The sequence below is a fragment of the Telmatherina bonti genome (assembly GCF_933228915.1).
Source record: "Telmatherina bonti genome assembly, chromosome: 1".
NCBI classification, from domain to species: Eukaryota; Metazoa; Chordata; class Actinopteri; order Atheriniformes; family Telmatherinidae; genus Telmatherina; species Telmatherina bonti.
Genome location: NC_136619.1, coordinates 13,357,444 through 13,429,532, shown reverse-complemented (window position 1 = coordinate 13,429,532; position 72,089 = coordinate 13,357,444). Strand labels below are relative to the sequence as shown.

At 38.7% G+C, this 72,089-nt stretch overlaps 1 protein-coding gene across 1 annotated transcript; it reads right to left on the bottom strand.

The window, feature by feature from the left end:
* Nucleotides 1-11,584: 11,584 nt before the first annotated feature.
* On the bottom strand, nt 11,585-57,759 carry LOC306758538 (collagen and calcium-binding EGF domain-containing protein 1-like). The gene is made up of 11 exons (XM_079243865.1): nt 57,626-57,759; nt 54,150-54,230; nt 21,934-21,986; nt 18,508-18,642; nt 18,160-18,297; nt 16,392-16,525; nt 16,126-16,240; nt 14,570-14,709; nt 13,645-13,680; nt 12,131-12,166; nt 11,585-11,907 (listed from the first exon to the last, which is right to left on the bottom strand). The coding sequence occupies exons 1-11, from the start codon at nt 57,736-57,738 to the stop codon at nt 11,719-11,721; spliced, it is 1,170 nt and encodes a 389-aa protein (XP_079099991.1). The 5' UTR covers nt 57,739-57,759; the 3' UTR covers nt 11,585-11,718.
* Between the last annotated feature and the right edge of the window lie 14,330 nt (nt 57,760-72,089).

The following is a 72,089-nucleotide window of genomic DNA, read 5'->3' as shown; positions in this document are numbered from 1 at the left end:
ATGTGCATATGTCATCAAGTCAAGTCTATAGAGTCCTCTTTCATTAAATTTAACAAAGAAGAGCCAAGATTAACCCCTGAGAGGCCAACTTAAGAACAACTGGGGGGGGAACAGTCCATTTAAAAAAAAAAAAATGGAAGTCTTTATCGACCCTTTGACAAAATATGAAAAAAAATATATAATTCATTTCTTGTTATTTTTGCCTTTTGTTACCATACAATAGATAATTGTAGTGAAGTCCTCTGCTTTGGTATCTACCAGGGTGCAGGAGACCAGTATTTTACGGAGTACAACAGGGTTTTGAGTTATTTTTTTTTAACATAAAGTGATGCAAAATGTTTCAGAAACTGTATGTATCAGATATGTTATGTTTGGCTTTATAGGGTTAAATAAATATCCAGTAATTATTAGTTGATTTGACAGGAAAACTGTACAGCATGGATAACCACCTAGATATTTTTCCTGCAGCAACACATCTGTTTCAAGTAAATGAGTCTTGACAGACTTGTGAAGAACTTGACAACAAGGTGTTGGAGATAATTTGATTTAATCAGTTATGTTGCAGTAGAGAAACATTCAATATCTGCAGGGCACTGGCCTTTAAGGGCAGGAGTTGGTGATTTCTGCTGTAGAATTAACCCTCCTCACACACACACACACACACACACACACACACATTTAGCAGTTCTTACTGCGTGCTAAGAGAGATGCAGTAGGAAGCACATGCAAAACTAAATAAAAAAAAAAAAAAGACAGTCCTTGGCTGGTTGCTGGTTGATTGCAGTTGGTTGCAGTTAGATCTTTTCACACTGCAAGTCATAACTGAATTATTAGCTTGTTTTCCAAAGCAGGCCATTTGGAAATTTCTCTAATATAGATACCACTGTCGTGCCAACAAGGCTGCTCAGCCAAAAACAACACTGGTTTTGTGCTCTGTGTGTCTGCAACAGTGGGAGCAAGATAAGTGACTGTGCACACATCAGCATTGACAGTCAAAGTGATTTGTGCTGAGATTAGGTGCATGCCATCGCAGATAGCACGCTATCAATCACAGGTATACAGCTGTGGTTTGTTCTAAAAATATCAAGTTTTCAGCTTCATAAAAAGGAAATTCTAAGACAAATGCAGATGATTGTCACTGTTAAGCTTCGGCAACATGGTGGAAAGGAAATGTTACAACTTGTGTGTGTTTTTTTAAGTGTGTACCGACTGCAGGGACAGAGAGCATCACAGTTATATTCCTATTTTCTAGGAGGTCAAACGAGCCAGTATGAAATGCTGCTATTGTGTTGCTGACATGCAAGTGAAAACGAAAGTGACTCTCTGCAATGAGCCAGCTGTGAGAACAACATCAGTTTCCCAGGATTAATCAGAGCAGATTGCACGTACCAAAACATTTGACAGCATTGTGAAACAAGGTGAGAGGCAACGCGTCATTTTAAAAAGCACAAGGTTTCTGGTCTGTAAAAGCAATGTTTGTGGATGTTGGCTCAGATGTTACATTTCATCCAAACTCGAGGCTGTTGCATAAAGTTTATCCAACATGTTTCATTGCTTATGTTGCAAATCTCTTAATCCTTTTGTGTTATAGAGTTAACCCTATAATGATGTGTGTATCGGATTTGATACGTGCAGTTTCTGAACCCTTTTGCATCACTTATGGTGAAAACTTTCCTCAAATAATAAAAATAAAAACTTCAGATTGAAAAAAATGGAATTTTCTGCCCACATTTTTTTTGTGTGGCACTTTAAAGGGTTAAATTAATTCCTGATTTAATTGTGAGTACATTGCTTTGCTTTGCAAGCGTAAGATAAAGCAGCATGTTGGAGAGAGCTCAGCTTTGTTAGCGGCAGTTAATTTTCACTGCCTGGCTGATAGCATGTTTCATCTTGTGACTGATTAATTCCAAACATCAGGCTCAACCACCACCAAGCGTTTATGTACTGCATGCGTGTGAATCCTGTCTGATGCAACTTACTCTTCACACACATTCATTTCATACATCCATTTTCTCACGCAGTGAGAGAGAAATTCACAACTGATGACATCACAGCAGAAAACGTGCTTTTTGAGCAACTGCTGTTGAAATCAACAGATCAACTTTATTTATTTATTTTTCTTATCCAGCATTTAAGCAGGCAGAATGATTTTCTGGATGCTGTGTTCTGCTGGGCAAATTTACTCTGCCAAGGGAAGCATCATAGATATAATGCTCCCCTCGATATTCTGGATTCTTATTTTATTTTTCTATTTATTTTACATAATTGTTTGTATTACAAAGTTTGTACAGGTGGACCGGACCGGAGAGGACAGAAGAGCGACAGAAAGAGAATCAAAAAGAGGAGAAAACAGAAATGCACCTCGTAGAGAGAAAGACATGAAGAGAGAAGGAGAAAATGGCTTTTTAAATGGTGTGCATAACATTGTTTTAGTGGAGGTTTATCTTGATAAGAGAGGTTGTGATGTTATACAATCCATATAAATGTAGTCTGATGCAAACAAATTTACATTAAGTTAGAATGCCCAATGCATTTATAACATGAACACTTTCACTTTTTTTTGCAGTTTTGGCACCTAAATTATTCTAGAAATGATAAAAATTGATGCAACATTAACCTTTTTGTCTTTGACTAAGATGACAGATATCTGGCAGCTCTGGAAGCCTGATTATAATTGATTTGTAAGTTGTATCACTAATAAGTCCAATGCAGACAACACACCATTTACTCCACAGGCACAACTGACTGACCTGCAAGTGTCTAAATACACCTACAGCCAGTGGTGTAGTCCATGGTATACGTGGGTATATGGAGTATAACCACTTCTTTTTCAGTCAGCATTGAGTATTGAGTATTGAGACTTCTAAAGCGTCTGTGACGCTGCTTTTACAATTACAAACATTCCCATGCACGTATGTCTACCAGCAGCTCAACTAATGATGACAAATCCACAATGGACCAGTTGGCCAGCAGCTGCATTAATTTTAGCCTGAACATAATAAAGATGTTTATACTGTATGTGTAGCAGCCATTTTTTTAAGGGCAAAAAATTGGTAAAAGTAAGTACAATGTTGAGGTGCAAGATATTTGTCACATGTGTCACTGAGTCAAGAATTGCATTTATAATGAGCGTACTGGAGGAGGAAGTGATCTTTTCACGGCAGAATCCTTCAAAGACTCCTTAAAATGTGTAACTAGCATCATGGTTGCTGTTTAGGTTTCAGGTTAACATGGTTGGAGCGAGTGGGGTAAATTTATAAAGTGGTTAAGATGAACCACTCGGTAAATAATTGTATATTCTTAAATCTCAGATGTCCACATATATCTGAAGCTGCTGTTGTGGTGATTAAAAAAAGAGTACCGTATTTTCACGACCATAAGGCGCACCGTACTTAAAGGCGCAGTCTCAGTTATGTGCGTCCTTTCTGTATTTAACACATACATAAGGCGCACCTGACCATAGGGCGCGGGTTTTATATACCGGTACAATCCACGCCCACGGTACAATCCCCCTTTAACATTCTCAATGCACACAAGCATACAAGTATGCCTTTTTAAAAAATAGAGCGGGAGCAAAACCGAGTTTGGTTGTGCTTTATTTAAGTATTGATTACAAAGTACTAACATTTTTTAATCATCAGTCAATCATCAATAGGCGCGGGCATGGTAAAACACACGGATAAAACAAGCACACAAGTGTGCGTATTTAAAAATAGGCCGGGACCAAAACTGAGTTTGGTACTCACATTTTTTTTTACCGGTAATCGTCATCAGTCAAACCCATCAAAGTCCTCATCCTCTGTTTTCAGAATTGAACAACTGCACTAAATCTCCAGCAAACATGCGAGGTTCACTTTCTCCACTGTCAGAGTCACTTTCCGTGCCGTGCGGCTCCTCGGAAATGATGCCGGCTTTTGCGAAAGCGCGGACAACAGTGCCAGCAGACACGTTAGCCCAAGCGTCTGTCCTCCAACTCGGGCCACCTTGCCTTATGTCCACGGAAACTCAGCTGCGTCTTCTTTACCTGTCGGAGCTCGTTTTCCATCTTCCTCCACTTGTGAACCATCGATTCATTAATCTTAAATTCTCTCTCGGCTGCTCGATTTCCATGTTGCTTGATGTAGTTGATGGCCTTCAGTTTAAACTGTGCTTCATAAACGTGTCTTTTTGCCATTTTCAGGGTTGTTAGAAAAAGGTGTTCTGCATAACACACATACCTGTTCGTTTATATGCGATCAACGCCCACGCTTCACCCTTTAACGTTCTCATGGTGTTCTTTACTACGTCCGATTACAACAACAACAACAATAACAACACGCACACAAGCACTATAGGGCGCGCCGCACATTTTGAAGAAAATCTAAGATGTGCGCCTTATGGTCGTGAAAATACGGTAACGTTAAGAGTATGTTAAAATATGTTTCATAGGAGCAAATTTTTCTAGTAAGGATACATTTCTAAATGTCAGCTTGAACAATGTTTTGAACAAAGCAAATTTTTCCAGGTTAAAATACATAAAACACCATAGATGCTGATCATTTCCTTCTAAACCATGTGAATCATTTAGATAATTCTTACATATACTGGGGCTTTAATCACTTTGACATAGCTCTCATCATTTCCACTGACAGGAGACATCCTAAAATAATGACATTTTTTATTGCTTTGTTTTTATTATTAGGGTTCGAGCTTTACGAATAGGCTGGCGCCTATTGTTGTTGTTGTTATTATCATTATCATTATTATTATTATTAGTTGAATCCATAAAATTATTTCTGGCCTGAAGCACAGCAAATGTAAAAAAAAAAAAAAGCCGGCTCAACTTATCTCATGTTTCCTAAAATAATTTAAAGTTATTTTATGCTACCTTCTTTGTATCTCTGTGTTAAGGGTAAATTTATAACCACTAGAAATTGTTCTACTGAGCTGCTTTCCCTGCAACAGCTAAATCAACTTTATAAGTGATTAGTAACATCTGCTACAATTTCTGCTTCCATTTCTCATTTCTACTATTTAAATCCTCAGCACGGAGCTAGTTGCTAATTTTGCTAATCATGCTGTCAACCAGTTAATTTCAAGCTTGATAATAACTTTAGCAATAATATGGAGACACAAAGCCATCTTGTTTGGCAGAGAAATAGTGTTTACTGATTGGCTGCTACTGCTTTAGTTACAGCTGTGAAAACCGTATCAGTGACGGTAGGAATTGCTGATTTTTCTGCCATCGACTGGGGCTTTTAGACTGGAAAACTGCACTCTAAATGAGGTAAGTTGAGCATTTGACAAAAGTATTGCTGCTTTAGTGAGAAAATTGCTTTTTTACAACAGTTGAATTGTTTATTTCTGAGTTCATCGACAGAGTTTTCTTTGTTTGCAGGATAAGAAGTGGTGTTGTAACTTCTTTGGCTTCATACTATTAGATGCTAATATTCTGGGACATGCAACACTCTCATTATTACCAACCATTGTACGGATAAAGCCCAGGGCAAGATAGAGCTTACAGATATTATCTTGTGTTTTTAATTAATGTGTTTTTTATTTAATATTGTTTGCCTGCTGGTACTTTTACAACTTTTTCCATTTTTATCTTTGTGCAGTAACTGTTTAATTTAGCTTATCTGTCATAACTCATAGTGTGTGTGCTGTTTGGTAAGGGACTGTAAAAGAATAAGATTATAATAAACTGAGGGACTAAAAATGTGATGAGAGCCAAAGTTAATTATAATTTGGGAGTGAGTTTTCATCGTAGATCCAGATTCTGAATATATAAACATTGATAGAAGAGCATTAAGGAACAAGATAAATATAGATTCACGCAGGAAACATTTTCAACTTCAGGCAGTGTCACGGCAAAATGCTATGTGAGTTCACTTTCAAACAATTATTTTCCACAATAATTTTCATGATCTACAATAACATGCAGCTAATAACTGGACATGTTTTGCTTGATGATGATTTACCTGTGACAACTTGTGACAGTACACGACCACATTGTCATGCGGCCCCTTCTACAAAGCCACAGCTTACACACAAAGTTTTAAACAAATGGACAAAACTACTTAAAACATATTTTCTTGTAAAATTGGGATGTATCTTGTAAAAGTGGGGCTGTCACAGGCCAGATCAGGAGGTCAAGCAGAAAAGATGAATCTGTTGTCCTCACGCAAAGCAACTGTGTAGCCTCAGGCAGCACTCCCCCCCCCCTCCCCACTAAAGACAAGAGAGCTGCAGACCTGCTCATCCGGTTTTTCACACTCTTGGCTGTGCTGTGTGCAAGCGAACAGCTTGTAAATGACAGAGGAAGCCAAAGTGTATTAAGACCGAATGCCTCAGGCCAAGGGAGTTTACACAACCTGTTGCCATTAATCCACCCTCTCAGATTTTTCTATCCAGTTCTGCCATAACGATGCCAGTCAAGTGCAACTTTTCTTATGAAGCTCAGTACAAGTTTTTGGCACCTTGTTCATTTACATTCCTGACAGATGTGATATTGTTTCTGTCTTAGATCTGCCAGGAGCCACTACTGTTTTGAATCAAATCATGTGTCATTCACACGGTTAATAAATCAAATTTGGCTAACTGTGAAAATACTAATGCTCTATTCATATTTCATAAATTCATATATATATATATATATATATATATATATATATATATATATATATATATATATATATATATATATACATATTGCAGCCCATACATACATTGGGTTTCAATGACTACAATCTTATGAGTTATTAAACACATCCAGACGGTTTATAATATTATAAAATATCTGTGCAGCCATGTAAACAATCAGTATTTCTGCAACAACCTAATGCAGTGACTTTTTAAACATGCACCAACATGGCTCCCAATAATACGCACTCAATGAGCTTGGTAGCATGTGTCTGACACAGCTGATAGGTCCATTACTCAGCAGACAAGCTCAAATTCTCAGGACTCTTAGCAGTTCCATTTTAAGCAGAGTGATAGAAGTTTGTCTACAATCGGAAAAGGGTGTGCCCAAAGACAAGGACTGGAGGAGGAACAAGCTTCAGAGTAAACTAAGACACTTAACACTTGACCTGAGGCACGTAGCTCAGATTTAAGAATGAGTTAGCGTGTCAAGATAGCGTGTCTTGAAGCAGACCACGCCTGCACCTGTCAGGTGTTCTGTGACATGGGGGTTTTATGAGTGTATGCGTGTGTTCTCCCTATTCTTGTTGCACGCAGGTGATGATGATGGACAACAGTATTCACCCATCACCTGCTCTGGCTACAGGTTCCTGGAAACAGCTAAATATTCATTAACTGCAGTTCACCTGTTGTTTTCTTCACCTTTTTGTTGACTCATGAAATCTAGTTATATAAACTTTCTGTGTCAGTTCCAACTATCTTAATTACCTCTGTTTGTTGGCTTGATTTCCAGACTGTGTATGACTTTGTTCCAACTTGCACAGCGAGTGCAGTGTTACTGTTTTATTGGGTTGCACCGTTTTTGTTTACATAATTAACAAACCCAAATCAGAAGGACGGGACAGAGGCGCTAATCATGCCAGCACAAGAGCACAAGAGTACAAGGGCCATCAAGTCTCAGATCTACCACACCAGGCAGGATCCCAGGTGCAGACTGTGCAAAGAAAGCCATGAAACAATCCAGCACCTCCCAGCAGGGTGCAAGATACTGGCAGGCAAAGAATACATGGAACGCCATAACCAAGTAGCCGACATAGTGTACAGGAACATCTGTGCAGAATATGGACTGGAAACCCCAAAGTCCCAATCGGAGACACCACCTGAGGTGGTGAATGAACGGAATAAGATCCTCTGGGACTTCCAGATTCAGACCCACAAAATGATGATGGCCAACCAGCCGGACATAGTGATCATGGATAGCCGCAGAGGAAAGCCGTGGTGATCGATGGATCCATCCCCAATGATGGAAATATCAGGAAAAAGGAGCAGGAGAAACTGAAGAAGTACCAAGGCCTTAAGGAAGAACTGAAGAAGGCCTGGAAGGTGAAAGCAACAGTTGTACCCATAGTAATGGGAGCACTGGGGCCGTGTCCCGATGGATGGATGGAGCCTACCGTTCTGACTTTTCACCTTTGGCTTGGAGCAAACAACATGTGAAGCTGATGTAGGATACTTTTTTGTCTGAATGAAACACAATTCCTCTGAATGATGTTTCATCCCAGGTACCTCAGAACCCAAATATGCTGAGAGAAAATGAACAAGGTTGATAGGAGGCTTTGTTGAACACTGATGTTTCAAATGACAGTATTAAGCATAATTACATGAAATTTTGCTTGTTCAGAACATCTTTGGTTAGCATGCATTTGTTCTCAAACCTCACTTTTCTTTCTTTTAGGTAGCACTACACAACTTTTTTTTTTTTTTACCTTAAAAATATGTGTTTCGGACTCTTATTGATAGTACAGTGACACCTATTATGTACGTTTCTGATGGCTTTGAAGCCCAGCATCATCCCAAAGCTGAGACACTGATCTTCACAACATTTGTTTCCAGGACACTTTGGTACATTACAGCTGAGTTTCGTTTGACACTCCAAGTCACAAGCCAGCAATTATGTATCAACACACTTTATTTAAATGCGAAATGTGCCCAAATCAAAGAAATACAAGAGCACAATATCAGAGGAAAAGAAAGAGAAATAGATAGAGATAAAGACAAGAATCAACATTGTACTGACTTTCACCGATTACAGAGAGCTCAGAGAACAGGCAGGATGCAAGATGGGTGCTGAGTTCGCTGTCATTAGTTAGTAGCTCAGAAATGCTTCTTTGAAGATTCACTACGTAACTTTCCAACTTTAAAACTGCATTCTGGACTCATTTAAAGGCACAGTAACATTTATTATATGCATTTCTGGAGCAAGGTTTTACACACCTGGTCACAGCCTAGCAAACAAATAAAAACACACCCGCTGTTTTGAACATGCACCTTCGATGATTCAGCAAACAAATTCAAGACGGCATTATCGGAGAAAAGGAGGAAAAGAAAAGGACAAAAAAAGTTAATGCAAGTGTCGATACTGACTTTACTACTGGACTACTACTACTACTACTTCTCCACTGCATCAGCGAGATTCCCACCTTAAAAAAAACCCCAAACACAAACATGCACAGAAGCCATTCTCTCACTCATAACACACACAAAGAAGCAGACCATTTGAAGTGACAGCCCTGTCGTGCGTTAAATGTATTTATGGATGGCCACAGCGTGCCAGTGCGGAAATTCCTCTCATACTAGGAAACATCTGGTCCAGTTTTATCAGTTGTATCTTAACTCTCATCTAAGAATATCAGCAAATAGTTACACAATTTTTCTCCCTGTACAACATAATCGGAGTGCAGCATCCCAAGGGCCTAGAGTGAAAACACAGGAAAATCTGATAGTCAAATATACGAGTTATAAATACAAGTAGATACAAGCTGACACAAATGATGTCATGGGTTGATAAGATAAACAGTAGACAGATTTGTTTTAATAAAGATACAACAGTTTTTTTTCTTTATTTGCTGATCATATTACAGATGTGGCAGGTCTATTGTCAGTGTTGGAACATGAACTCTGTTGACATTATGATGCAGTCTGTTGACATTGCTCCTGCCGTTCCCTACAGGTTGAGATGAAAGCTTCTAATTGCATGACAAGTGGTGAAGGAAATGAGATAATCTCTTCTAGTCTCAGTTTCAGCCTCTTTCTTACTGACACGATTCTCAAATTGTTTCATGTTGCGTTTCCTCTACCCTGTTGTCCTGGCAACGATTGTACTGCACACCAGTGGGTGGAACCATTAGGTGAGAAACCTGCCAAGTAAGACAAACATACACACGCACACATAGGTGTTAGGTCATATACTTAGATAAATTACATCTTATCCACACAAATGTGAATAATATCAGTTACTCAGTAAACATCCTTTCTCACACAGAAGCTTTGCAATGCAGACAAATTTGCCAGATGCTTTCATCAGGATCAAAGTTTGAAAAACAGAGTTCATCCTAACAAAGGTCAAACAGCATGGGACTGATCACAGCATGGGTCAAACACAACCTGTCTTTATTTTTATGTGACACTGTGGTTTACAATCTCCTCGGTGGATGGTTCAAGCTCCAACAGGTCCCCCCTCCACTGCTTAGGGCCAACAATTACTCCTCCAGCTCTCCATTCCCAAGAATCTAACCACTGACCCAGTAAGAAGAAAGAGTGATCGGGGCAATAAATGAAAGCATCTGCACATGAATACTGATACATTATAGATTTATTTCTGTAACTTTTATTTGGACCAATTTGAATATATCTTGATGTTTATGACATTTTAAAGGGATTATCTGTGACTTAGCTCCCTCTGCTGGTGACACTGAGGAGATAACCTTTTACAATGCGAATGCAAAACGGCCTGTCAACCCCAGCTCTGTGGCATTTTGGCAGTGTTGAAGAAGAAAAACGTATTACTAACTGACTTACCTAACAAAGCCTTCACAGCTTGACTTCGGATCGACAATAAGTTCTCTAGTCTGCAGGGAACACTTTGCTTCTTGCAACACACAAGAGGTTTAAAGTGGTGTCAAACATGGACAGTAGAAGATTTATGCAGATCTTATCTTCTTTTATTAACAGTGAAAATGTTACAATCCTGACTGTAGTATGAAAATGCACATGTTGTATCTGCTATAGAACAAGTGTCATTGAAGTAATTAATAATTACACTTTGGCAGACCTTGCTACATGCTGCTTTGATATAAGAAAGGTCCTGTTTGCAGTATTTGCCAGGTGTGATGTTTCTCTGTACAAAACTTGCAATATGCTACATTACTGCTTCTTAATGTAAGCTAACATGTATACGCTAAAATGTAAGTGTTGCACTGGCAATACTTGTGCAGTCCAGTTGGGACTCAAATGTCATAACCTGGCAATAACAATGGCCAATTAGAGAGTGTGTAGAAGTGGTCCCCATCAATCTGTCCATGTAAGCATTGTGTTCACAGTCAACTTCCTGTTAAAACATATGGGTTATAAAGAGGGTTCCTGCATTTAATATAGCTGTTTTGTTATTTCCAAGCAGCAGGTAAAAAGCTACTATTCTACTTTTTAATTGTCTTTCAAATCAAGTTCCATAGTTAGATTAATTTCAATAACACCATGGTCATGAAATGAAGTGTTTTCTTTGTTTTCCCCAAAGAAAATTTGAAGAGCTCCGACTTGAGCTTTGGACACTGCAGGCAGGTGCAGGGGAGCCAAACAGTGCAGGTCCTGAATCCTTTTCTTTTTTTTTTTAACCAGTGCCCTGCAGGCAAAACATAAACTGCCAGAGCAGAGCTTCCATGGTTGGACTCGGGAACAGGAAGAGATGTAGACGATAAAGTTCATCGTTTGAAGTGGTTCAGCTCAGAGGCACAGCTCAGAGGCTCAGACATAAAGGCTCACGCTGCATCTTTCTCACCGTGTCCTGCACGCACACCCCTTACTCCCATCCACAGTACGGGAAAGGCAGCAGAGCAGTGCTTGCAGTGGTTTCTTGTCTCTCAGTTTTACTGTGAATTCATACAAGTTTAATTGCCGTGTCCTCCCGAATTGTGAGCTGAGGAAGTATAAACATGTCGACATGTTTATCCCCATCATGTGTTATCCACGAACAAAGAGTCAGCTTCGGTTGTTGCTTTGCTGGGGTGATAGATTGTCACTCTGAGTGGGCTTTTGAAGGGGTCAGGTATTGAGCATGAGATCTTCTTGTCCCGAGCCCCACTCCACAAAATCTGCTTCCCCACTGGACTGAGGAGGAGTGTCCAGAGAGATGCCTCGTCGCTCACCAAACACCTTCTCTTGCAGTTCGATGATGTCATGGCGGATGTCGGCCATCATTATCAGGAGGAAGTCGAAGGAGCCGGGTGGTCCCTGGAGACAGATAAGGAATCTGGGCTTTATGTTATGTTTCAGTTTACACGCATTGAGCATGTTTTTAAGTTAGAAAACGCACAACCCCACAACATGCAGATTATTTTAAACATATAGTTTAAGAATGACTTTAATCTCAGTGACATTAACAAAACTTTGACTTTGTAAAAAGTACTTTCAAGTGTGAATTTTAAATTGTGTTTAATCAGAAAAATATACTTACAGGTTCACCTTTGAGACCTGGAGCTCCTCGATCACCCTGCAGGTGAGAAACAGCAGAAATAAACCAGTTTCTTTTCACTCTGCAGCTCGTCTAAAAAATCTTATCATGCCGCATTAGCGGTCAGTTTGAGTAAAAAAGTAACTAAAATGAATTGAAAATGTAAGAATGCACCCATAAATTGTATAATAATTCAGTTATATGTGTGATATAAAATGGTCATTTTATTCATATAATATTGGATGACAAGCTGTTCAGGGTGTACCCTGCCTTTTGCCCAAAATCTGCTGGGATAGGCTCCAGCTTCCCCGCGACCCTTCATCGAACTAAGCGGTTACGAAAATGAATGAATGAATAATATTAAAATCTCTATGAAAATATGTTGGGATGGTGCCTTAAATACAAATAAAATCAGAATGCAGTCATTTGAAAATATGAATAAACATTTTATTCACAAAACAACAATATAAACATTAAATGCTGAAACTGACATTTTTTTCATTCATGAGGAAATGAGCTAATTTTAGTCACATAGTACTAGCATCTGTTTCGAATAATAAACTATTATTTAATATTTTACAAACAGAACTGGCCGATTACTGTAAGCACCATCAGCTTGCCCGTCTGATTAGCTGGGAAAACCACTTTGTGAACTTTTGGGAGAATGCTGTAGCTTTTTTTTTGTCTGGCTACCCTACAGTCCTGAGTCTTCTGTGTCGTTTTGTGTTTCATGATTAACTAAATGTTTCCTGTTGGCGAAGGATCTGGACTGCAGGCAGGCCAGTCCGGCATCTGAACTCTTCTTACGTAAAACCAAAATGTAGCAATAGATGGTGGTTTGACATTGTCCTGCTGTAATATAAAAGCTTTTCCTGAAAAAGCAGTCTGGATAGTCGCACATGTCGCGCCAAACGTCAGCCTGTAAATAGAGATGACGTTTAACAAACACACTGATGCTCCCCCCTGTCAGTTCTGAAAATAAGCTCAGACGACGTGATTTTAGAGTTTAAAGGATTGCTCCTTTAAACTCTTGGCGGTGCTATTGTACATTAACAGGTGTTAAGAGTGTGTTGTTCAGTAACTAGTTATATGCAAAATGTTTCTCCAGGCTCTTGTTGCTGTGTCCCAAATTTGCAAGATGGGTGAAATTCATCATGAACTTTTATATTTTTTGTAAATCTCATTAAATATTTTTAGTTTATCGGCTCATTAGATTTACAAATCTTTGTTTTTAGTCACATTTTACACAACAACCAAATGTTTGGGACTGGGGTTGGAATTAATGTCAGTGTTTGCACAACATGCATTGTTGTAATTGAAAAAACAATCATGATCTTAATAGAATCAGCTTTCCAGAGCATGTTGCAGGTACTGTATTTCTTTTACGTGTAAAATTCTGGTTAAGGTGTGTGTGTAATGGCTAAAGCAATATAAATACCAGACGGGAGCTGCGGCTTCATACAAGAACACACAGACAAGAGAACAAACACACACACACACACACACAGTTAAGTTACCTTTAATCCATCTCTTCCTGGAGCTCCAGGTGGTCCCTGGAAATACACAAGATCAGTAATTCTCAAATCTTGTCAACTGACGGATGCTGAAAATATGCACATAACCAAAGCATCTCTTCTATTAAACTTCACTCAGACAGACTGGAATACCTCCAGAAGCAGAAAATAACCTTTAACATATTCTCTGTTCTCCATAAAACCTTTGCGACGTCGCCGCTTGGAAAAGTTGATTTCTCCTGTGATGCTGGATGAAGTAACGTCTTTGGTTATTTTATGCTCAGACCACCCAGCAGCACCAGTCTGAAGATATTTCACCACCCTCCCTCTATTTACTCACACTGAAACACACCTGTCCATTATACCACCCAAAAGCCTGATGAATACTACAAGCTCCTTGAGCACTGATGTGGAGTTGAAACTAAAAAACGTCTTTGTAACGTTTGATTTAAAGGATTTCTGGATTTCTTGTGTCTATAAACCATCAATAGTAAAAACAAACTGGTTAAAAAAACACAAGTTTTATAGTAATTTTTTTCTTATAGTCATTTCATTCTGTGGTTCAACAATAGATATAAAAATTGTGTCTTAAATTTTAAATAGTTGCACATTTGACCTGCTGACAGACTACTAATCCTAAATCAATGAAGACCAAGACCAGTTTCAGGCAGAAGTGGCTTTCCAGCGCTTCTTTAGCTTTGCTACACTTTAATTTCAGAAAGAGTGAGTTTCCAGTCAGTAATAAATGATGGATTTTGTACAGTTTGGGATAAAATGTGAGGAATCATCCTGTACTGTAGTTAAATGAGTTGCTAAATAATGAACTTTAGTCTCGACCTCCCCCCAGCAGTGTTGTTCACGTCAGCCTAGTTTGATAGGAGGCTGCAACGACCTGAAGGACATGTGATAACCACAAACTATTTCTCACCACTGGCCCTCTGCGGCCCCTCTTTATATGCCTCAGGTCAGGCTCTGGACCGATAGGTCCCATGTCTCCCCGTGGACCTCGTGGGCCAGGAGGACCCCTATCTCCTGGCTCCCCCCGGCCTCCAGGTTCTCCTGGGTGTCCTTGTAAAGAGAGATGAGAAAAGACAGAAAATAAAACTTTAAAATAGAAGAGTGGGTTGAATTGTAGCATCAATTTAGACAGTAAAATGACAACATTTACTCTCACTGGCACATCGCTTCACCTGCTTGTAATACACATTGCTAATTCAGTTCAGTTCAATTTAATTCAAATCAAATTTTATTTACATAGCACATTTAACACAACCTCTGTTGACCAAAGAGCTGAACAAAATTAAAATCAAATTGCTAATCAGCCAATCACATGACATGACATCAGGCAACCCGATGAAGGTCAAACTGAGCATCAGAATAAAGAAGAAGGGGGATTTAAGTGACTTTGAACGTTGCATGGTTGTTGGTGCCTGGGTTTGGCCCGAGTATTTTCTAAACCACTGATCTACTGGGATTTTCAGCTTTGGGTAAACCAGGTTGGGGAAACCAGAGATATCATCTCCAGCAGGAGCCACACAGAGAAGCTGGTTCTACTCTACAGGAACAGTTTTCATCTGATCCTTCGTTTCTCATGTCTCTTCTGTCTGGTTTCCTTCTCAAACACACAGTCAGACAAATGCTGCTCTAATGTTCCTCACTGTTCTGTAAAAAAGATGTTTATTGTAGTAATCCATTACACTTTTAGAAAGAATTTGTGTGTCTAATCTCACTGATTTCTGCAAACTCACTACATGGTTTTAGGCGCTTGATATGGTTGATTTTTACACCTAAGAGAACACAGATAAGTGGTGTGCACGTTCATATATTTTCCTGGCTGTTTTTTTTTGTCCCAGTCTGCCGATACAATGAAGAATATCTGCACTATTATATTCTACAATCATTCGGCAGAGGCTTTTATCCAAAGCAACTTACATGTGGGAAGTGATTATTTAGCCTCAGCAAATAACCAAACATGCACGTGTTGCTGATGGGAGGAAGCCAAAGTATCCAGAGAGAAACCCCCCACATACAAAGGGAAAACATACGAACTCCACACAGAAGGGCCACTGTTCAAACCTTCCCCTAGCAACCTTCCTGCTGTGAGGCCTCATACCTAACCACTACGCCACCGTGCATGAATGCATATCATCTCTGCACATGCGACACGTCCAGTAAAGCACCTTTGGGATGCGGTAGAAGGGGAGCCTCTCATCATGGAGGTGCAGCTGACAAATCTGCAGCAATTGCACGATGCGTGATCACGTCAGTCTACAAGTAATGTTTCCAACAGCTTGTTGAGTCTATATTGTGATGAATTAAGGCAAAAGGTTGAGTGGTACTAGCAGCGTGCACCTCTTCAAGTTTGATGTGTGTTCCTGTGCTTTAACAAAACCAGAACTTCACTGCACGTTTAGCAGCTTATTTATAAAACTCTTAAAAAATATGCATGGCCTCACAACTAACATGAAGTCATCTTTATATTACCTGGAACACCAGGAGCTCCTGGAGGTCCAGGTAATCCAGGGAGACAAGGACTATCAGGGCTTTTTCCTGCTCGGCCCAAAGAAGGTTTATCACTGCTGTTGGCCAGACCTGGTACCTAAAAACACAAAGGAGGAAAGCTACTAAATGCAACGATCCATACATTCGGACTTTTTCATGTCTGTTCTTTCTGAAGCTTGTCAGACAAATTATAAAGTTATTTGATCCCAGTCATAATACTTTGCATCAGTTATCATCTGGTCTGTTACCTGGTTGGGTGACTGTGTGTTTCCCAGCCGCAGCTTTAGCTGTAGCAGACTGTTCTTCATGTTCATGAAGTCTTGGCAGGTAAATGAGCAGGTACCAGCACTCATCAAGGTGTCGGACTTCCCTGCAGTGCTCACTGCACGACAAAACATAGACACAATTTTTCTCTCGCCGCCACCAGGTTCACTGGCTCCATAATCAGTTCCTAAAATACAAAGTGAACTTAACACATGAGAGGACATGGTTTAATAACGGTTGTTCCCACTGGAAATGTAAAGTGAACCTTTACTAATATTGATGCAACACCATCAGACTATTTCATACTTGATACAGCTTATCCGCACAATCAGATGTACGCTGAAATATCATTAGAACCAACCGCCTAACACTATGTAGCTCTAGACCTGAGGCCTGTGGCGGTTCTGTTATGTTTGGCCTGGGATGTTGACAGTGGATAAGCGTCCCACTCATCCTAACAATGCTGGATTAAACTGGGAGCTGAGGGCTTTGTGGCTTTGTAATTAATGCTCCGTCTTTCATTTCGCCAGTCAGCGCTTTCCTTTGTGTGGCGGATTTGACCTGATGGGATTCTTCGCTACAGAAAAAAGCCAAAAGAATCTTTCAACATCATTAATCTTTGTTTTGACAAGAAATATCTGTTTTGTAAAAGCAACAATGTCTGATGCAAGTTTTTCTTTTTTAAATTTTCAAGCATCACAGCTGGTAAACAGCTCTGGTGGAAAGACTTATCATCATCATCATCATCATCATCATCATCAGTAGTAGTAGTAGAAGTAGTAGTGATATTGTAGTAGTTGGTATTGTAATTGTTATTTTATTAATTCATTTACTTTTTTTTACTTTTATTTTTTATTTTTTTGTCTGTTTTTGAATATTGTCACTATCCTACTTATGTCTTGTTGTGTTTTTTCAGTACTTTATATTGTTTTGCAAATACTGTAACTTTAGCAGCTTAGACACGCCTTTCTTTTCTGTCTTTTTCCTCCTTTCATTTCCTCTTTTTTTTCCTCTTTCCCTGCCAGGTCCAGTTCGGCCATATCAAGACTGACGATGATTGCAAAATGATAAAAGGAAAATAAATAAATAAAATAAAATAATTATCATAATAATAAAAATATTCAGATTATCAAGGGCAGCTATTTACATGAGATGTCTCCCTTGACAGAGCAAATCTGTCTGGCAAAAATCTGGCACGCAGATTGCTGTTCTGTATGCTGAGATGCTGAACAGGACAGGTTAAAAAAAAAAAAAAAAAGAAGTAGTAGTGATAATTTAATTTAATTTATAGGATGTAGCGGTTAGGATAATGAATGAATTAATGATTAAATTAAATTAAATTAATTATTATATTTTATTTTATTTTTTTAACCTGTCCTGTCCAGCATCATGACGACAGAATGAAGGTCTGGCTGCCGTGTTGTGCTGAACAAACTTACTCTTTCAGAGGAACCTTTTGCATATTATGCTACCCTCTATTCCTAAAACCTATTCTTTATTTTATTATGTATATCATAAATATGTTTTTTTCTGCTTATAACTGCTGGACCAGAGTGTAGCGAAATAAAAAGTGGAGGAAAAAGAAGTCAAAAAAAGGTGGAGGAAAAAAAAAGAGGAAAAGTGGGAGAACTGGGGAAAAAGCCACAGTGACACATTTTCAACAAAAAACTGAACAACTTTCATACCTTCAGAGAAACATGACGGCTCTAAAGCTTCAAAGAAATCGCAGCAGACATCAAGACAGAAACTTACGGTTGTGTATTGAGATGCAGGAGCGTTGGTCTGCTGCCAGTATGTATCCGCTATGGCAGCGACATATAAAGCTGCCCATGGTGTTCACGCATTCGTGGTCACACACACTGCTGCCGGAGACGTCACACTCATCAATGTCTGCATAATTTTAGTTATAACAGGTTTGGGGAAACGTGGACCAGGAGAGAGAATGTTTGAGGACCATCAGTAACATTAAAATCCACATAAATCTGCAACGTTTGTGTTTACAAGACTGTGTTGACATGAGTTGTAAAATGTCTCATTGCATTTAGCAAACTATCTATCATGGTACATGATCTTGGTTGATGAGTGAGAACAAGTACTGACCCAGGCAATATGGAGATTTGTGGTTGCGATGCCTTTCACGGTCGAAACGGTAGCCGGGGTAACATGTGCAAACCACTCGCCCAAAGTTATCAGTGCACTGCTGCTCACATGGCGACGCAGCACACACGTCCACACCTGCAGAGAGAGAGAAGACAAAATGATGAATGGCTTCATTATCACCTGCTTCTGTTTACCTGACAGGTTTTATTGTCACTTCATCTACAGCTCAGCAGGGCCTCACTCCCAGAGAAGAGACGACACTGATACAAAGAGCTGCTTCATGGTCCCTGATGTGTTGTCACATTTAAGGGGAGATTTAAGTTGAAAATATCCTCAATAAAGTTAGAATTAGTAAATTTTATTTTGCAACTGTGACATGGACAGCAGTAAATATTTTTTCTTGATGAATAAACAAGTTCTCTATAAGCAAAAAAAGAAGCTTCATTGGGTTTTTTTTCATTTCCTTCAAGAAACAATAAATAGGAATTAAAGTAATAGTGGACTGTTTTCATGAAGTGGTTTTCATCAGAAATGAATTTGTAGGCAGGATGGGGAGTGTTAGCAGGCTCGAACTACATAATCCACTTTTGTGGCATTTTCGTTTCCTTTTTTTTTTTTTTTTTTTTTTTTACTAAATGCAAAACCCGAAAGTAATGTAATATACATTATAATGCCTTTGTTGTAACAACTGGATGAGAATACATCAGACACATGCGGTTTTTAAACACCTCTTATTTTGCATAAATGCATCACGGCTTTGTCTGAGGATCCAGTCTCTTTGTCCTGTTTGTTGAGGAAGGTGAGAGGAAAGAAGTGATCTGGAAATATCTGAGCAGCAACGATGAAACAAACAAAATTCAAATTAAAGCAGCTTCAGTGATTTTTTTTATTTATTATCAGTTTCCTTTTAACATTAACCGGCTGAGCCGATATTTACTAAATAAAATTCCATCACACAGTTCTTTATTTGGCAGTGTTGGATGAAACCATCAGTATAACAGACCAAGAAAATCCTGGTAGAGAACGTTTATCTTGAAAGAGTTCATTTCCAGCACAAATCCAGAATATGTTAACCAAACATGAGCTGAAAGCAAGTTGATTGGTGTTAAAACTGTATCATTTTCTGAACGAGGTCATGTTCAGCTGTTCCACAAGAAACATTAGTTATGTATCATTGACGTACTTAGAAATTTAGAATTTCCACCATAAAAAGAGTGTTATTACAATATTGAAGTATAGTACAAAACTTAAAAACTTGGAGGTTATCTTTGTAAAATAACAGGAGTTATACAGTAGTAAGCGGTCAGTATGAATTGTTTATTTTTTTCCAAGTTTTACACTGAAGACCGATCTTAATCTGTGATGCAACCGGATCTTTGATGACTGGTGTGAAGAACTCAGTGTGGCTCAGTGACTTCATGGACTGGCATACGGAGGCATGTAGTAGTTAAGTGATCAGATATGGTTATTTGCCAATTGAAGGGATAAGGACACACAGTACCTTGATCATGTTTATGTTGTCATACTAACAGTGTGACTAAATCTGATGACAGCAAGGTGAATTTTAATCATTCATCTTCTATTCTTCACAGTCCAAGTCAGGGTTGCGGGGAAGCTGGGGTCTATCCCAGCAATCATCAGACGAGAGGCAGGTACACCCCGGACAGGTCGCCAGTCCATTGCAGGGAAGGTGAATTTTTGAACTGTTATTTTTTACCTTTTTTGGCTTTATGTTTCTTCTCTTTAATTATTCACCTTTATAATAAAGTTAATGTTTTATATCACACCATTATCAAGATAGTTTATATTTGCTCCTCAGTTTCTTTGTAATGACATGATAAGATTGTGCTGATGAAGGTTCGCAGAGCACATCATCGTAAAACACTCCCTGTACACGCAGCGTTATTATGTTAGCTATCATTTTATATAGAAATAGAAAGTTAACAAATGTAAACCAGTAAAAGCTCACTGACATGGTAAAATGCGGCTTTATCTTAAAGATCTGTCAGTGTAACTGCAAAAATGTTTGATGAGTGAGAATGAAGCAGAGGAAACTACTGTCCAATGTGTGCCTTTTAATTTCCCTCAAATTCTTATTTTTTTCTTTAAGATGTTTTGTTTGCTCCTATTGGTTTAAATATTATTCCATAAAGTGACTACATCAGTAAATCTTTCTAAGATGACTGGGTAAGCATCATAATTCACAGAGAGACTGCTGTTTGTGCTTGTCTTCTGCAAGGTGCTCTGAGTGGAGGATTTATTAAGATTAGCTCCAGGGAGCAGGGTTATGTAATCGTGTTGAAGTACAGAGTTGAATAAATTACAGCTACTGAATCACAGAGTTGGAATATACCATGCACTTTGAGAAATATATACAGTGAAAGAAACTTGCTTTGATGGTATCTTTCTCTGCACATATTTGTTGCAAATGGCAACATATTTCTTTTTACTGTAAAACAGTAATTTTATCCATTAAATCCCCACATACAGATCTCATAATTCACTCCAAGTCCTTCATTCTTTATTTAAAGCTTCTGGGAAATACAGCAATGCCACCATATTTAAGCCATGAAGTCAGATTTTTCCATATGAGGTTTTTATATGGCCATTTACAAAAAGTGATATATAAAAAAGACAAAAAACTATTTTTAGGTGTATTTACAATATATTACCATGTGATATGTCAAAATTATTACAGTGTAATCTTCTGCTTTCTAGGAGGCAAAACAATAACTTTCAGATTGTGTTTAACAGGATTGTGAGCAAAGTTTTTACTATAAAATGATGCTGAATATCTCAGAAACTATATATATAATTTATGTCGCTCTGGGCTCTATGGGGTTAAACAAATGTACTCAGTGATGCTTTTAACCTTAACAGAGTTAAATCATACAGTATACCTTTCTGTAAAAACACAGACAGCAGACAAACCTTTTTCTCAATAGTTTCCAATTTCAAAACTGATGAACATCCATGTATCCATTGTTCCTATTAGCTGACTTTTGTATGTAAACACCTCTATTATATACAGTCTATGGTGAAAACGTCTTTTCAAGCTGTTGCAGTCATCATGGAGCAACAGCGCCTCCCTGTGGCTGATACACGTCACTATCACTCTGTGTGAGCACTCAATGCTTACAGGTACCATAGTAGTTATTATGCCTAAATATTAGAAGAGATGACTGAACTGCTATGTGAAAACATAGTAATAAATAATATATTGTAAAACTATATAAAATAAACTAATCAATCACATCCCACCAAACCAACAAAAGTTAAACAGCAAAAGTTAGCATTGAAACAATTGTCTGAGCTGCAATGATGGTCAATGTAGTTAAAAAATGTCCTCAAGATTGTGCAGCTTCTTCTAATCAATCAACTAAAGGAGAGATATTTGATCATGTGAGAAGTGTATGGTTTACCTACTTTCAGGTATGCACTGGCCCATCACAAACCTGAACCCATCACAGCATTTCCTCCTGTTAAAAAGAGAGAAGATTTGGTTTTTCATATGTTCATCAACATTTCACATGTAAAAGAGTTCAAATTGACCATGTAGACTTCATGCTTACTGGTGGTAGAAAAGAGGTAAGTGTACTTCATTAATTAACTGACAACAAAGGTATACGGCGGGTTTTATCCGTTCAGCTGGACAACATGTTTCAGGTTAGCAAATGAGGTGGGCTGTGGAGCTCATTCTCTGATAACTCGAAAGGTTTTTATAAAGAGAATAAAGGGTAGCTGTTCAAGAAGCCATAATTAAAATATATCTGCCAAAACGATGCTGAGGAATAAAACTGTAAACTAAAATTCTAACAATATATTCAGCTATAACAATATTGCAGAATACACATATCACCATATGCAGATGTAAAAAGATATTGTTGCTTAAAAAATCATTTAAAAAGTTGTAGAAAAAGTGCACTGCCAGGTCATTGCTGCACTAACAACTGCACTTGTGCTAATGCTACAATTCTGAATGATGTGTGGATGGCAATGATGTCCATCTTCTTACAGTACACCATACAGAGAAGTGTGTGTGCAGCTGGACGAACTGAGCTTTAGACCAGACACAGGAAAGCAGAAGGAGGTAAACCACAATGATAGACAGATGCTTACGTTTCACTGCCTGTTAACCTGTCAAAGCTGGAAAATGTAACACTGAAAAAATATTCAGTGTGTGAAAAGAAACTGGCCAATTTTCACTGTTTTAATTTTATATTGCCAAAACACACTTAAAAATGATATACAAGCTATACTTATTTTCAACATATATTAACCAACCAGCTTCACTGCATTTCTAATGAAATTTAAATTTTGAATTTAAATTTTTGCAACATTATACATAAGGAAATACAGAAAATACATTATATACAAGGGAAATATAAGGAAATACAGAAATATTTCTAAATATTCACATAAAAAACATTTTTGAAGAATCTCAAATAAGCTTTTTTACTAGTGACAGGTGAGGGCGTCAGGGTTGGGTATAAAAGGAATCGCCGCCACAGACGAACCCTTACAAACAAGGCAGGGTCATAGTTCATCATTCTGTGTCAACTCTTCCAGAGAATCATGGGGAAATTCAACAAGTTTGATCTATTAATATCTATGATGCATGATTATGTTAAAATACTCCAGGAGTTTGGGCTGTCCTCGGGATTCATGTCAGGAGAAGACTGAAGAAGATGCCAGGTGGAAATCCCTGTTGGATGTGTGTGATTACTTTTTTCTAAGTGGAGTTTGGCTATTTCTTACTCCGGTTGGTTGTATTTGTATTCATGCCTCAGAAAAAGTACTTGAACCTAACCAAAACAAAAAACTACAAACAAATAGTGAAAATGTTTTTTATGCTTTTGCTGTCCAAACTGTTTACGCTGGAAGAATTTCCTCTGAAATACAACATTGTGCAATGGTTATTGGGCAATGGATTTCTCCCAAAATGGATTTATGTTGTTTGGAAGTGAAACTTGTCCTGCCATCCCACAACAATCCACCACATGCTGCAGACATCAGGGTTTGAAAAACATAAAGGCTCAGAAACTGGCTACACAACAAATATCATACATGCCCATCGTGCACATGCCCAGACTTCTGTCCTAGAAAACTGCATGCTGTGACCAGAGTGGATTTAGCATGCCGCCTCATCCATAGACCCCCTAAAGATAGCAAGCTGCTTTTATTCTCCTCCAGCCTCCATGCAGTGTAACCCTAAATCACAATGAGATCCCCCCCTCCCTTCTAGTGAATGAGAAATAACCTATAAAACACCAAGGCTGGCCTAAACTGATGAGATCCAGATGAGAGCAGCTTTAATCTGCAGCCTGTAGCTGGGAGTGTTGAGTGGAATGGATAAGGGCAAGCATGGAGCTGAGGTGGAAGGAGAGGAGTGAAGGCTGAGATTAAGATTGCCACTCATTCAGTCAATCAGTCAGTGAGTCAATCCATCAATCAGTCGGGTTTCTAAGTTGTCTTAATGTGTTGCAGATGCTAGTCTCTCAAGAGTACGTCTCGACTTCACACTTTTGCATGAGAGCAACAAAAAAAGTTTATTTGGCTTAGAGATTAAAGTTAATCTGCTTCTGACGAGGCACCCCGCTTTTATTAAACAGCGTTTCACTGAAGTGGAAAAGAAACCTGCTCTTTTGTCTTAACCGTCTCTTTGTAATGTGTGTGTTTATCTTCTGGTGCTGGTGGCGTTTTTAAGGCCAAAGGAAAACTTGTGACGCACAACCAAAGACAAAATGTTGGCCAGAGTTTGTGTGTATCTCTGGTCAAAGTACAGGAAATACCAAAAAAGAGATCCACTTCACTCTCCTACTCTATCATTTCATGGGTCAAGATGACACAGTTCTACTTTTTAGTCCTCTGAAATTTTCTTCTTCTCAGTTTCTTTTGCTTAAAATAATTAGGCTTATTTTCATTTAGTGTCCTGTGGGTACACCGATGCAATGTGGATTGTCCATACCTGACACAGCCTAGCTTAGGTCCAGCAATGGTGTTGAAAAGTTTTTTTTCTTAACAAAATCAATTATTATTATTATTATTATTATTATTATTATTATTATTATTATTATTATTATTATTATTATTATTATTATTATAAGAGAGAGAGTTGTTCTGGAGGGTGATGACAGCTGGCAGAAGAAATCTTGTGTTTTCTGTCTTGCATCTTTGAAAGTCAAATTCACTACACACCTGTAAGGTTTTATAACTGAATCTTGGGAAAATCTGTACACAGAGAGTCAGATTAAAGACTTACTATATATTTATTAGTGGCTCTGTGTACATGCAGGCTACAGCAATATCCTAATGGTACCTTAATCTAAGACAATGTTTAGATAAAGACATATATAATACTGCTATATAATACATGTCCCTATGCAATGGCAATATTTCCAATTCAAAGTCAATCAATTAATGTTCCTCCCATTCACCTTCTTTTTTTTCATTAAACTCCACCAGAGTTGCCAGATCCTGTGACAGAAACAAGCAAACTTGGAAAAAAATTGAAGATAGTGAGCTCAAAGATGTCAATTCTAAGCAGACCTAAAATTCTGGAGCTGGGATCGAGTGTTGCATGTGTCTGTCACACGATGCTGTAAAAACCTCAATAGGGCAGTGAAGGCACATACATGTCCACATACTGGGGCTATGACCTGCACGCTCTACATGCCCTAAATTGATCATATCTTTCTTAGAAAATGTCCTTATTGAGATTAAGGTAATGAGAAAATACTTTTTAACGTGGTAAAGACTTATTAAACATAAGGTCGCAATCAGGTTTGTATCAACATATTGCCATGTGTGTAAATGTAAACAGTGGCTTACTTCCAGTGGTCAGAGCTAAAAGTTACTCTGAATGGAGCCTTAAAAGGCACATTTTAGTATAAAAAAAATGTTCAAAAGTCTGCATTGTGGATATTAATGTCTTTCACCTTTGTGTCAGACACTGAACTTTTAACCCATCAGACAGAATATGTTGCTACTCATCTCTCATGCACAGAGGCTGCATCCTGCCACTTATGAGCTCAGTGTGTCAGATGGGTGGCTCACTGCTAGAAAAAACCTTTGCAAAGCTGTAAAAGATAATAAGTTTAGCTCCTCTTCAGGGTTTGACTTATTTATACTGTTTTGTTCTTGGTATTTTGGCTTTAGAGCTGAGTAGTTAGTCGCAGTGAATCAGTGGGAGGATACGTTGCAACACAGATGCCCTTTAGTTGAGGAAATGGTGACACAGTTGAAAACTGTCTGGTGAAAAAGGAAGATGTGTAAGAATCCTCATTATACGCGTCGCTTTACTATGAAGAGAGAAGTCCTTTGGCTTCCCTCTGAGTTCCTGCATCACAACTCCTCCCTGATTCTCCAAACTAAAACTGTGCTTTAGGCTGTCATAACAAAGCTCCGCTCTCTTCAAAACAAACTACCTTTGTGCTTGTTCCCACTGCAACCCATTTTTGACATGGACACACACTAGCCAAGCAGTTTCTGGTCCAGTTTCTGGACCGGGGAAGTAGCAGTGGAAGCTATAAGAACATCCAGATGCCTTCACAGGCAGCACGGCAGTCTCAGCAGCTCGGCTCTGAATGTTTTGTGGTGGAGAGGAAAAAAAGGGAGGTTGGGGCAACAAGTAGAAGGAGGACGGATAGTTTTTATGTCAGTCAGTCGGTCAAATTGACACAACCTCTAAACCAGATCTCTGATTAAACAAAGGTTTTTGTGTTCTGTCTTTTGTCTTATTCATTATTCTGATTCAGGGTTGTGGGGAAGCTGGAGCTTATCCCAGCAGTCTTTGGGCGAAAGGCAGGGTACACCCCGGACAGCTTGCCAGTCCATCACAGGGCCACACAGAGACAAACAACTCACTCATATGAACCTAACCTAACACATGTCTTTGGATGGTGGGAGGAAGCTGGAGTATGCAGAGAGAACCCACGCATACATGGGGTGAACATGCAAACTCCATACAGAAAGGCCACTGTCCATAACTTACCCCAGCAGAGGATTGAACCAGCAACCTGTGAGGCCACAGTGCTAACCACTACACCACCGTGCAGCTCTCTTTTGTCAGTGTGTATAATCATTTTAGAAGTTATATTGTTATTTTATTTGCCTGAAGTATTTTATACTGGCATCAAATGGCAGGAATTGGTTTCTTCTAATCAAAACGCTCCCAATAATCTGACTTTCGTAACGCGGGATAAGTGTTAAATAGTATTCATGTCTGTGGAAATGCATGTGTACGGTATATGTCAGAGTGAGTGTGAAGGCTGGGTAACTGGGTACAACTTTTAGTCAGGATTCATAAGCTGGGCAGAGCATGAAGCTAAAGTTCCCTCTCCTCCTCTGTCCTCATCCACGTCCTCTCAGTGCACCTTACTTCACCGCTTCAGTAACGAGTGTGTGATGTGAAACATGTTGATGTATACATTCAGGCCAATATCAGCCTCTTATTTCTGTGCATACCATACCTTCACTGGTTGTTGACATAATCTCCCTCTCTCTCTCTTCCCCTCTGACTGACATGTTATTGGTCTCATGTTGCCCCCTGTTCGTGAAACCAGCATGATGTGTCTACCTTCTCCATCTTTATTTCATTCACAGGAATATTATTCTGTCCTCCTAAGACTTGCTGAAGCCAGGAATGCTCAAAGTCTTTAACAGCTACTCTGACTTTCCAGGCCCAAACACGACCATCTGCCTGCTGGAGTTGGCTTCAAACGTTGCTTCACTAGAATTTTTTTTTTAAGTCTTTGTCCCATAAATGCTATAAATCTGGTGTTGCTGAGGAACACTATTTAGCCCCTACAGATGATCATGCTACACTGTTTCTATGTCACATTATAAGTAAGAAATATGTCCTGAGATGGTTGAAGTGAAATTCACTGTCACTCTTTAAGTCATAGGTCCTCAGTACCCAAAAGATTAATTTCTACCGGCTTCAGTAACCTCCTGACTGTCTCAGTTTTTTGTTTATATGAATGTATATTTGCCAGGAATCGATTCTATCTGATCACTTCTGTGTATATTGTGACTGGAGCTGCGCCCGGTACCACAGGTCGCCTGCAGCAATGTGGTCAAACTCAGGGTGAATACTGGACTTTGCTTTGACATTAAACTAAATATATTTGAGATCTGTTTCTGCTCTACTGGGCCAATATTGTAGAAAAACTATTTCTTTAATGCAACTGTTTAGAAAAATATCAAAGATTATGGAGAGAAGTCGGTATAAACGATATCGTTCATTAAGCATGAAAGATATTTTCCTACATAAGCTTTATATTATATTAGTCTGTGTATTTAATGTTTAGATTTCATACAGATAAACTAATTTTCACACCATTAAAAATTTGTGAACATAAGTGACTCATCAGAACTAGATCATATTATTTCTTTTTGCCAAACTTTACCATTTTTTTCATTTAAATCTTACGAGAGCTGAGACTGACCTAACCCTATATTACCTTCACAACATAGGGCTAGATGGCAGCATTCTGGGCTCTCAACAGAAGTCAAGAAAAATAAATAAATAGATGAATAAATCGCGCATTGTGGTGGTACAGTAAATATGACTTAAAAATCAAGTACGGAGGATTTAAAGTCATCAAATGGCAAAGTTGCACAATGCATCTGAAATAATATGTCTTCATTGCAGACTTTTTATGTAGTTTTCATGTTTGGGGAAGAAACAATGCTGGACAAACAAACAAAAAAGAAACAATGCAAAACACCTGAACCAACTCTAAAATAAGCGAGTCAACTGTCCATTTTGGGCAGAAATATGGTAGAGCCACATATGAGAGAGAAGACACATCCTGTTCTTAGTTCAGAAATGTTGCACATATTTCACATGTTCAATCACTTCTATGTGGAACTTAGGTTGATTGTTATATTGTATTAATTAATAAATGAAAGAATGATTCAACGTTATATTGTAGTTGTAAACACGGAGTGACCAAACTGTCCCACACTGGAATTTAAAGTGATAAGTATCATTACTGCAGTGTTAGAAAGCACATAGATGGACACAGTTTCACAACTCTCAGAATAATATCACTAAAACCAACAGCCCAATGCCATTTTCCTAACCATGTTTATTGTCCAGTAAAATGACCGGAAAATGTTGCTCTGCAACGAATTCTTCAGGAATTTTTCATCATAATCAGAGTGGATTGTCAACAGGATGCAGAGTATTAATGTCTTGTAAGTTAAATCCTACACTCAGCTGTATGTTTCAGACTGGCCTGGACTATTAACTTTTCTGACTTGGTAAGTAACATCTTTTTTAGATATCCTGAAATGAGGAGCAGTTTGGATTTTTCACTGCTGATCAGCTCTGAATCAAGAGGATACAAGTATGATAGAAAGGTCTGAAGGGGATCTGGCAGCCTCTCTTGGCTTGGGATGAGGCGCTGTCAGTGTGGATATCATTAGCTGTGGCAGCTGGCTGCTGTTTTTGACAGCTTGTGTACACAGAACACGACAAATTACAATAAACAGAAAAACTGGAAATGGACGTTACATAGCTCGCATTGATCATCTCAATGTCTTGATTAGCTGTGATATACACAAATCCTGCAGAGGCACAGTCGTACATCAGCAGGCACAGACAGCAAAATTGTTGTTGATTCTTGGAGGGGAAAACAAGTTTGTTATGACTTGTGGGTGGTTATCTCAATAATTTTGCCTCCATTGAGCTTGTACCGCGTCTGAAAGCCCGACTAGTCTTCTTCCTTTCCATGCATACTCGCTTGTCTCTCATTTCTATCTCCCTTCTGTCTATCGGGGCTGATTTCTTCCACAGGTCATGGCTGACCCAGCAGCTACCTGCCCAATGAGAGGTGCAGGCAGGCCTTTGTACAACTCCAGTCTGCAGCTGCAGCCAAAATCCTCTTGGCAACTCTGATAGAAAACCCCAAGACAGGATCCAGAGGCAGGCCTGGGCCTGGATCACTTTACACTAAAGATTATGTACTTTAGCAAGCGGTCTGCTTCCAGTGGGGTGAATGCTCACTGTTGTTTTAGATACTATGATTTATTTGAGCATTCACAGGCAGGAATGTGCTAAAAAGGATATTAGAGAGAAAATACCACTACCTTTATAGCTCCAAAGCCTCAACACAGTGATCCTAACAGGAGGACACTGAGGATGACGCTTTCCATGGACGTTGCTGCTTTTACTGTGCATTAAAATCACATTCTCCCACTTTTAAGTTGTCCAATCTTTTCAGGAAGAAAATGATAAACAAGAATGTAATGATCTTTTTGTTTTTTTTGTTTCAGTAATGAATTCCTTCTTCGGGAACTCAGAGAACAAAGATGTGACAATCTGAAGTTGATGTTAAGATGGTTTAAGAAGAAATGCCACAAGGAAGATAAAAAGGAGGAGGACATCGACATGAGGAGGAGGATGGTTTATAGACAGGGACGAAGGTTGTTGTCAGCGCAGAACGCTCCCCCTTGGGACTCTGGGAGGAACACAGGAAGCAGAGCTCAGTGGAGGTCAACGGCCTCTTGACACGCCAGGACAAAGGACTGGCCACGTGTGCATATATGTGTGTGATCGACTTGCCATTTTGATCGATGTTTCTGACTGATGTAGCTCTTACATGTTACAGTTACCGCATGTTGCATTCATTAGCCATTCATCAGTAAGTGATTTATTTGCTTCAGAGCCTTCACAGATGCAAACAGCTCAGAAAGTTGGCGGCTTGCGTTCTGCATGATGATGTGATGATGGATTACACTGAAACACATTAGCAAGATGAGACCGACAACAAAAACCTAATTTCTGGAGGGGAGCCATGTCATTGGAAGTCAGTCGTATTCATTTCCCACATTGGAGCTTTTTTTTTTTGTTTTTGTTTTTTCAATGTGTTGCTAATTTTCTGCCTTTTCTGCAACAGACTGATGTTTTATGAGGTTTTTATAAGATTTTCTTTCTCCAGTCACTTGTGCGGCTTTTAAACCCACCAGCTAAATACACATTTATAGAAAAACAATTCATATTTTTCCATCCAACAAATGAAACAGTAATGTTCTAAACTTGAAAACTTATTTCATGTTTTGGGATTTTTTTCATTTAAATGAAATAAAAACTTTAAGCCCACTTCCTTCTGTAGGTGTGAGGGTGTTTCCCTCAGCAGCACGTCTCATTTAAGGTTAGCGCATTACCGTGTCTATTCTTTTTTTTAACTTGTGTGAGTATACATATGTGAAGGTGTTAAGCGTGAGCACCTCCTCTCTGTTTATTTGCTCTGCCAGCCCACTTCCAGGACCCGGGCCTCCGGGGAAACATCAGATCTCTGGCCTAACAGAACAAGCTTTGACTGGAAGCATATGAGGTCTGAACCACTTCCACCAAAACGCAAGCCAACAACGTTATGCCTCACCTCTTCCCATCCTTCCATCACTTCTCCTGCTGTTCTCCTTGCCCACTCTCAACCCCCTCCCTAAACATTTTGCATTTGTACTTGCTCTTGTCTTTGTCTGTATAAAAAATAACAACCTAAAGCCTTGAAAACAATTCCAACACTGGGGTCTTTTGTTTCGGACCATAAATGAAACCTCAGACACCACAAACCAGATCGTCAACAAAACTTGATGACTGAGAAAGATGCAGCTTCTCCCCATTTTATCGTGACGTTTTGTGGCATTGGTTTTTCATGGATCATTTCCTGGGAAATGCTATTTAGATTTCAGTAAAACACAAGCAAATGCTTCATTTTCACAGTTCACGGCAGATGATCAAACTGCAGCGGTTTTAAGTCTAAACCTCTTGGGATGTGTAAGAACTCTGCCATTAAGAAAGGGAAACATTTATTAGTATTGTTGATTGGTTTAATGAAAAAAAGGCTCCACAATTGTGTCATTCCCTCAGTTTTGGCCGGCCCTGCTCTTATCTCTCGTGCTCTCTAAACGCTGCTACGCTCTTAAATGGCGTTGCAAAAACCCCTCCATTTATTTGTGCTGCGCTTGTCTGGCTTTGAATTATAACGGTCGAGGCTGATGATTTCAAGAAAGGTAGAAAAGTCCATGTTTTGATGTGTGTGACTCAGGGCTGACAGAGCTCTCCTTGTGGTCCGTGGCCTTTTTGACCCCATCCAGGCTCAGTGTCTCAGCAGGAATGTGGCACCTCTGACCTCCTGAGCTTCTATTCTCCGAAATATATAATCCACACGGTCCGATCCTGCTCAGATCTGGAAATCTGGCATCTTAACTTACAGGAAAGAATATTTGGGAAGAGAAAATATTGAAAAAGCTCATCCATGGTTACAGCTTTATTTCTATGAAAGCATCTGGGAGTAAAAGTTAATTTGCTATCAAGTGTTTCCAGATGGATGATGTGAGTCATTTGTGTTTGATCACAGCAGATATGCACCTGTTAATGCAAGTGTATCGATCAGCTCTGATTCTACAAAAGAAAACATATTTTCTGTTGGACATCATCCATAATGTCTATAAAAACCTTCATATTTTACATCAAAACAAGTCCTGACTATTTGATTAATGCTCCTTACCCACATCGCCTAAGTATTTGGAAAGCCACAAAACATACTGTAAAATGATTTCTTGGTAGAACAATGTGTTTCCATCATTTTTCACTATTGTTTCATTTTTGGCATAACATACTGGCATGAATAATTAAATGAAAGCCCAGCTACAGACTGGCACCATGCATCACATCATTTAAGTCTCAAAGAGCTGTCAAATGAAACATTTAGCAATTTTTTATTTAGATATTTGGTGTTTTCCTCATTTTAAAAGCAGGGTAGGAAAGAGTGAGCGACATTTAGAGAGGAGGTTTTAACAGGGACTGAACTGAGTGCAAGATAAGGGTGAGTGAGAGCAGCTAAGCAGTGAGGTCAAGCTAATGAAAGATCCTTTATAATGATGTGTAACATTAAGTTTTCATGCCAGATGGGAGAGCTGTTTTCTAGGAGGACCTCCAGCTCCATTACAAAATGCAACTGTGGCTCAAAGTAAAGGGCTGATAAGACCAGAAAGGTCTTCCAAGTCTTCTAAATGGCCTTGCAATGGCGTTGATGTTGGAAAATCCTGGAGGCATTACAAGATTTATAGCTGTTTTCAGCTGCAACTCCCTAGTTGTTAGATTCCAAACCCCCTCTATTCTCAGATTTCAATTTGGTTACATGAAACAGAGCTGCATACGAGCAGGCACAAGCACCCGGCTGGGCTTGCAGACTTCAAACAATGCTGCAACAACAATGCAGTTCCAGTCTGTCATCAATTGGCTGGGTGATTTGTTTTGTGGAGGTATTAACAGTGACAGCGCAGCAATAAAAGGGTTGAAAACTGCTAATCTACAGCAGACTACAAAAAAAACAGCCATTGTACTTGTTCAGAGGGGCACTCAGGTGTGCAATAATCAAAAAAAGATGGAAGATGATGGCTGGAGTTTCTAGGGAGGTCCAACCCTGGTTTGCAGCGCTACGAAGACAATTATACCACCATTAAACACAGGAAGCAAAACTAAAAGGCCTTGTAAAAGTCTGAGAAAATGAAGACTGAAGAGTTTGATGCTTCTCTTTGTAATAAAGAGCAAAGCTCTGAGCGGTGTGTAGCTTTGCAGAAAGAATCTTGTGTCAGCTCCAAGTGTGAGAAAAAAGAACAGGTTACCGCTCTCACAGCTTGAGGTTTGTTGATTACAATCCAAAGTATACAAAGAGGGAATGCAAAAGGGAGAAAAGAGAGTGATATTTTGAATAGATGCCCTTGTAGAATGTAAACAATCCCAAAGTATATCGCATTCAGTCGACTTTTCGTTTCCCCGTCAGGGGAGAGGAGCTTCAGCGAAGAGGTGAGGCAACGTTTTGAGCCCAGGAGGTGAAGCGAGGAGAACTAAACGCAGAGCTGTCAGTGCCTCTCTAAAGTTCTCTCAGGCTGATTAACAGTAAACTGCTGGTAGAAGGAATTTAATCAGCAGGACACACACTGGTATATCAAATGTAAAAAGCATATAAATGCACATATGTTTATAGTTTATCAAATTTCTCCCACACAATGCAACCAGACATCCACAAACTATAAGTGCGTTGGCAGAATTTATCCCAGTGTACACACTTTTACAGGCATGAAGGATGATCTCATTTATGTGCACCTGTGCATACACACACACACACACACACACACACACACACACACACACACACACACACACACACACACACAAAGCAAAAGCAGATATGCCTGTAAAAGTATCAATTTTAGTGATATTCATCCCAGACTCCACAAAGTACAACAATGCTCGCATGGAAACATGACGAAGAAAGTACATCCTCTCTGACTTTAAAGGTTTTATGTTTCAGGACATAATAAAAAAATCATCTAGTCCAAACCAGGTCTTAAAATTGAGTAATGTCATGTTACATTGTCAATATGTATTTAATAAGAACTAGCTAAAATAAATAATTTGTGTGTGAAAAACTACGTCCATCCTTACCGTTTCCATAGGAACTAGGAGGACAACGAACAGCCAGGTGCTGCTGATTAAGTACATTTCATGAAATGATCGTCATAAGTGTGAGCATCTCTATAAAAGTGGAGGTTTTGGAACAGTTTCAGAGGCTGCAGACCTCACTTAGCTTGTTAAATGTTAGAAATCATGACAGAACAATCAGTAAAAGTCTGAACAAATGTGACTTGTTTGGAAAGTGTTTTGGAACAGATTAGACCAATGTAGACAGGTTTGGTCATAATGCGCTGAACACAACATCTTACAGGGATGTTTAGCTGTGCTCCTCAAGGATCGCTGTCTTGAAAATTTTAGCTGTTTCTCTGCTCCAACAAATGTAATTTAATGGGAACAGTTCCAATAGGTTTTACGCAATGAACCATTAATTTGCCTCTCCGGCACATGAGCACAAATACTTTATAACAACTGTCAATAATGGTGGCAGGAGTACGATGATGATCTGTTGTTCAGCTACAGGGCTCAGACACCTTGCAGCTTTTGAGTTAATCTTAAACTCATCTAAAGATCTTACAGTCTAATGTGAGGTCATCTGTCAGCTAGCAGATAGAAACTGACTGTTAATGGGCACCATCAACCAAAATGTCTTACAAATAAATTTGTCCTCAAGTCCTGCTTACAAACTTTAAAAAAGATCATGATTTTATTAAAAAAAAATAATGGATTTGTTCTTGTGCAAAAACAAACCCTGCAAACACTTGGAGGTAACACTTCACAATACTGGACACAAAATTGACATCATGGCATTAAAATTACATGTGGCATTAAAACACTCGGACCCAGCCGAGTGTTTTAATGCCACATGTAAAAATGTTCGTACTTTCTCACCTCTTCGATCAGCTGTTTTATCAAAACAATCCATTTTGCCACACACGGAGGCAGCAACTCCGCTTCACGCTTTTTACATGTTAAAGACCAGACCTATAAGGGAACTATTAGTTAGTTGTCAAGGAAAAATAGAGGAACTAATCAGGGACTAAGAGATACTTAACCAGAACTTACTGGTGTCCACAACTCCCATTACTCTTACCAACATTTGAGTGCACATATTTATACAAAGTCAATCTTCTGTTGTCCAGTTCATTAAAACACAATAATAAAACTCCAGTAATGTTATTTTCTAAGATAGCTTTTGGGAAAACATGCTAGATCTTGCAGGCTGTGGTCCAACTTTAAGAGTTCACTTAACCCACAAAAAATGTGCTTTTATTATTGTCATTCCTTAAAGAAAAAGTCACAGTCGAGACATGGATTTAATTCTTCTGCTACCTAAAACCATCGGATACATTGACTACACACATGAGCATATTAAAACACCCTCGACGGGTCCATTCACTCAACCATAAGAAATATCACACCATAAATGTCCAAGTCATCTGCAACTACCAGAACCACTAAGTAAATGTGGTTTTCCAAGAGAAGTACACGGCTCGCCGGTCTTACAGAGCAACTTTGTGGGCTTCCAACAAGGAGCATCTGGTGCGTGGCTCATTGGCACTGATCCTTTCACTCTGAGACCCAACCCATGAGAAAACGGTAAGTAAAGTCCAGTTTTTTTTAAATATGTGGCCTTCATTTGTCCCTTTAACAAAATGTAAAAAATAAAATAAAAGTAACATTTTTCAGGGATATTTACCGTTCATTACCGTGTGATATGTCAGAATTATCATAGTGTGGTCTCCTGCTGCCTGGCATCAATCAGAGAGCAGAACAAGAATCAGACTCTGTTCAACAGGATTTTCAGTAAAGTTTTTACCATAAAGTCACACCAAATGTCTCCGAAACTGTATGTATCACATGTTATGTTGGACTCCTATTGGTTGGAAATTAAAATGTACTACAACGGTACCTTTTAATCATAAAGACTAGTAAATAATAGCTATGGTGATTTTCAGGTCAACCAGGTTTAAGCAGGCCTGGTTATCCAAGCGCTGCTTATCCAGAGCTGAAAATATCAACGGTGACTCCACACACCCCCATCATGGACAGTTTTCCCTGCTGGCCTCTGGTAAGAAGTTCTCTAACAGCTTTGTGCCCTGCAGGCCATCCGACTGCTGAACAGTAAAATGAACATATCGTGCAGTTATTTACTTTAACATTTTGGAAAATCCTGTACAGTACATTTCATAACTCAGGATTAAATATTGTACAATATTTTATTCTATTTATTTATTAATTTATTCATTTATTCATCTATTTATTTATTTAGTTAGTGATTTTATTTTATTTTATTTTATTTAGCTTTGTTTTGTTTTATTTTACTATTTATTGGTGCATTTTATGTATTTTTAACACAGTTGAGCCAGTAAAATGAAACTTTGTTCTGTATACAGTTGTGCATACGTGAATGATAATAAAACTGGTCTTGTCTTGTGGGAGCATGTTTAAAAAGGGAATAAACTTTGAATGGTCATTTTCATTCATAACTAGGTGTTTATATGGTCATTTTTAATCTGTTTAAAGTGGATTTAACTTTTATTCAGAATTAAATGGCAATTAAAACTCGCGTGTTAAAGTGGCCAATAATGGAAAAAAAAAGGAATGAAGGTGGCGATCCAATTAAAGTCAAGACATAATGAAAGCTGTGCATCTTCAAGTCCTCAAACCTCGGTAAACTAAAACTGTTTAACAAGAGGAGTGGGAAAAAACTTCTCAACAACATTACGAGAGGCTGATCATGTTATACAGAAAACAATTTTATCAAGTTATTATGACTAAAAACAGTTTTACACACTGCTTCGGCATTTTGGTTTAGCTTTGTTGGTAAGAACCAGGTGGTTTTTTTCTGTTATTAAAACCTAAAACACTGACTTTACAGTGCATTTCTGAACATGTCCAACACACACAGATGGACGCATCTGTTCTTTGTTACCTGCTCCAGAGCTGAATAAAATCACCTCCATCCATTCTTCAGGAGGAGGTTTACTACCGTAAGACAGGACAGATTTCAACACCTAATTCCACTGTTTATTGTTGGTCAAACTTTTAATTAATACTGTTATTTAAGCAAAAATATGCCTACTGTGGTTGCTTTAAGTCCCGTTGTTATAAAACCATGATTAAAACAGTCATAGAGTGGAAGCTATTAAATAAATCTTAGAAGTTAATGAATATTTTGTTAATCTGAACGATGAGCGTCCTTCAACATGTAGACCGCAGTGAACATGTTCAACCCAAGTGAGAAAAACGACGGCGTCGTGCTCTCAGGGGAAAGCTTTTTCAGCAGCGGTGGCGTAATAATGGATGGGTTTATAGCTTGCAAGAGGGAGGACCGCTGACTGGAGATCCCAGCAGGTCCTGAATGTTCAGCCCTGCAGCGTTCGAACCACACACACGCCAACATGTGGCACATACAGAGAGAACATGTGGATATGCAAACACATATCAACGTCTGCTTCTCATCACCCCCCTTTAGAAAACAGCCATCTGTCTTTACAACCACATACAGATGAACAAGGTTTCGCTGATGCGTTCAGCTTTCTCCTTCAATGCATTCGTTTCTCGCAGTCCGTTTGTTTTTGATGTCACTGCAGTAGATTATGATAACCTGCCCAGTCAAAGCCAGTTTATGACCACGGTTGTCGCTTTTCCACATGTTAGAAGCAACAGCTTTAATGCTGGCATCCAGTTGGCTTTGACATAATTTCTGCCAGTAACTGTAAGCTGGTGTGATGTGAGTGAGAACAGAAAATTATTTCTGGACAAAAAGGTTCTGGTTTAAATAAGTCATTTATGGCAACATTAAATTTAATGTCTTCAGTTTTTAGGATCTAGGATTGTAAGGTAACATACTGGCTCGTAGCTTATAATGACTCACTGAAAGGGTAAAGAAGAGCCACATTAAATGAAAATTTAAAATAATTTAAATAATAAAAATATGGGGAAAATTTTTATTTTCCCTGCGATGGACTGGTGACCAGTCCAGGGTGTACCTACTGGGCCAGGATCCAGCTTCCCTGCAAACCCTGACTTGGACTAAACAGTACAAGAAAAGAAATGGAAATGAAATTTATTTTACTACAGTCATCTGTCAGCTGGAAAGTTGGAAGATTGATTCCAGGCTTCCCTGACTACGTGCCTAAGTGTCTTTGGGCAAGACACTTAGGCACTTATATATATATGTATATGTATATATATATATATATATATATATATATATATATATATATATATATATATATATACATATACATCCAACTTTCCAGCTGACAGATGACTGTAGTAAAATAAATTTCATTTCCATTTCTTTTATATATACATATATATATATATATATATATATATATATATATATATATATATATATATATTGTGGGGGGAAAAAACTGCCTGAGCATCTCTACCAGCTGGTTTGGGTATGAAAAACTCAAACTAAGTGTTTGTTATACAACTGTTTCAAATTTCACTGTTGTTACATAATTATTAATGTCTTATTTTTTATCACCTCAAGCATTTGCTAAAAAAAACATTTATTCTGTTTATTTTTGTCCAAAAAAAACAGAAAAAGCCTTTTTGTTGGTGTTGAAGTCAAATGGTTGAACACATTTTTATTATATTTTGTCTTCTTTCTTGAATTTCTGTCTTCTTATCAATAATTTGTTTCACATTTGCAGTCACTCTTTAATGGTTACATGTCTGCGACTGTAAAGATGTTCAATGCCGGAAAGGCCAATGCCAATCTTCAATAAAGAAGATAACCTGACCTCTCCTTTCAAGTGCCTTGATTCTCTAACCAGGATCATTGTCCATAATCTGCCGCCTCAACCAGCAATCCTGTTATTTCGAAGCTCACCCTTGAACAGCAACACTTCCAATAATTCCTCTTAGCAGCTAAACAAACGTGAGTTGACGTGCAGGATTTTCTCTGTAAGAAAGGACAGCAGCAGTTTCTATTTTCCCTTTGCTGTAAAAATCACCTTACTCTGATTTTGTCATCATCACTGATCCACTCATCTTATTTCCTGTTCATTTTTTAACCAATTGCTCTGATCTCCATACTCTGAAACTGTCTTCCTTCCCTCTGTAGGCTGACTTTTGCATGACCTGCCTCTTCTCTGCTCCACTTCTTCTTGATCTGCAGGAGCCTCAATCAAATGTGTTCATGTAGTAATAAAATTGATTTTAACAAACCAATGCTGCAAACATTAATGCATGGGCATTGTGTGTGATATTATTCATTATCCTAACAGCTTAATCTGATAAAGGGTCGCAGTCTTTGGGCGAAAGGCAGCATACACCCGAGACAGCTCTCCAGTCCATCGCAGGGCTACACAGAGACAAACAACCACTCATGGTCACTCCAAGGGGCAATTTAGAGTAACCAATCATCTTAAAACATGCATGTCTTTGGATGGTGGGAGGAAGCCAGAGTACCCAGAGAGAACCCATGCATACACAGGGAGAACATGCAAGACTACTGCCCAAACCTCGCCCCAGCAAAGGATCAAACCAGCGACCTTCTTGCTGTAAGGCCACAGTGCTAACCACTATGCCACCGTGCAGCCTGTATGTGTTATTAGTTCTACATATATGTTTTTTTTTTATTACTTCTACTCATTGGATTTTAATTGCTTTGAATAAATATATAAGATATGGAAATAAATAGGGGAATAGGTTCATCAATTTGAATTTTTATATTTTTGACATAATGGGTTGTTGTTTGTTTAACAGTATTCATATTGTTTTAATTTGACTGTATTTGTTTGTTCACCTGCCCTGGAACAGCAGATGGAAAATATCTGGTGGCTAAATCTGTACAACGCATCTATTCTCCTCTGACAGTTTCTTTTATTTGTTGCGAATGGTCCCCATAAATAAAAATACAAAAAGAGAAAGAAAAAATCTGCCTCCACTTATTCATGAGCCATGTTACCACTTCCTCCTTTCTGCTCCATGTGAAAGATTTATCAGGGCTTATCACCGAGGAAAATAGTTTAAAATGAAACAATTAGACATCACTCATTATTTTCCATTTTTCCCAGTCAATCTCTCCTTATCAAAGTCTTCAAGTGTTTTTCTCCCTTGGTGAGTTCAGGTGCAGTGTGATCCACAAGCATCAACCATTCTCAGTGCTTAAACCTGCAACACGTGTGCAGAACAACACGACCATTACAGTACAACACGACAATATAGAATAGATGCGGGCATGACGTTAACCCTCAAGGTCTCAGTTTAGGCATTTGTGTGATGTGCATGGGCCAGCGTAATCCATGAACTCAAAAGATCTTCATTCAACATCTTGATCCACTTCAGACCCACAGAAAAGAATGTCAGGAAATTGCTTTTAAATAGTTAAATTTCAACATTTGTTCATTTATTCTTCATTTAAAGACACACAGGCATGAGCACGTTTACCACTCAGATGAATACATGCTTGTCTTTACTGCTTGATGTACCATGACTCCTGGAGCGGGCGCTGACTGGGATGAAGCCGTGGAAGAAAGTCAGCTCCTACACCAGAATTCACAGATTCAAATAATAAAAACAGCACATCATAGTGCACTTTAGTTAATAAAAACCACATTCAGTAGGTGGATTTGGAGTCACAGGCCTCATTATGAAGTGACGTCTTTGTGGTTGAGGGAAAGGATCAGGTGAGAGTGATCTAATGCGCACAAATGTGCACTGATGGGTGTTAGCAAGAGCAGCAGTCAAATTAAATCCATGTTGACTGTGATTTATTCTTGAATGAATAAAATGAATGCAAACTAGTTTAATTTTCCCCTGAGGGAAACTATAACATTACGACATGGGTTATAATATCTGTTTATTTTGAAACAGCAAAATGCGTAAATTACCAAAAGTCTTCTTAAAAATCTGACAAAAACATTACTGTACTTGTATTATTGTAATTTTGATAAACTAAACACAAATGCTGATTTGATCGCGACTCAAGTCATAATTGTACTCTGACATGTCTGCAGGATACGAAGTTTTTTGTAATATGACAATATTGTAAATATTTTGTTGGTAGGAACTGATAACAAATTTGTTCACAAGAACGGTGAGTGAATGAAGACCTTTCTTATCCTCTGTTTTTGCCTTTAACTGAGCATCATATTACCAGTCGTTCATTTCAGATCCCATTTCATCCTTCTTTACATCCTTACAAACTTACATTAAGCACTTAAAAACTTTTCCACCTGCCACCCTAGCTCTCCATGTCTGTCATTCTGCTTTGCTGCTTCCTGCCAACATGCCCTCACTCATCCTCCTCACCACTTTTCCACCACTTTGTACATGTTTTATATCCTACTTAGCGTTCAACTATCTTCACCCTCCACAAGCTCATCTCCCTCATTTTCCATAAACTCTGTTCAGTTTGCTCAGTTTCGGTCTGGTTTTGGGGCATTGTCCTCAAATTTTCTCATAAAATCTCCTCATATTTCTGTCTGCACACAAGACAGGACAGGTTTATTTGTATAGCACTTTTCATAGATAAAGACTATTCAGTGTGCTTTACATAATAAAACGTGAAGAGAAATAAAAACAGTGAAGTAATTAAAATATTAATAAGACATAACTGAAAGGATTTACAAAAATCATGATTAAAAAAAAGTATAAAACAACTAAATTAAAATGATTAAAAGCCGGCAACAGTCCAGGCAAGTTAAAGGTTACCGTGCAGATATAGTGCACAGATGCATGCAACAAACCTGGAGTTAAAAGTGTCTACATTTGATCAAAGTTTCATTTCCACAAGTGGGACAAAGTTTATTCCACTTCTTTGTTGCTTCTCTACGGGTAGTATGGTTAGTATTTACTATAGGATTTACAGTTTGAGTAAACAAGATGTATTCCGTTTTGAGTGCAGAAGAAAAAAAAAAGAAAACTCTTAGCAGAATCAGAACAAAGTTTAAAGGTTTCTCTCATCACCAGTCGTATTTTATTCTCCTGTGAAAGTAAGAAGACTCAGCTTCTTCTTCTTTGAAAAACACAAAGCATCCCCAACTTTGAGAGTTACTATTTTACTGTCAGTCTCAGTGAGCTTAGTGATGAAATAACAGGAATAAAAACATGGTGATGCTGTAACATGAGCCCACTACAGCAGGATGCCAAGTTCAGTTTTTATCCATTTAATGAGATACAGTCGAAGGACGCCTTTAACTGTCCTGTTATAAATGTGTGTTATGTGCTGTTTTATTGCTTTCTAACCTCTTCCAACCATTTTCACTTAAAGCAACTAACTTCAGGACTTTGGTTTGTTAGTAATGAGTTGTGCAGGGTTGGTGGATTCCTTTGTATGCACGGATTATTACGGGTTGAATGAAAAGCAGGAAATTCAGAGGGAAACAAAGGAGATTGAGGGAAGCTTTAAATGCCAAGATCTTTATCTGCAGCCTTGCATTGCAAAGTTAACACACATGAACAATACCCTTAATATCCCTCAAAGCTGTCTGGACCTCAGGCAACAACTGTCTAAGTTAATCAATCACCCCAGCAAGTCAATCAGTTAGTCGGGAATTGATCAGTCAGTTAGTGATGCAATCATTCAGACTGTAATAGATTTAAAGTTGTGGAGCTAGCCACCCTGACAGCAGACTCTCAGCCTCTCTGCTCAGTATTAGCAGAAAAGCAACACATTGTCATTTTCTCTCAGGCAATCCAAATGATTCTCCTCTTTGGCTTCAACTCTAAACCATCCCAGGCAACAAGGGTCCTGACAGCGTCACCAACACTCCAGTAGAGAGACCTGGGTCAAATCAGAGTGCTTAAGTGTTCCCTGTCATTTTTACCTACCCTGAAGTGATCAAACGTCAGAACTTTTGACAAGAACTAAACCAGTTTCTCGCCACTAACTTCATATAAAATGTCTAGTTTGCATAAAGCTGTCGAATCGCTTCTATATTCATAAAAATAACATTTTACATGTATGAAACTTGCTGTTTATACCTTTTGACCTGGATATAACCCCAGAATTAATGCTCATACTACTAGACAGAAGTCTGGCTTCTGTCTCTCTGGAGTCCAACCAGACAGAGAGGAGCTGCAGAGGGAAGCTGGAGATGGAGTCCAGGCATGGAGCTTAGTCGGGTCTCAGTAATGAACACTTAAAATGTTTCTGGGTGACACAGAGGGTAACTGTGGGTGGGGGTGGTTGGACTTGGACTTGGTGCTTTGTGAAGGACTTCTACAAAGTACCATGAGAGTTTCCATACACGTTTTGGTTTTAGTTTTCACCTGATCTCGTCTAGGCAGAAGAGACGAGTTGAACTTTAGTTTGGCAGAATGTCAGAAACATGGCATGAATATTGACCGTGGCATGACCATTAAACCATGCGTATTGATGATTTTAAAGGTATTTTGTGACAAAATACATTTATTTGCTCAAGGATCATGCAGGACCCATAAATGTCTGTATATAATTTTCTAATTTAAATCCCTTCACAAGTATTTTCACTATTCCATTTAATAAACGAGAAGTGGCAGACGGAACCAGATTGCAATCCAACGACATCCCATCCAATTAGCAAGACAACAGTTTCTCAGACATGAAATCTTGGCAATAACAGCTGGTGTTGAACGTGGATTTTCATGATCCATATGTATTCTTTTAAATAAAACAGAACTCTTTATTTTGCCAATGCAAAGTGAAACCCAATGCAGACCTAATACAAGACGTATGTGAATGCCAGGTGTAAAGGAGCTGCTGCCTTTAGAAGTCAGCATGCAATCACGTATTCACAGAGGCAAACCCTGCATGAGACGTATAATGAGTCAAGACAGGAAGTGGTTGTGGTTTAAAACCTGAGACTCCAGTGAGCTAAAAGTTGCATCATTAAAGTCTGAAAGGTTTCGAACAGTGGACTTCTATTGTGAACACTTTGGCTCCAAAGATTTTAAAACAAAGAAGACCAAAGTGTTTGCAATGGAGTGTGTCTTCAACTCCAACAAGCTAGCCAAAGCTCAGATTAAATACATTCAGCCGAGTGAGGAAGGGTAAATACATTTTTTTGGTGATCTTTGACCGAGCCAAAAACTGAAAACCCTGTCAAGTGGCAATGATGTTGTTGCCAATTTGAGCACAGTTGTATTTATTTAAAACATAGTTAGCGAGTAAAATTGTGAGTTTATCAAAGAAACAGATCAGATAAATAAAAAATGTTGAGGAAAAACTGTGTGGAAGAAGCCAACAGTGAAATGATATGAGACCCCCACAAAGATGTTCCAGAGGAAAAACTGAGCCAGAATGACCAAAGTCTGTGTGACTCAGCCTTGAAGTTTTCCTGGAGGCAAAGTCAAACTTTCTTTTTTTAGTTTTGAAGTAAAGCCCCAGCCTAGTGCCAGAATCCTCTGTTTTCTAGCTTTGCCAGTTCCTCCTGCTGAATTTTCTATCCTGAAATAGATCATACTAATGAAATCTAACTTTACTTAATACGATTAAATGTTTGATTGGCATTTATTCATTTCAGAGTCATTAGACCGCAATCAGAAACTCTTTCCAAATATAGTAGCTTTTACTGATACTGGCAAAGTCCGACATTCTCCACACTGGATTCAGATTTCACAGGACATTCACTGGGAAGCAACACAGCTTGTAATCCACTTAAATTTGACCTTATTGATAACAGACTCGATGTTGGCTCTCTTCACGTTGTGTCAGAGCTATAAAAACAACCTGCAGCTTCTTCATTTTCTTATGAACAAGTTCAGTGGTGACTTGTAATTCACAGTAAATTTCATGCTAAAGACATACATGATTTTATTCCAGAATATTCCAGGAGAGGAAATGTCCTAGTTTGTGCATGTGTTCTTTCCACAGAGCTTTGACTAATGTTAGCAATATGAAAAGGAAACCCTGCGGTTTTCAGTGGAAGTAAATTTCTTTACAATTAATTGCTTTTGTCCTTCAGTTTCTGTAGAATTTTAAATAAAGCAAGTAAGAAGTTGGCCTGACTGGTGAGTTATTGTTCATGTGAGCACAGTGTTTGGTTAAAAGATGTGTGAGTTAGAATAAATGGACTTTACACTGCAGTTGACTCATCAGTTCAATACTAATGTCAGCAAAACAGGTCTCAAACATTTAGTACGGCAGAAACAGTTCGAATCTAAACACTGCCAAGTTAGGAGTTTTGTTAGCCTGTTAGCGAACGGATTTCCTATTTCCAAAATCCAAAACAAAAAAATAGGAAAAGATATAAATATACACGACCAGTGATCTTTGATTGCTGGTTGTTTTATTACATGCTTAAAGGTGATCTATTACGCTATTTCTAGTTTTCTGAGCTTTCATAGAGTTATAGTGTTGAATACTCATCAAACATATAAGCGGCATCATTTTTTTTTTTTATCACCTAAACGCATGTTTGAGTTTTCCAGGACAGGAAAACTGCGTCACGTTTTAACACTGAAGTAAAAAAAAACAAAAAAAAAAACAGAAACCCCAAAATGGCTCTTTGTGGTGAACAAGCTGTTTTCAGCCCTGGATGATCAATGAGACAGGATTTTTGTTATTTCTTCTTTGCTCTGCAATCATTTCAGGGAGTATTGCTCTCAGTAAACAGATGTTGTTACTGCATGAGCAAGGTGCAGTAACCGAACCAAGCAATGGTGGAAAATTTTTCAGAATTCCCTTTCAGAACTGAGTCCACCAGATGTTGCTGGTGTGAATATACCCTAAGTAGACAAGTTCCCTTTAATTCACTGGGCTATGATTAACAACTCTTATTGGAGAAGTGTGCAGACCGTGGAGCAGCTGGGATGAGGATTAACACCTCTAGTTCTGGGGCCATGGTCCTCAGCCAGAATAAGATGGAGTGTCTACTCCAGGTTGGGAATAAGATCCGACCCAGAGTGGAGGTGTTCAAGTATCTCTTGGTCTTGTTCACAAGTGTGAGAGGAACTGAGTTAGCAGAATTTAAAGTAATGTGGGTTCTGCATCAATTTTTCATGGTGAAAAAAGACTGAGCCAAAAGATGAAGCACTTGATCCACTGGTCAGCCTGCTTTCCTACCAGAAAGAATAACTCTACAGATACAAAGGTCTGCAGAGGCAAAGACCATGGAGAAGAGCACCCTACAGGGACCATATCGCTCAGCTGGCCTGGGAGTGCCTCGGGATTTCTCTGAATGGTACTGAAAATATATGTAAACATGCAAGTCCTGCTGAATGTGCACTTATTTATCTAAAAACTGGATGAACAAGCCCTGACAATGATGTTGGGAGTATACGGTATGGCTGTAACGATATGGTTGTGTCCCGATTCAATTCGGTTCACATTTTTTGGATGTCGATTCGGTTTAAATTGCGATTCTCACAATTCTTTGATATTGCTGATCTTTGACTAAATACAAAAACAGTATGTACAAAACTTTCTTGCTCGTCATGTTTCTTGATTTCAATTAAAACAACACAGTAGTCAGACCATCATTCTGCTGTTCTAATGCCCAGAAAAGATTTAAAAAATTTCTTTTTAAAAAGATGGCCAGTAAAAAGATCAATAAAAACAATTAAATGACAAAAATTTTATAATGAATTATTTTTATTTATTTGAAAAAAAATATATATATATATATTTTAAAACTGTGAAGCAAAAAATCCAGATATTCAATTTTTCGATTTGATTTCCCACCCCTATACTACGGTATGTTTCTCAAACTCAAACTCAAACTGGTCTGGGACTCTGTACATGCCTCGTTCCCTCCCAACATAATCCCATTTGCTGCCATAAAGAACTTTGTCAGTGGTTTTAATCTGTTATGTAATAAACAACCCAAAAAGTCCAATACTAGAAAGCTAAAACGAGACATAGCTATCGTATACACGACTCGTATGTAACCTGGTCAGTAAATCAAGTTCCTTTCCTTGCTTGTATGCTGGGACAAGGACAATGGTCCAAACAAATGGCAGAGTTATGTTAGTGTAGCAGGACAGAATAGTAGTAGGAACCAAGGTGTGATGTTAGAAGTAAGACACAAAAGAAGGTTGGACTGTATGTGTACAGGAGGTTGAAGTGCATTTATAAAAGATGTGGTAAGAGCTTCTCGCGTGTCCCCATATGTTCATATAAAACGCTTCTCGAGGTTTGTTACAGTTAGTATCACTGCTTAGTTGTGCATGTAAACATAGTGAAGGCTACTTTCATACATTCATTACCTCTGGAAAGGAGGTTGTGTTTTTACTGGTGTTTATCTCAAAAACTTATGGACGGATTTTCATTAAATTTTCAGGAGTTGTTGGAAATGTGAAATGCTTGGATGAAATGATTTGGATCCGTATGTCATATCATTTTCTAGATGTAGTTAAATTTGAGAGTGATGTCTTCATCTCAACACTTTTCAGTGCCATGATGCAAGTCGTGGTCCAATCTGACGTGACGCAAGTCTGAACTGCATGTAGTCCAGGAAGATGAAAGGAAAGGAACTGGCTCAGTATAAGAGATACAGAAGGAGAACCTCTACCATGATATATTTTAGCATGATGCTTCCTTCTACCTTCTACATCTCCTGCTTTAAGGTCAAGTCTCCATATTTGCTCCTTTTCTATGACATTCACCTTCCTCCTCTCGCTACTTCACTTTAAAAAACATCGCACTCATACCTGCAACCGTTTATGGAAAGCAGTTCAGAGTATAGTGTTAAAACATAAATCAATGTTATATACCTTACTAAACATACGATGAAGATTTCCATCATCCCACGTGGCTAGTGCCTGCCATTAAACAACATAGAAGTTTCCAGCTACAGACTATGACACCACTGCATTATCAACAAGTGGACAAACAGAGATTTTACACATTTTCTTGCAGGACTGGGCTGTTCCTGATCATAATGTCTGTTGAAGTACTTTAAACGTGATGTCTGACAAATATTTCAAGCTTATCACTACCTTCTGTCACTGTCATGATTGATGAGTTCAGTGATGTTGTATAGCTCGTGTTTGAAGGAGGATTTTGTTTCGTGACCCTCCAGGCTGTGCAGATGAGCTTCCAAAAGTTATGCTTTCCACATTTTGTCAAATATAAATACATTGTCGACTTCATCAATAGTAATTTAAGTTTCTTGAAAAATATGGTAATGTATTGAGTGGAAATGAAACCAGTGAAGGGTCACATCCTTACTATACTCGCAAAAGCCATTACTTTAACTTGCCTTCTCTTTTTTTGTAAGATGATGCAGAAGAAGACAAACCTGGCTTATGAACTTTTAAAATATGATGGAATATAAAACTATAATTATGCCCGTGAGAGGGATGGCTCACTGCAGAGACAAAAATAGCAAAGTATGGAAGCATTTAAGAGCAGTCAGGAAATAGTTAAGATCAATCATGTCTCTGCAACATATGTCACTATTCTCTCCATACACTGAGGAACAGCCTGAAATCACATCCTGTGGCATCTTATGGGTGTTATCTGCTGCAGTAATGAGGCCTGCAAGGTATTTAAGCCAGAGCATGTCAGTCAAGCGTAAGAATGGTTTATAGCTTGGTGGAGCCCATCAGTCCTCTATCAGACTCTATAGCTGCGAGTGTTTAGAGACTAAGGGTACAAAATGATCTCTCATCAACACAAACCTGCTGCAAGAGCTGGCACAGACAATACAGACACTGCTTTCAGATTGACACATACGGGTAAACATGCAAGCTCACGCACATTCAACATCACTCAGACTCTGGGTACACATCATGTATAAATACAGTACATATGCACGCACTGGCAACCAGTAAAGACAGAGTAGGAAAAACAATAGAAGATGTTGAAACTAAGCTGATTCACCTCCATGTGAAAACCACTGTGTTGAGGGAGGAGACTAGAGGAAAACTTGTTTATGAAATGAGGGTTTAATTCTGCAAAACACCACAGAATTTTCTAAAACAAAAGCATAATATATGCTGTATATTTCAAGCATTTAACTAACCACTATAAAAATCAATGTGCAGAATTGGAAAGGACAAAAGGTGTTAAAAACAACTGCTTGTTAGAAGTGGGGAGTCATGGATCGAGACACTTTGGAGAAATTTCTATGTTTCTAACAGTGTTAATTACAGAAAAGTAAATCTTTGTCAGAAAATGTCCAACATTTCTTAAATGCAACTGTTAAACATAAACATCAAAGAACCCTGAGTCAAGCAGCTTATTGTTAGTACAAACATCATTTAAGTACTATAATTTGCTTCAGTGTTTTCTTAGCAACTAAGCCTGCTTTCTTTGGGAAGGTGTGAATTTTTCCAAACATTTAACATGTCTTTTTCAATAAAAACTCTACAAATATCACACATTCCCAGAATATTGCAACACATGAGTCCCGCCAACTCAAGAAACGAGCGAGGAGAGCCAGAAAATACAGGAAAATGTGAAGCCTGTCTGGAAGCAGCAATGTTGTAGGTAGGTTTTACACTGTTAGACTGACCAGACGTGGGTCAAATACAGTTTAAAAACATCATTTGTGCAATCATAGGTTAGCATCCATATCTAATCCTGGCAGATGTACTAAACCTGTGTGTAGCTGTACTACAAGTATTAAAAACCTTAAACAATGCGTAAGCATTCCTTTAAATCATGATTGCAACAACTAAATCATATGCACAGGCGTCAGATAAAAACTAGTTAGCCGTCTACAGTGTGTTACTCTTCTCTACTCCTGAAGAAGTGGACCAGGCCATTAGTAATAAACTTGGATCCCGTTTGGTAAAAAGAAAAACCCGGTCCTGCAGTAAAACACCAGACAGGATTCACACTGATGACATGCTTTAGCGCTCAGCTTTGGGTGGGCTCAATGCTTGAAATTGGAGCAAAAATCTGTCATGATAAGTGAGCTGATTTAATAGATTGTTGCCTCAACTGCGGCTTGAAAAAGCTGAAATATTCTCAATTTTCTACCACAAGATATGCAAACGAAACAAAGTAACCAACTCCAAATTCGGTTTGGCAATTCAAGATGTCCCTTCATTTAAAGTAAATAAAGGTCTGCACACACTTTGTAAGAACATAGACCTTAGTTTGTCTTCTGATTGTGGCAATAGCAAAAGCAAAGTTTTACATCTGGACAGGTCATCTCATATTTCACAAGAAACCATGTCTGGATTTGTGCAGCACAATGTCTGTGTCTTTATATGCCCTGCTAAGTTTTCATACTTCCTCACTGCCTCAGCCAGCTGTCCCTTAAGTCTGTCCCTTTAACCTTGTTGGTCTTTTCGCATCAACGTAAAAGCAAAAATGGCAACTTTCCACTTCCTGCTTTTCTGCATTAACAACTTCACTGACAAATCACACGACAGTGTCTGGACACCACAGGAGAAAGGCGGTTCGGCTCAGATGATGTGTCGATAACAGGCTGCGACAACACTCTGAGGGAGAAAGACTTCACTTTTCACAGCTCTTGGAGAGTGGAAAAAAAATCTGTTCTTGCAGAGCGATGACCTTAAGTAGCACGACGGTTAGCACTTGATGCAACGAATCTGGCATTTTGCTTCAAGTTATGCAGCATTTACTCCTATCACATCAAAAAGTGAAACTCGATCACATAGCAAGTCAAATAAAACATTAGCTTAAAAACAACCAAACAACATTTTCACCACCGATGCTAACGCTAGCTTGTTCGGTAATTAAAGTCTTGTAAAAACAGGCGTTTCTTTGGCTCTTATTGTGGGACTAGAAATGAAAAGCTTTCTTTTTTTTCTACCTCTGCTGCCAAGATTTTTTTTTCTGCAGTTAACCTGCCCTCATAACATATGTTCATAGCAGCATATGCCATGTGGCTAACAGCTGCATTTGCTTACTTTAGACTAAAGACACCTTTTGGATTAGTACGAATGTAGCATGTGGTACCGCGGGGTTTCCCAGGCCTCTGGGCAGGTCCTCTATTAAAGAGGAAGTGGCAGATTACCAGGGGAGGCCAGTTTCCTGCTTGGCAGCCAGGGTGTCAGTTGGTCTTGTGGTGTTTCTGGGCAGTATTTGACCAAAGCAGCAAACTGGTAAATATGGTTTTTGATGTGTTTTTTTGCAGGGCCGGGGTCTGACAGGCTGCATCTCGGTAAATGAATGAAACTAGGAACACATATGCTGTGTTTTATGCTATTTAGAAATCAAATTAAAATGCTTTTATTTATAGTAATTTTGTATTTCTTGGTTTACAGTGTAAAGTACAGCTACCTTCTGTCTTTTTTATGATTTAGTCATTTTTCTTTATCTTAAGTTAGTCTGCACCAGATCCGAGTTTCTCCAGGACACACGCTAGCAGTTGTAAGAGCGAACTAATGATTTACATTTTTAGCTTGTTTTATGTCTGTTTTGGGTCACTTCCTCCTAAAAAAGAGAACTTGTTCTCCCGTCAGTGCTCAGAAAGAGTCTATACAGTCCTGATCCGTGGTTGTTGTACATTTGGTTGCAGTGCAATTTGTGATAGTGTAGTGTGTATCATGTGCCGTGTACTTCCGAGTGTGTGAGTATTCAAGGTGGTAAACTAATTCTGAGCAGGATGGTTTATAGAGTAAACCAAGAGAGCCTGATTGTATTTCTTTTCACATTACTTACATTTTTTTTTTACATTAATACACTTCTTTAACAGAAGAAAAATATTTAAATACAAACATTAACATGTAACATTAAGAATTAACAGGGAGAAGAAGAATTAACCATCTAACAAATTCAGCAGCTAAATTCAATGGCTGACTGAACAGTCAATGCCTCTCATAAAAAACTAAACAAAAGAAATCTGCCTCCGTGTGGTGTTCAATAAAGTGTAAAGTATCCATCTGTACATTATTATTATTAGGGAGGTATTACAGCTCAAGCTTCATCCACACAGACACACTCATCCATCATCACATCAGCTGTAGCAAGCGCCTCCAGCCCAGTTTGGAAGGTGGTGAAGACATGAAAGCATAAAAGCATGTGCATCAAATATGAGCATCAGTTCTTATAGGTCTGTGTAGATTACATTTAAAAAAAATCTCAGCTATCTTTGGTTTTACATCTACGGAAGAGTATGAGGGCCACTGAATAAAAAAAAAAAAAAAATTCTGTGAAAAAAGTCCAAATTCTGATTTTTTTTTCTCAGAATTCTGACTTTTTTCTCAGACTTTTAACTACAAGTTAAGACTCCAAGTTTAACGCCGGGGTTTTCAGTAGCTGTGTTCCCATTTCATTCTTTCGCAAAATGAAAGCAACATTTGTCAGTTTCACAAAAAAACAATTGCGATTTACAGGTGTTTCCATTGAGCTGTGTATAGTGTGTAAGCCTCAGTTCAGAATTGTCAGAATTTCTACTTATGCAAGGTAGCCACGCAGTGTTATTTTGCGCTACATGGCTACCTACTTTTTAATCTCAGAATTCTGAGAAAAAAGTCAAAATTCTGAGAAAAGAGTCAGAATTCTGAGATTTCAGTCAGAATTCTGAGAAAAAAAAAGTCAGAATTCTGAGATTAAAGTCAGAATTCTGAGATTAAAATCAGAATCCTGAGAAAAAAAGTCAGAATTCTGAGATTAAAGTCAGAATCCTGAGACAAAAATCAGAATTCTGTGATTAAAGTCAGAATTCACAGAATTAATTTCTTTTTTTTATTCAGTGGCCCTAATACTCTTCCGTATACATCACTTATTGTGTAGATAACAAAATATCAAAGTTTGACAACATTAGTACCAAGGAGTAACTTTGCTGAGTAAAACTTAGGAGCCCTTCAAATCTTTCCATGGACAGTACAAACAGCCTCCAGATAAGCGAGACAAATGAGCCCTCAGACCGACTTTAAAAGCTTAAAAACTGTCCAGACAGATGGGCTGATTGTATATCTCTGGCCCCACTAAAACTGAATAGAAAGTAACATTTATGTCCACACACAAAGGATCAATCTGGTTTCCCTTGAAGTCATCTGCGAAATCTATTTGATCCTGGTCTGTGTTGAAGTGAGCACGGAGGAAAATACAACCTCATCTGATCCACCTCTGCCAGCTCCACACATCTCTCGCAGAGCCAGAAATTAAACAAGACGCAGAGCCTGTTTCAGTCTAGCCTTGACGGTAAACAGATCAGGCTCTGGCATCAAACCAGACTTGGTGCTTTATTTATTCAAGGATCTTCATATGCCAACAACCAAAATCCAGGCCAAAGTTTAACACTGTAAGAAACCTATCTTATTGTCAGAATGAGGGATTTGTATTGATATTATCTTATTGTATGTAATGCATCATGAGAAGAAAGTCTAACATCTCATATTGTCCTTTTTTCAATAAACTTTTCTTCAGAACACTTTATATAATAACACATTTTTTGCGAATTAAACCACCAGAGACTGTATGTAATAAAGAAAAGCAAGGCAGGAGCCAATTTTGTCAAGTCATATTTCATACTTTCAAAGGAATATTCTCTTCATGTCTTACCTGCACTCTGCTGAGCTTTCTTTAAATTACAGAAAAACGTTCCTTTTCACAGACAATTTAACAATCCAACACTTGTTAATAGTTTCTATAGTCTGCAATTCCTCAGAATGGATGCAGCATAATGAAAAAAACTAATCACTTTCACTCCTGTCAGACATTTTCTGCTTTTTAGGTTATAAAGCAGGCTCGACTCCCAGAGGAGGAGGAGGATCTTCCCTTAACGTTTCAGTTATGGACCAAAGCTAAGAAAACTTTTTTTTTGTTGTTGTTGTTTGTTTTGTTTTTTTAAAAAGCCAAACTGGAGGAAACCAGTGCTATAGAGACACAACCAGTCAGACATGAACAGCAAAAACTAATATTGTTAAAAACTGAATGTAATCCTGTCTTAAGTGCTTAGGCTTGGAAAAAATAAAGTGATTTCTTAAAGAAATTAAAAAGTAATTAAATAATGTTGAGAATAGCTGATTATTATCTGATTCACTGAACACCATCATTTATTTATTTTTCTTCTTTTCCAAAAGAAAAAAGTAGAGTTTCCAATCAGGGATCTACTGTGAAAGTTGTGGAAATGACACAGCAGGGTGGTTTAGTGGTTTCTCAAACCCTTCCATAACCCCAGAATGATTCAAAATCATTTCTCCCCACAGGCTTCGGCAGCCACTGCTCCAGCCGATGTGTCCTTGAGCAAATTGCTGTACTGGGAACGCGAGCGAGCTAAAATGATATAGATGTGTAATAAACAGTGAGTACCTGTTGCTCCACTCGGTGGCCCAGACTCAGAGGGTCAATGAGAAATTTTAGCTGAGGTCCAAGCAAGGAGATTACTCAACGTACCTGAAACAAGTCCCGTCCTTTCCTCCAGATCTGACACAGGGATACTCCACAGTCAAGATTTTATTATCTGGACACTCAGTCCTGAGAAAATAAACACAAAACAACAGATGTGATTGACCAGTACAGTTACTGTTAAACCAGTGCTGAAAATATATGCTGATAAAACAGGGAGATAGACACCAAAATACTGTATCTAAATTTTTCATCTAAATGTGTGTGTGTGTGTGTGTGTGTGTGTGTGTGTGTGTGTGTGTGTGTACATATCAATCATATGAATGATGTAATCATGGTTAAGACATATCATTTGTGAGAGAAACTCTGTGGGAGTTGGGCTGCTTTTGCATGTGTAAAGCACTTTGTGTTACATTTTTATCACATGAAAAGTGATTTATGAAAAAAGTTTTGAACTGAATTGAATTAAAATGTGAAAAAGTCCTGCGATAGACTGGCAAGCTGTCCAGGGTGTCCCCTACCTTCGCCCAAAAAGCCAGCTTGGATAGGCTCCAGCTTCCCTGCGACCCTGAATTGGATTAAGCGGTTTGGAAAATGAAAGAATGAATGTGAAAAAGTCATTTATTGTCATTTTGACATTGGACAGCGAATGTATTTCAACTAATGATGTAATTTAACCTCAACAGATTAGCTTTGAGTTGAAACAAGTTTTTTTGTTGTTGTTGTTGTAACAAAATAAGTCAGTTTTGACCTTAATTTCCTAACTCTTCCACATAGCTTTGATTTCTAACCAACCAGGATTTGACCAAGTGTATGAGTAAAATGTCACATTAGTCGCTCCTTACCCATTTGCAGTTTAAGTAATTATTGATGTGCTTTTGTTGTGCATGGTTGTCATGCACGAAAAGCAGAGATAACATGCTGTGGTGGAAGTTTATCTGCCTGCAACCAACATGTTTTTAACTCTTGACGTGTTCAAGTAGACATTGCGTTCAAGCAGACATTGATGCAGGACTGAGCCTCCTCTGTTTTACAGATGGAAATTACTGAGGAGAAAATCTTGTTTTTTAGAAAACAAACACAACCATGATTTACAAATGACTCTTCAGGAATGTGAATAAATAGCTTTATAGGGGTGTTTAAACCATATCGTTGTGGTTGAAAGCTTTGTGCATATTCATCCTGCACACACACACACACACACACACCCATAGACCCAACCATCCATCGTTCCTCTTTGTGACTCGTTAAAGGAGACACCTGAGCATGACATTTGATCCAATGTGGAAACACTCTGGCTTGTATTTCCTGCTGCCTGGAGTGGCGGTAGTTTGGAGAACACCCCTCTGTGTTGTTTTAAGATACTGAAACAAAACAAATTTTGATTGATGCTGATATTTTAGGCTTTTTTATTATTTTTTTTTTTAAACCAAAGCAAAGATCTATTTAAAAAAAAAAAAAAAAAAAAAAAGTACTCTGCAGTTTATTCCAACTTCTCTACTGCACCATTTATGTTCTTCTGAGTTGAATCTGACAGCATGAATGTGGATTTTTTTCCTGATGGGGAAAAGCAAACATGTCGGACTTCACCTTGAATAATGGCACATTAAACTCTCGCTACATCCAAAATTCTTCATGATTTATCACAAAATACTAAAATATGTAAATAAAATCATTACTATCATGAGCTGACTGTCAAATCAGCCTATTAAACTGTCAAAAATCTTACAAACTTTTGTAAACTATAAATGTTTGGTGTGTGTGTATTGGAAAACCAGTTGGCAATGAATCTGTTTTGAACAGATATTGATACGTCACCTCGGACAGTTGAAGGTCTTATTGAGGACATGTCAAGTAAATGTCTTTAAAGTGGAACTATTATGTGCATTTCAGGCTAATTTATTTTTATTTCAGAGACCAGAAGGGCTGGGATTGATCAAGTTATTGCCACAAATCGCTTTATTTACTTCAGACCGACCCCCTCCGTAGGCTGTCAGATCAGTCTGTGGGCAAAACGAGTGGATTGAGACTCTTCCGCATTAAGCCCCGCCTCCTGCCACTGCATTACATCGGGAGCGCGCACCGCACCTGCTTTCGCCGTCATTGTAACATCTCATAAACAGAAGGATTAGGCTGATATGAACTCCATAATAAAAAAAAAAATACAATGTCAACACATAGCATACAGCCCTACATGTTGGAACCTGAATCAGACCCTGAAAACAAAGTGGAAAACAGCAACCCACAGCAACGAATGCAGCAGGATGTCTCTCTCTGGTAAACTCACCAGCCATCGTTGGAAATAACTTTATCCGACGTTTTCCACCCGCCTGATGTATTTGTACATGTCCTTGTTAACCAGTAGAAGGTAACCAATCACTGAACCTTATCGTCACAAGGACGTCACAAGGATTTCCAAGTAGAAAAAACTCTCTAAAACGACGCGTTTTTTGTCGCTATGGAAACCGAACGGAGAGCATGCTGAAACTCAAACTCAAACTCAAACATGCGTTTAGGTGATAAAAAACGGTGCCGTTCACATGTCTGATGAGGATTCAACACTGTAACACTGTAGAAAGCTCAGAAAACTTGAAATACCATAATAGCACCCCTTTAAATAATTTCACTTTTAGGTTTATGATATAATTCAAAGTGAAAAGTACCAGTTTAGCATGAATGTAACAGCCTGCAGTACGGAGGTTTGTGTGGATGGTATCAGTCATCATGAACACAGCCAGCTGGAAGGCCATGCATCACAGTGATGGATGGTTTCATCCCACTGTAACAATATGTGATGTGAAAACATAAATCTGTAATGCATTGTTAGGATTATTTGTATTTGTGGGGAGGGAGGGCTGTATAGATAAATAAATAACAAGTATTGGTGGATCATTATCAACCTGATGATCAGTGGTTTGCATCTCAGTGGTTTCCTCCTCTCCGCTCCATGAATATTGGGAGCATGTGCTCCGCTCACATCCTCTCCTCACCTCCTGACCTACTCTCTCCGGGCACCTTAATAGCATCTGTCATGTTATGTCTAAGAACAGGCAACATTTGGCTCTCTGCTCGACGACCAGTTCAAGCCATTTGCAGTTTTGCTGCCTGCATTTCCGCGCAAATGAGATTAGATCAGGCGCACAACAGCAGTTCATCCAGGGGACTCCTCTTTGACAGCCCCGCTCACTGACAGTGTCCTAAAGAGCAGAAACTCATAAAACAGAGACTAAACTTTGGTCTGTGCTAATCTGACACGAGGTGCTTATTTTGAGATTCAATCAAATGCCGAAACAAATTAAGTGAGTTGCTGTTGCCAAAAGCCACTGCAGCTCATGTAAACTGGACTTAATGCGTCGTGGTGTTTAGATGAAAAACTGCCACGGCAGTACATTTGTTTTTAATTGTTGCTTGAAGGCTCTGCTTGGAGTTTTCTCATGAAAACGGATACTTGGTAAACATTGCATGCATTAATATAAACTTTATATAAATTATTAACAATGAAATGTCCACGTTTAAATCCTTACCTCGATGTGTCCACTGCAAGCGTCGTCCTGATGGAGCTGGCACAGGATTCCCACAGGAAAACAACACAGATAGCGCCAAATGGTAAAAGAGTCGCACCATTAAGTTGACCCATGTCCCCCTCTGCGCTCCTGGACAGATGATCTGCTCAAGTGAAACGCCTTAACATCCGCCAAACGCCACTGTTTTCATCTGTCAGTGACCCGCGTGGGTAGAGCTATCAAAATATCAGAAATCCTTGTCAAGTATCCTGCAGAGGTGACGCACATGGAGCCTGCGGGATAATTCCGCAGCGCTGCGCGTCCGGAGCCCCGTCTTGACTTTGCGCACTGAGGCAGAGACCCCTTGGAGAGCTACTGAAGGGTTTACAGCCCAATGTGTTCTCACTAATCCCTCTGGATTTACATTCCTGCCTCTGAAGAAGAGACCCGAAGCAAAATGACTGGACTCACTGCGCAGTGGTGGACATCACACAGGAGAGCCATGACTGTGTTAGAAACATTTAAATTGGCACTCTTTATTTCTAAATTTAATCATTTATCAAACTCGCTGTGGGAAATGTGGACATTAGGGGCGCTATAATAAACTAAAGATTATCTGAAATAACTTTCATTTTAAGTCAAGATGTGAAATATACAGTAAAATGTTGAAGCAAAAGCGTCGAACATCAAAATAATTGTCATTTCTGTCAAATAACAAGACAAAGTCAAGTCAAAGGGAAAACGGCTAATGATACTTTATAAAGATGTTTAAAAGCCATCAAAATACCTAAAGGCACTATAGATCCATTAAGGGAGGGAATGAAATGCAATTTCCCAAACTTACATTTAATTGCTTTAAAAGAAAATTGAAAAAAAAAAAATGTAAAAAAGAGTCACACATGTTTTACATTTGCAGAATGGTAATTAAAAGCAGTTTCACTGCATTTGGACATGGAAGTCAGAACCCTGAGCAGGGTGTCATTACTGTAGCAGGGAAATAAAAACAGGAATTGAAATCAGTTGCAAATCACTGATTAAAATGAGCAGCACTGCATTTAAAGGCTGATATTCAGAGTCCGTTGTGACCCATGCTGTTTGTTCCACATTAAGCTGACACTTTCTGAAAGCCTCTTTAATGCAGGAAAAACTCATTAAGTAACTACATGCAGTCATGGATTAATGTCCATAAACTTCGTTAGAACAGGATTTTTTCATTGTTTAAATTAAAAAGTTGACAGATGCTTGAAGTGTTTCTTTTTTTGGAGTATAATGCATTAGCTTGATAAGACAGATTAGATTAATTCATTAGAGAAGCTTTTTTATTTATTTATGTTATTCTGTATGGTATTGTGCAGTATCTATGCCATATTTAGTTAATGTAATTATACAAATTTTTAAACAAACTCAATTGCTGAGATGTAAATGTCAATGTTATCTACATAATAACCACAATGAAAGTTTGTTAATTTTATTAGATGCTGTTCTAGTGGTGGTCTGGGGGAAATTGCCACCTCTGAGACTTGGAAGTATTTGCTTTTACATGATTGTTTTGCAGTTTTGTAAAATCTAGCAAAAGGTGTGGTGTGGTTACCTCACAAACAAATATGTCAAGTATCAGAGACTAAATTTAATGAAGGATCCATTTAGAAAAAAAAAAAAGTATTTCTAGGTGTTTACATAGTGAATTTCGAGGATGTGAAGCATACTGAGCTCAGGTTCTGGTTGAAAGAACAGGTATCATGTTGCTGCCTCATGGGCTCCAGTGACTAATGCACATTCTTTTTAATTATTAAAAAAAATCAAATACATTAATAAGCTATTTAAAGCAGTATTATTAAGGAACCCCAGCAGAAAGCAGCTGCAGATAAAGCCTACACTTTCTCCGTAATTACAGCATTTTAGCAGAGAGAAAATGCTTTACAACTGTTGCAAGAAAAACATGTTTAAAAATAACAAAGCAGACATTGTTGCAACACACTTATCTGCATTTGCTTTAGGAAACATCATAAGAGGTGGAGGCGGCAAGACGTAAATCTTAGAATAAGAAGAAAGGAATGAAAAAAAACACAAGCCTTCAAGGAGAGGTCACTTTTCTATGCATAATAATTATCCAGTCATTATTATTGTTTTTGTAGGCACACATGCAATCACAACCTGATTGCTTGAGATGTGAGTTTGCCATAGGCTTTTAGCCTTTGTGCACACTGCAATCTGATTAAGCCAGCTCACTGTGTTCAGATTTTTACTATTTCATACATTATGTTGACGGGCATTAAGTCAGCCATGTCAACTGTGCAGTGCAGTTTCTTTTTATTAGCTCTGTAAAAATAGCTCTTGTTTTTTTCATTTTTTTAAACAGGTCAATGTAAAGCAAGAAAATGTTGTGTTTTTATTCTTCTGGTTGATATATAGTCTGTAAAAACCAACATTAATATAAATTAAGACCCTTAAGAGGTTAACGTAAATGAGTAATTGAATGAAGTCAGAGCCAAATGGTGCAGTAAAGCTAAACACACTCTGCTTATAGAACCTGAGCAGGAAGAAAAAAACCTAAGTAATCCTGTGATACACATCAGACATATTACAGGTGTAACACATTAGAAATATGCCACGAAAAGGCAAATGAAGGGGCTAGTTTACCAAAATTTTCTGTAGATTTCCCATCTTAACAAATAACACGTTGCTGTCATTGAATTTCAGCTAAATATCATGTTGAGTTTTCATTCAGAGAAGTGTCGTTTCCACTTACATAACTGGAGTTTCTGAGAGCAGTTTCATTGGATTCATTGGAAAGAATGGAGGGTTATTCCATTGTTGCGAGAGGTGCTCTGACCTGACCAATAGTTACCTCAGACAAAATAAAAGTCCCAGCGGTCAACAGATTGTCCGACAATGTCCGGTAACTGCACTCAGTGGTCACTTCCACTCGCATTCCCCTGAGTGTGTGGGGCTCTTGGACACTGTTCAATAGAAACAGCTGGTTTTATTCACTGAACATGAATTATTTCAGAAACCCACGTGCACTGTATACATGCATGCACAGAATATCTCGCACATCAAATTAAACTGTGCAGTCTCCTTTGGCTGCATTCCCTCCAGAATCAAATAAATTCATAAAATATATAAAGCAACATTATTAAGGAACCGCAGCAGAGAGCAGCTGTTGAAATGGAGGTCTTTGCTTCATTATTACGACCACACAGGCCATGCTTTCCCCCTGTTCCCACGAAGGAGAGTCTCTCTTCTCCGTTTACTTTGGTTGTGGTTTTTATTTGGTGTTTGTCTATCTGCATATATGCAGCCGGGAAGAAATGTGTTTTTCATTGCGGGCTGAGGCCACATGAGTATTACCAGCTTCTTGTCATAAGTGCTCAGTTATGAAACATAAAAGCAAAAACTTTATCATTCTTGAAAAGGTGAGAAAGGTTTCAGACTTGTGGTATAAAACGGTCATGGCTGTCTCTGCACAGAAACTTTTCACACTGAAAGTCTTTGATACTTCAAACCAGTCTGGACTAAGCAGCTGCAGTAACGTCTATAGATCTCGCAAACATGTTTAAATTTGCTACTTACTAAAAGATGTAATATTAATCAAGGTAAAATAGATGAATGGGAGTTTTAAATTTAAAAAAATCACAGATGAAATAGGACAAAATGATCATTATATGAATATTTGTGGTCACCTAGGAGTATTTAAAAAAAAAAAAAAAAAGTTCAGTCTTTCAACTTGAAAACACTTCTAAGAGTAAACCATCTAACACTCAAGCTGCATTTCTGAGACAGAATCTGAGATTTGTCAACAAATTCATGGTGAGACTCCATATATTATGTGGATGTTAATTTAAGGAGCACAGCCCCTGATAATAAAACTTATGTTGGGTGTGTGAAAAGGCAGTCTGGGGAAACATCTGATGTGATGCACACCTGCACAGTTCTGTTAAGTAAAAGCTGAGCCACTGAAGTGCTGATTTAGCAGTCGAGCTTTCTTAAAACCAAGTCTCAGTCAGGTAGTGTTTGGAAAAAATAAGGGCGTTAAAAGACACAGTCGAAACCAGCTTCCTCCACATGGTGGATGGCTTCACTCTGAGGTCGGAGTCCCTGCTGCTCTGCACCAAAACGGGCCAGTTGAGGTGGTTCAGGCATGCAGTCAGGAGTCATTCTGGATGTTTTCAGAGCACGTGCTTCTGGCATGTCACACTTCATAAATGCTTGAGGACAGATCAAGGAGCAAGTGGAGAGATTACCTCTCTCGACTGGCTTGGGAACAAACTGGTACAGAAGGAAAGTGAGGACAAAAAGAAGTTGTACATGTTCGAAAAAGGTGATACAAAGAAGATAGTGATATGTGTGTCCTGCAGCAAGGTCACTGCAGCTCTACAAACGTAAACGTATCAGAACAAAGTACAAGATGAAGTAAAACTAAAACTAGTAACAGTAATAATAATAATAACCAAAATAAACATGTAATTTTTGTTGATGTAGGAATACAAAAAATGGCAATAAATATATGGAATATTAATAAGAGAAAGAGAAGGGGAAAAAATGGAAATAAATAAAATAAATCATTTTAATAATTTTATCATGATGATAATAATAGTATCTGCAAAGAAAACGCAATCATAATGTTACTTGTCATAGAAATAACAATACCAAATGAACAAATAAAAAAATAAATGTGTGTGAATAAGGAAGAATAAAGAGAGAGGAAGGAAATTTAAATTAATTAGAAACAAAATTTCATAATGATATTTATAATGTCATCATCATTGTAGTTGCCATAACAATGTCAATAAAAACACTAAAAGGAAACGAGAAAACCAACTACAGGTTATAAATATAAAAATAAATAAATATACAGGGAAATATAAGTAAATCAGCACTAACAAGATGAACAAATAAATATATACACTTCAAAGAAAAACCAAACAGCATTAAATATAAAAATTAATTACCATTATTATTAATTAACAATAATTGTAATTTTTAGACGTGGACCAGTGCCTGTGATGGCCTGCCTTATTAGTTTTGTTTGTGGTGATTGGTGATTGGGAGAAAACTGCACCTGCAGAGGTGGGAGGGGATTAACTTACAAAGCTGCTTTTGCCAGACTCACTTCTGTCTTCTTCTTGCTGGGCAGCATTTCTCTCCACATCACTGTGATTATGATTTAAGTTTTTGGGCTGCATTTTTGTACAACATTCCACACACGGTCACAAAACCATTCACAGCATTTCACTACTGATATTTAACATGTTCAGACCCCTTTATGAGTTTATTTTTGGTTAAGTTCTGTAAAAAAAAGGAAATGGTCAAAACTCTTTTCCAGTGTTTGACTACCTCTTTAGTTACCACTGCGAGCCAAGTTGGTAACAGCCAGTAAACATTCCTGACTGGAAGAGTTTGGAGGAGACTTGAGGGTCAATGTTTCGTTTGTTATTCTCGCACATAGTCGAGTAAAAGTAGAAAGAAAGGATGGATGGATGGTGAGACATTAGCTTCTTTGTGTTTTGTCATTGTAATTTAAGTCAACACAGGATGAGCTTCATCTTCACTGACGTTTATGTTGAAGCTGCTGCATCTGGTTTGTGAAACCAAATGATCTAACTTATAATCCAGCCATGTGTACGATAAATAGTCCAGTCAGCCTGAAGAAATATGTAACTGGATGATCTGCTGCTGGTCTCTATGAAGTTTCAGGGATCAAACTGATACTGTTACAGGAACGACGCTACGTTATTCCATAACGTTCAGACCTCCTTCCTCCAACAGAACAAAGCAAAAGTTTTTCTTTGATTTTTTTCACAGATTCCTCAGAAATGAAATGAAATGAAAAATACTTTATTAATCCCCAAAGGGAAATTCAATATTGTAGTAGATAATAATTAATTTGAGGAGGTCTTGTTCCGGAGGCTGATGGCTGCTGGCAGGAATGATCTTCTGTATCTTTCAGTCTTACATCGGACCTGAAGAAGCCTCTCACTGAACACACTTTGTTGTTTCATCACTGTGTGGTGGAGAGGGTGTGAAGAATCCTCCATCATCTTCATCAGCTTGTGCAGCATTCTTCTTTGGACAATCAGCTCCAGCGGCTCCAGAGTTACTCCAAGCACAGAAGCAGCTTTCTGGATCAGTTTGTTGATTCTCTTCAAGTCTCTGGTTCTGATGCTACTTACCCAGCAGATGGCTGCACTCTCCACAACAGACTTATAGAAGATATGCAACATGTTGGTGCAGACGTTAAACCATCTCAGCTTCCTCAAGAAGTACAGTCTGCTCTCCTTGTCATCTCCTTTGTGGATAATTTCTCAGCATGACAGCCATCCCATCTTTTCCTTTGTGCTGTCAGTCACTGGTGTCCCTTCTCACGACGGGAAAGTAAAACTCTCCTAACATTACCAGTGCTGACAGAAATCATCCCTCTCATACATTTGGCACTTACTGACAAACACCTGCACACCACAAACTGAACTAAAGTAAACATTCCTGACATATTTGTGGTCTTTTGCAAGTACAATAAATGTCAAATTACCGTGACGAATTCTATTTCCTAACAACGTTTTGTCTTCTAAAACTCCAGCATGACATCCACGTTAAACAAGCTTCCAAAAGACACTGAAACGTCCCACACCTGGTGAACACAACACAAGAAGGATGAGCTCCAATAAGCAATCAGGTTCCTAATTTTTACACGTGAGTTCAGACAAATCAGTTCTTGTGTTTTTTTCTGCATGTTGTACTCTGAATTCATCTTGTGGATGTATTTATGACTGCATACCTCCACTGCCAACAGCGATACTCCCATTAAACTGTGAACCCTGATGAGGAGACATGTGAAACATGTCTCTCATAAAATGTATATGCAGTGCTGTTTTCATTGTGTTCCTGCGGCTTGCAGACAGATGGGGTTCTAGAAATATGAGGCTTACATGTTTCTCATATCGTAGTAAACACCTGACCGGTTGAGACCAAACACAGAAGTGATCCATCAGAGTCCAGCAGGATCATGTGGGAAGAAAACTTCTTTTAAAATAGAACTTACGCAACTCAAATGATTTAGTGTTGGCTTATGTTTAGCAGAGGCAAAAGTTAATAAATAGACTGACTGATTTGGCTGACCTTTGAACAAAAACTTTACCCCTCTTGTTTTTGGGCTTTTCCTGCAGTATTTGAGGTTGCTGGTTTCTTTAACACAAGCAGACGTGGATTTTTACAGAGTCTGTTCTCTAACAACTACAGCCTCCGTATACATCTTTTTATCGGGTCTCATTTTCATATTTTGTCAAGACCTGAGGTCAAAGAGTCAGGTAGTGTGCGCCTTATTCCAGAGGTCTCACATTAATAACATGAACATGGGGCCTTGGTTCCACTGGGACAAGGTAAGAACTTGTAAAAACACAGCAACATCACCTCTTATTGTTTCATGAAATTCAAACTGGAAAAACATCTTCTAAAAAGCTCGGGAGATGTGGCACAGCAAGTGGAAAATGTTTTTCTCATTTATTTGACAAGATTTTGTTCTCCAGCTTCCAAGTGCCGTTCAGCAGCTGATGTTTAGCATTTGAGCTATGTCTCTTTTGGAAAATGCTCTCAAGTCATCTGTGTTGAATAAAACAGGAACACCATTATGGATTAATTACACAAGTTTCTCTCTACTTTTCAAAGTCTCACTTGTCTGTTTGTCTGCATTTCATCAAGTGCAGAGTCACTGGATCTTTTCAAGCATTTGAGCTTCACTATAGTGTGATGTTTTAAGTTTAAGAGACAAAAAGATCCTGAAAGAAGAGTTTTGTTGAAACCAACATTAGAAGCAATAGTACATTTAAAACAGGAAATCGCTCTGTCAGCTCATCTGCTATTTCAACAGGTCAGCTTAGGCTTTAATTGGATGGAAACTAAATGTCCATCCATACTTAACCCCTTTTATCTGTTTAAATGACAGGGAGGGGACAAGAGGCAGGTTGCATCCTGGACAAGTCGACTGCTCATCAGCACAGAAACAAACACACAACAGTCTTAGGGTCCGGTTTAATGACAGTGTGTCACCTGACATGCTGACTTCTTGTCTGTACGATGAAGCTGGAGTACCTGGAGAGAACCCACACATACACGAGGGAAACATGCAAACTAAAAGGAGCCTTCTTGCAGTGGGAATTATCAGGACCACACCAGAAGTGCAGCCACAACACTTTAACAGCAGTAAAATAGCAGTTTAATGACTGCCAAGGGGATTAATACAGCAGTGATCAGATGGAGTTTTTACCTTTTCTGCAGGCAATGAAAGAGTTTCGGCTTTAGATGGAAAATACACGATGTTCTTATGTTTGTATTTATTTTATGATTGGCTGAAGACCAGTTTGACGTTATCCTGAACTGACTAGTTATCCCAGTAGGCCGAATGTTAAAACGGCTTTTCTGACGGCGAATTCTAACCACTGAATTTTTTCTCTTGAATTTCGCCAGTCTGAATTTTTATTCCTTTAAATTTTTTTATCTTTGACTTTTGAGTCTTCAATTTTAAAACTCTTAAAACATAGTAGCAAAAATAAACTACTAGAAAATTGAAGCATTTAATTCAGATTGACAAAATTCAGATATGTCAATTTGCTGCATAAAATTTTGGTGCTTGAAATTCAAAGGCTTATAAAACTCAGAATCTGGTGGAACAGATTTACTTTCATACAAATCCTGATAGATTCACCTGATCAGCAGGATATGCTGACCAGTCACTCTGCATGCTAATACACAAAGCAACATGGACGTTGTTTAGTTTAGAAAATATTAACAGTAATGAAGAAACTGCCCAATGCTACACTGGTAAAAAAAATCTTTACCTTTGATCACTCAAACTGCTATTAACACTGATGTTAGTATAGACTGAAAAAACTCCCTTTTTCAGTCCCGTTCTGGGTAGCTGTTAGCTTAACTCCTCGGTCAGATTTCCCGTGTTTTTCCACAGTGAGATCAGTCTTAACACTTGTTAGATCATGCATTGGCTAAGAGGCAACTACTACATCTTGAAACTGAGACTTATGTGTCCCTGGATGCCATCACCAAAGACTTTAACTGATTAAAGAAAGCTAAACTCCCCTTCTAGAAATGTTAAACATATGCACAGCCAGATGGGCCGGCGACTGGAGTTTGGGAACATTGACAGAGCTTCAAAGACTCAAAAGCTAATTCAATAGTTATAGAAGCAGGTGCTGTTTAAGCCAGCTCGTAGAATCTGGCAAAATAAATAGATTTTCAGTTATTTTCTAATGAGGGTGTTGATAGAAATGCTGTCCAGACCCATTGTGATTTACACCACCTGCACACACATCTGACACATTTGGGGGAAGCATGTCTGTAAAACATACAAAACATCCTTTTTTGTGTGTGTTTATAAATCCCAGTCAAACTTTAAAGGGATCATTTATAGCAGAAATGATGAGGGAAATCATATGAATCAGCCAACATTAAGGCAATCATCTCTCTTAGAGCGCCAATCAAAAGATGTTTTCCCACTAAAGTGAATCCATGCCCCCATTTTACCCCTATAGGTTCTGCACCCCGACTGTATCCGCACAAACAAATGATTTATAGTTTGTAAGAAGCTTTAAAATGGACAGCGTCTTGTGTCTCACAGGTGCACGCAGCAAGCGAGCAGCTGAAAACACAGTCTCTCGCTGGCAAGTCCTGCTTTTGACATGACTCAGACCCCAACACGTCGGCCACTTTTCCACAGCGGCCAAGTGCTGAAACTGTGTCAACTGTAAAGGATTTCACTCAGCTTGCACGATGATGATGTAATAAAGTAGCACGCATTGGAAGAAACAGGATGTGGACATTTTAGGAACAAAATGCAATATTTTCAGTGATAAATACTCCTAGATACCAGCCTGTATAATGCATACAATCATTTTCATTTATTAATTTTCCAATCCACTTAGTCAACTTCAGGGTCGCGGAACACAATAGTTTTATGACACTGCAAAAACTGAAATCTAAGTAAGATTAAAAATCTTAAATTGGGTACACATATGCTTATTTTTTTTAAAGCTAAGATAATTCTTAGTTTTTATGCCAGAGAATTCCTCTTGTTTTAAGAGTATTTTTACTTGTTTTTGGGAAGTCTTGACAAGCCAAATGTTCTTGTTCTGTTGGCAGATAATTTATCTTATTTTAAGCAACATTTACCTCATTTTTGTATATTTTTTTCTTGTTTTTTAAGGCTGAGTTTTTGCAGTGTAGAGCATGATGAAAATATAAACACATGCTGTTTGGATCATGTAAAGAGTGCAATTGTTTAACATTTTCTGCAGCAGCAGCAACAGCGCTTCAAAATGAATGACCTGGATGCCATTTGTAGGTTGAATTCTGTGCAAAACTTTGCAGTAAACGTGGTGTTGATCAACTCTCGTCAGCAAACCATTTCCCTGTGCATGACTTGTCATTATTCACCACAAAAAAGCATTTACATTGAAACACATACAGTAGAAGTTTTCTTTTTAAATTAGCTTGAAATTTATCTTCTTGTTCCCAATAAAACGATCCTCGTCAGTCGTGCCATGCAGACTCACAATGTAAGTGGCTTAAGTGGAAAGCTGTGCAAACTGATGTAGGGGGTTAACCTTACTCTACACCCTGACCACTCAGGCCAAAAGGGCAGAGGGGGGGTGTTCTCGCTGCAGTAGCACTTCGCCCAGCGATGCAGAGAAAGCTCACATTTTGCATACGTTCAGAGATCGGTTTAATGGGGTAGAAACGGTGGCTACGTCTGGAATGCCTCCCAACACGGCCATGACCTCCTTGGATGAGAGGGATTACGAGCTGTGGGAGAGGACAGACCTTTCCTCACACAGAGAGCAGATCCTGCAGTCAGAACTGCTGATCAGCAGGAGCGAAGGGTCACACCCTGGGTAAGCAGGACTATAAGGTGCTGGCCTCTACACTTTTTCTGCACATATAGGCTTATGGGGTTTACGATGTTTACAAAGACCCACTGACAGACTCTAGTCTGACTAACCTGCAGTGAAAACACTATAGACCTGGGGTGGAAAGTAAACACCAGTTTAGCTCTTTGTTTTAGGATCTTTATAATGTTGTCCGCTAGACATTTAACTCTACAGAAATATGTGCTTTCAAAACTTTATGAGCTGCTGTAACATGACTGAACTATATTTTAAGCATGCATTATAGCAGGAATTAAAATCCTCTACCAGGCAGCGATCTGCCCCCTTAGTTAAATCAGACCACATGCAGAGAGAAGTCAGATATGTGACAGTAAAAAATATGTCTATAGTTAGGGCTCATTCTCCCAGCTGATTTTTAATTTACATGCTGCCAGCATGAAGTGGGGTACTGAATAAGAAAAATGTTTAAATCTCCGGGGTGTAACCTCAAACTCTGAGAAGATAATGTGAACCTCTTGCCGTAAAACATGCTGTGCTGCACAGCTGTGTGGCCTGGGACAAACGTTCCTGCAAGCAGTAAGTCACACAGAGAAATGCTGATAGAACACACACAATGTAAAAGACAGGATTATTCATCATTCTATTCACACTTCAGGGAGATATTTTATGTGGCGGTGATGTTGGACCCAGAGGAATCGCTGGAGAGACGTAGAAGTTCCGGGAATTTTCCTGTCAGTAATGGTTCAGTCAAAGCCGAGGTCTGCTCACTGTCCGCACTGGTGAATTACTGTGCTTTAATTAAATGTGCTTCCTATGAACTCAAAGTTAATCAGATCAGAGAAAAACACTGACAGGCAATTATAGTCGCACACTAAATCTCATGCCCTACGTGAGGTCCTGCTACCACACGATGTTAGCATGTGTTCTGTACGTGTGCGGCTGTGAAAGCCAAACAAGGTGAAGTACTGGAAGACTCTGAAACCCCACAGACAGAAAAATAACTGGGATTCATGGTATTGATTATAAACAGCTGCACAGTGTATGTTTGACTCTTGTATCACAATCAAAGCAAAGAATACATTTTACTGAGCTGACTTATAGGAATTCATATTACTCACCCCCCCCCCATGGGTATTTAACACCCTTAACATAATCAAAGTGAAAGGAAATCAAAAACATCATAGAATGAAGACACTTGGAAATTGTTGAAAAGAGAAAGTTGATGTACAAAAATTATAATGGAAGTAACCACCAGGTATCTGTTGGAGCCATTTCTCCAGTTTGGGGGACACGGCCCCAGTGCTCCCATCACTATGGGTACAACTGTTGCTTTTACCTTCCAGGCCTTCTCCAGTTCTTCCTTGAGGCCTTGGTACTTCTCCAGTTTCTCATGCTCCTTTTTCCAGATATTTCCATCATTGGGGATGGATCCATCGATCACTACGCCTTTCCTCTGCTGCTTATCTATGATCACTATGTCCGCTTGGTTGGCCACCACCATTTTATCAGTCTGGATCTGGAAGTCCCAGAGGATCTTAGTCCTCTCATTCTCCACCACCTTGGGGGGAGTTTCCCACTGGGACGTAGGGGTCTCCAGTCCATATTCTGCACAGATGTTCCTGTACACTATGCCGTCTACTTGGCGCACCATGTGCTCTTTGCCTGCCAGTATCTTGCACCCTGCTGGGAGGTGCTGGATTTTTTCAGGGGCATAGTTTGCACCTGGAATCATGCCTGGTGTGGTAGATCTGGTCCTCAATCGCTCTGGTGCTCAGGGCCTCCTCCTGTGAATGTATGGATAAGTGTATTTTTCTATGCCTTATTGATATTGAGTGTTTGGAGAAATATAAATTGATTGTATGTAAGTGTGGCTGTTGTAGATTCTTGATTACCTTTTAAATTGCATGACTTTGTCTGTCCAGGGGCTGCAGATGGAAACTAGCTAAGGCCAAACATGGTGTAAGTCATCTTTTGATAATGTTTTTACACATGGTCCCCGACAAATAAACTAATAAACTACACTAAGATGCACCTGTCTGCTGGTAGGTTTTTATTTGGTCTTAGATCACTACGCAGTGAACGTCAGTGAAAGTCAGTTTTGCACAAATGACCTCAAGAAATTCCTGAAACATTTGAAACCGTCTCCTTAACTCTAAATGTTCTTTAGCAAATGGGTGAGCTAAGTCTCTCTGTGTTTATGTGACAGACTGGCGACCTGTCCAGGGAGTACCCTGCCTCCCAGTGATTTCTGGGATAGGCTCCAGCTTCCCCACGACGCTGAATTGGACTGATTGAGAAAAAAGTATATATCCCAACAACAGTGACACAGGGCAGGTATAACAATTCAGGTACATCATACCCAAACCAACTGGTAGACCGGACTCAGACAGGTTTATAGCTGCCATTTTGAAACAAAACAAAACATTTCTTTGTATCACATCAAGATATCAGCTCCGATTGCTTTTCAGCTCACAATCAGGCAGGAGCTAAAAATCCAGATTTACAATCAACATTTAACTCAGCACTAATTTCCTGATGACCATGAGACTTGACATGACAAACCACTTTGTTGTTCATGAAGGCCATGTTTACCGCGGATTAACAGTATGACTGGAACACATCTTTATCCAACCAAACCGCTTGCTTGAAACTGCCTGTTGTTTTATAGTTTCCTTTAGCTTGCAGAGCTACCGGCTCACATGTTGAAGAAAAGACAGACCCGCAGTGTTCCCATGGTCAATGATCCAAATAAAAAGCAACCTCCCACAATTTCCTTTATGAGGACAACGAGCCACTCGTGCCCACAGACTCAAAGGTCAAACTTAGAGTGTCCCAAAGTACATATGTGAGGTGCAGTATAAATAAATGCTAAACATTTCAGACCTCAGGTAGGAGCTAAATTGTACTGTTTCGTTTTGTTTTGTTTTGTTTTGTTTTTACAAGGAGGGTTTTATGCTAGAAAACAAGGCAAATGGGTGGGAATTAGTGATTTTAAAAGTGTAAAGGTACCAATAAGCAGGAGCAGATGGGGATCACAGACAAATGACTTGTGGTAAAGCCTTCAAATGGCTCTGTGTAAATGTTTAGCTCTGTTATTCAGCTGACTTTACTGTTCACTGTGAATGTCGTCATCACAATAAAATGAAGAATGCAAGAACCGAGGAAGTTGTGTCATTAACAAACAAGGATTTGGAGGGAAATTAAAACCATTTGATTTTCTTAATCAAAACCATACGATGAGGAGCGACGGTTGGTCTGCTACAGCCAGAGTGCTGAAGAGGTAATCTTTAGTTACTGAGACCTGACAGTCGAGCTCTGCAGCACAATATAACTTTCTGACTTTCTGGGTCATTTCTCTGGAAAGGCAAGAAACAGACATTTGCGCCTACACACTCCTATACTGTAAAACATAATGTGATCAAAACTTTTAATAAATTCCTGAATGAGTTTTTTTTTTTTTCAGCTTATTCATATTTCTTCTGAATCCAGCCTTGCATATTTCCCAGAACAAGACAGCAGAGAGGAAAACTTGATTAACATGTCCACGAACTGTTTCCATTTTTTAAAAACATGGGAATGTATCCTGACATTGG

Coding starts and splice junctions, on each gene's coding strand:
- LOC306758538 (XM_079243865.1), bottom strand. CDS start 57,738: ATGGGTCAACTTAATGGTGCGACTCTTTTACCATTTGGCGCTATCTGT. Junction 14,710..16,125: donor AGGAGCTCCTGGTGTTCCAG/GTAATATAAAGA, acceptor TCTCTTTACAAG/GACACCCAGGAGAACCTGGA. Junction 12,167..13,644: donor CAGGAAGAGATGGATTAAAG/GTAACTTAACTG, acceptor TCTCACCTGCAG/GGTGATCGAGGAGCTCCAGG.